The following is a 72,089-nucleotide window of genomic DNA, read 5'->3' as shown; positions in this document are numbered from 1 at the left end:
TGGAAATCTGCTGGGACAGATATAGACTAGGGACAGAAGGTAAAGATAAGGAGATAAGGGAAAATTTATCTTGGGTATACACTTGAAACTTCCAAGCTCATGGTCCTGGTAGTTGGGTAACGGAGGGTCCCAAACAAGGGACAGAGGAGAGATTATTGGGAGAGAGAAGGGGAGAGGGAGAGGGAGAGGGAGGGAGGAGGGAGAGAGGGAGACAGAGAAAGGAAGAGAGAGATAAAGTGAAATGCAACAAATGCAGATCGCCATGGAGTCAGAGCTATTTTGATGAGGAGATGTTTATTAGAAAAGTAGTCACGCTGGGCATTGGTGGTGCACAGCCGGGCGTTGGTGGTGCACGCCTTTAATCCCAGCACTTGGGAGACAGAGGCAGGTGGATCTCTGTGAGTTCAAGGCCAGCCTGGTCTCCAGAGCGAGTGCCAGGATAGGCTCCAAAGCTACACAGAGAAACCCTGTCTCAACTCCCCCCCCAAAAAAAAGTACTCCCCTAGGAGTTTCTGAAGACTATTAAGAGTTTGATAACTATCTCTTCTAATTTGTACCTTTTGCGGCTTGGTTTTCTGTAAGTCTGTCTTGTAACCTAAATAATTAATAGAATCTCCTCTTTGTAACTTTTCTGGGGCAATCTGTAACCCCCAACGAGGCAGAACTTCCTTCACCATTTCAAACATATGTTCCAGAGTTTCCTTATTAGAATCTGATAAAAGAATGTCATCCATGTAATGGTAAAGAAGGGATGTGGAAATTTCTTATGAATTATTTCCAAAGGTTGCTGTACAAAGTGCTGGCACAAAGTAGGACTATTTAGCATTCCTTGTGGCAAAACCCTCCCTAAACTGGCTGTGAATTATTAAGAGTTGGTAAGGTAAACGCAAATTTTTCTCTATCATTTTCTTATAATGGTATTGTGAAAAAAAAAAACAGTCTTTTAGACCAATGACTATGATCGGCCATCCTTTAGGTATCAAGGAAGGCAATGGCATTCCAGGCTGCAGAGAGCCCATTGGCTGAATTACCTTATTGATGGCTCTCAGGTCTGTCAGCATTCTCCAGTTACCTGACTTCTTTTTGATAACAAATACAGGAGAAGTCCAAGGGCTAGTAGACTCCTCTATGTGTCCAGCCTCTAGCTGTTCCTGTACTAACTTTTCTAAAACCTCTAGCTTCTCAGAGGTCAAAGGCCATTGTCTTACCCAAACAGGTTCATCTGTAAGCCACTTCAATGGCAGGGCCTTTGGCTCCTCTGAAGGTCCATCATTTGTACCTAGTTTCTGTAGCATGGATGGTTGGTAAACATTTTCCATAGTGTCTTACCAAATTTTTTCTACTATCTAAAGATTGTACATAATTTGTACCCGATACTGCAGGAATATTAATCTGAGTGTTCCATTGCTTTAACATATCATGACCCCAGAAACTTATTGCTATGTCTGCGACATATGGTTTTAGCCTTCCTTTCGTTCCTTCCGGTCCAATGCAGATCACCCAGTTAACACTCTGGCAAACTCTAGATAGAGTTCCAATTCCTAAAAATTGTACATTTGCCTCTCTAAGAGGCCATTGCTGAGGCCAGAGCTTTTGGGTAATAATAGTTTTGTCTATACCAGTGTCCACTAAACCAGTAATAACTTTATTATTAATTCTTACTTTCAACTGAGGCCTCTTATCATTAATAGAAGTTTGCCAAAATATGTGTTTATCATCTCCTCCAGTCACGTTTGATTCCTCATTACCAGCCAAACTACCATCTAGAGTAGTATCACTTTTTTCAATAGGCAATGTACTATCTATTCATCCTGTGAAATGAATATGGAAATGACTGGACCTTTCTCAATATGGAGACCTTCGAGAGGACCCTCAAAGTGTTTCCCAATTGTAACAGGTTTCCTTGCATGTCTCTGGTCAATCTACATTCATTGGTCCACCATCTGCCCTTACCACATCTTCTACACAATCCAGAAGGTGGTGGCCTTCTGTATGAGGCATTGTTAGAATTCCTTTGCCTATGATTTCTCTTAATATGTCCCATTCTGCCACATCTGAAACATATAGGTTCCTGGTGCCTTCTTGGCCTCCTGGGGGAAGGCTCTTCATACCCAACGTCCTGGTTCATAGTAATGATAACCTCTGGACTCTTGGTACCTATGTTGACCTCTGTAAGGTGCTTCTTCCCAAGCTCCTGCGTCATTACCTTGAGAACATTTAACCTCTTGGGATCTCTTCAAACCTTTTGAGATTGCCTCTCCTACCCAAGCTCCTGTATCTTGTACATTATAGTTGAGGTTAGCTGTATGCAAAACCCATTCTTCCAGCGGAGCTGATCTGATCTTTAAAGGCAAAAGTATTCTTTTGCATATTGGGTTTGCATTTTCATAAGCTATTGTGTATATTATTGATTTTCTTTTTCCAGATCTGTTACCTGTAATTCTACTGCCCTAGTTAACCTTTGTAAAAAGTCATGGAACTGTTCTGTCTATCCCTGTTCTATCCTGGTATAAGTATCTACCCTTTCTCCTGGCTCATGAATCTTGTCCCAGACATTCAAGGCTGCTGTCCTGTATAAGGATATATGGTCATCATATTCAGCCTGAACCTATGGATTAGCATAAATGCCCTCACCCAGGATCTTAGCCAGGAGAACTTCATAACCATTATTTATGCCTTGAAGCTCTAGGGCCTTAGCTCCCTCCCTGAAGAGAGTCATGCACTGTATTTGAGACGAATTTTCAAGCTTAGCTACCACTAGGCATTCTTAATCGATGGTCGTCACCCTATTAAAGGTTTCCCATGAAGTCAATAATTGTTTCACATAGGGACTATGGAGACCATACGAAACAACCAACTCCTTAATTCCATTAAGGTCTTTCAATTGTATGGGTTCCCACTGATATGCCATCTGACCATGTGGATGCTTCTTAGATGGCAGTTTTTCTGTCATAATTGCTGGGAACACTATTGGTGTATGCATGACAACCTTAGTAAAGTTTTACTGATGTTTGAACAGAGTAGATAAAAGGTTCAGGCATTATGCTGGCCTGCCCCTGTTACCTGGCAGAATCCACTCAAGAAGTACCGTGGTCAGCCCAGGGTTCCATGGGAACTAAGTCTGCACGCAGGTCAGAGGACCCCTTTAAAAGACAGACCCCTGCCCATTTACGCTCTCTTTACACTCTCTACTCTTCTCCTCTTCTCTGTCTGCTTCTGTTCCTTCTCTCTCTCTCTCTCTCTCTCTCTCTCTCTCTCTCTCTCTCTCTCTCGTAACCGGCCATGGCAGTCAACCATTTACCCTGTTTCTCTTCTCTCTTAGTCTCCCTACTCTGCCAGGCCTATAATAAACTGGTTAATATGTCTAATATGCCTCATTCTGTGTCTGATCTTGTGCTCTTCTTCTTTATCTTTATTTTAAACAAAAATCTAACAGTAGGTGCATCGGATTGGGAGTAATTTGATTCTGTGTCATCCATAGCTCGTAACCTGGCAACCATAGTATCATGTAGAGATTGAATTTCATGAGACATGTTAGATTCTAAAAGTTTCACAGAATCAGTAAGTTTCTGTATTTTTACATCTACCTGTGCTTCTAATTCCTTAATGTTCTCATCCTTAGACAGTATCTGAATGGCATGTAAAATTCCTTCCAAATATCCTATCCTAGACTCCAGCTTGTCGTCTGTGGCGGTTGATTCCTTAGACATGGAGCTAACTGCCTGTGCTAGGTCACCAATCCTGTCTCGATTCCTGGCTATTTTTGCATTCAAATTATCAGACATTGAACAAAGTTTGGTTTCTATTTGGGTATTTGTCTTTTCTACTTGTGTTAGTAATGTATTACAGTTGTCCTCAACTTCCTTTTGTAAATGTTTCATGTCTTCTATTTTAGAAATAAAATTTTCCTGGCTGGCTTTTATATACTGCATCTAAATTGCAAGACTTTCAATTTTCCTGAGTCTCAATCCTCTGGTTAGATATGTCAAATGAACTATAAAACTGATTGCTAACACAGCATATAAGTAAATTACTGGCAATTCATAAGCCTCCTCTAACATTGAATTTATATAAGTAGCAAGAATATTCCCAACTTTCTGCATACTCCGATGTTCTGCTATCCTGTAAGTTTGCCTGTACTGTACAGCTGCAGTAACTGTGTTTGGCCAGCAGGTGGTGGTGGTGGCCAGTTGTGATCAGGCTGTGGCTGGGCAGGTGTCTGAGGCAGTGCCGGCTGGACACGGGCCGAGTACTGCAGCGGATCGCAGTGAGTGGTCCCTTCGAAGGATGTGCAGCTGCTGTGGGTGGCTGCAGGCTGTGGTGGAGCAGCAGCTGGGTGGTACGTGGAAGTCGGGTAGGAGCAAGTCACAGCGTTCAGCTGCCGGAACTGGAGGTGAAGTCTGTCTCAAGACGACCTGAAAAATACCTAAATGCTTTCCAAAACGAGTTAGAATGGACAGAAGAAATTGGCTGTTGGTAGCAGAAAAGTTTTGGATAACCTGCAGGGCTGTAGTGGGGTTCTGGGTACCGGAAGATGACACAGAATCAAATTACAGATCTATAATGAAAAGGAGCAAGCTGAGCAAGGAAAATTAAAAATATAGAGTTTATGGAGAAGCCATGAGCACCAGAAAGTTTAAACAATTAAAGAAAAGCCTAGTGGTAAGTGGAATAAAGGGAATGGTGGCCTCAGAACAAGACCCCATCCAGTTAAACTTCCAACTTGTAAAAAGGAATTAAAGAAAAACAGAGGTGGGCATGGTGGTTCATACCTTTAATCCCAGCACTCAGAAGGCAGAGGCTGGTGGATCTTTGAGTTCAAGGCCAGCCTGGTTTACAGAGCTGAATTCCTGGACATCCAAGCTTAATCAGTGAAGGAAACCATCAAAAACAGAAAGCCAGTGAAAATTTATTTGAATGAGGGGAGCATATTCCAGCCCCAACAAGCATCAGAACTTGGTAGCTTTAGCCATGTGGTATTGATGGAGGTTCTTTGCTACCTGGCCCTGCTGCCCTTCAGTCCCAAATAAACACACAGAGGCTTATATTAATTATAAACTGTTTGGACATTGGCTCAGGCTTCTTGTTGGCTAGGTCTTTCTTAATTATTAACTCATTTGTGTTCATCTAAGTATTTGTACGTGGTCTTGGCTTACCAGAGAATGCCCAGACCTGCTACTCCTTCAGCAGCTACATGGTGTACCTCTGGCAGTTCACACTTTGAGTCTTCTCCCCACAAATACTTCCTGCCTGGCTACTGGCGAATAAGTGTTTTATTCATCAACCAATAAGAGAAACATATTTACAGAAGAACATCCCCCATCAACGTGGTTCTGGTTTTAGAGTCAAGGATACAAGAAAGGGGTTATGGAATCTCCCTCCACAACTAAGGAAAGCTTCTGAGGCCAGGCATGTGTCAGGGGTGTCCCTGCATGGAGGTCCCAAGAGGTCACTCCATGAAGCCATGAAGGTGAAGCCTTTATTGCCTTGTAGACCCCAAGATGTTGGAAATGCAGAGCCATGGGACACCTACCGAGGAGAGCTGCTAACAGGGGGAGAAATCAGTCCAAAAGAGAAAAGTGTGTTGCAGTCAGCAAAGCTAAAAGGAGTTGGAGATCTGGAGAGCATTTTGACATCAGACATGGAGATGCAGAATTTGGAGTTTGCCCAGCTGGTTTTTAGTCTTGCTTTAGTCCAGTATTTCTTCACTATGCTTGTTATTTACCATGTTTGAGAACAGACCAAAAGATATACTTCAAAACCCACTTAAAAATTTTATTAGTAAAGAGTAGGGGAATGGGGTATACACAGGACTGTCTGGCCTTATAGGCATGAGCAGTGTGGCCACATAATCTATGTATATGCATGGTGTAGCTATGTAATCTTCTAGTTCACATGTGTGATAAGTGGCCTTTAAAAGCAGATATGCCCTACCCACTCTTGCCACATTTTGCCTGATTGTTGATGGCACTTGCATGGCCAACCTCAGAAATGCTAATACCTGGGATGACTTGGCATTTTGCCTGAATTCTGATGCCCACATGAGTGCTATGGGATCCTAAAAATGACAATGCTCCCTTCCCTACATTTTGGAATGGTACTGGATATCCTGTGGCATTATATTTTGGAAGTATGTTAATCTTCCTTTTGGTTTTTATTTTACAAAGGATTATAGTTAATATATTACATGAATTTCAGAAGAGACTTTGAACGTTTAAACATTTTTGAGACTGTTAGAGACTGGGAATTTTGAAGTTGGACTGAATACATTTTGCATTATGATATGGCTACAAGCCTATGGGGGGCAGGGAATGGAATGTGGTAGTGTAAATGAAAATGGCATAAGCTCATAGAGAGTGGCACAATTAGGACATACGGCCTTGTTACAGTAGCTGTGGGCTTGTTAGAGGAAGTATGTCACTGGGGTGGTGCTATGTAGGCTCAGTTCTTGAGAAAGTAAAACCTGTGGTTCTCAACTCCGACTCCGGGGATGCTGCTACAGCCTCCAGGAAAATGCTACCTTCAGATTGCAGAGAGGGTTTTGAAGCAGCCTCAAAACTCTGAATAGGAAGTCCAAGAACACACTTTAGCCAAACATTCCAGAACCGTGCAGTTTGAGGTTAGAAGAGTCTCCCAAATCTTCTGTAGATAAAGCCACAGTGTCTTGGTGCTTCTAGAATCCCTAGGATGATGAAGGAGAAGATCTCTGGTATCTGTACAGGGCTAATAGCTGTACAAATGCAGGTATCAGTGTTGCTATGGCAACAAGGGCTTTCTGGCAAGGCTTAGAGGATCTGGGAGCAATAGGTTTATCTAGTGATCTTCCACAAACAAAATGACCCAGGCAATGTGGAGTAGCTCATGGCGAGGCACTGGTTCTGGCAGCTGGAAGTTAGTGAACAGCCAAGTGCTGGAATTACAGACTATGTCTCCAGTCTCCCTCTGTATTTGCCAGACTACCTCATCATCCCAAGAATATTTCCAATAGGCAAAGGCTGCATGTGTTCCTGACTCAGGAACCAAATTACAGCTTCTTATACTGCAGAGTCAGTCTTTAACACCTATGGAGGCACTGAACTGGACAATGCTTGCTTTAAGACAAGCAAAACTGCTGCTAAACATTTAGCCACCTTCCCCACTTTCTTAGTATTTTTTCAGAATTTTTATGAAGACATCTGAAAAAATGAGACACTGTGCAATCAGGTTTGGGAAATTGACATAAGATCACTGGCTAAGATACATTTAAGTGTCCAATAATCAATTAACTTTTTATTTATATTTATTATCCTAATTTATACATATTCATATATTCTCCTGAGTGATAGTAAATCAGAAGCACTCACAAAAACATTCGTCTTATCCTAGGATTATTTAGTGAACTAGTCTATCATAGTAGTACATGGAAAAAAGTAATAGAACAGCTATAGTTTCCCTCCCAATTAACTTATAGATTATTCCATTATGATTGTATAAGATTAATTAATCTCTTTTTTATTTGTTAATGTTTACTTTATGACCAAAAATGTGATCTATTTTTAGATAAACTTGGTTTTATTCCAGGGATTCAAGGACAATTAAATATATGTAAATCTATAAAATGAATCTGAGAAAGAGGCTGGGTGATTGTGGTGGACACCTTTAATGACAACACTCCATAAGCAGAGATAGGCAGATCTCTGACATTGAGGCCAGGACAGCCACAGTAATTACATAGAGAAACCCTGTCTTGATAAACCCCCTGAAAAAAAGAAAGAAGGAAGGAAACGAAAAATAATCAGAGAAAACATGTCATAGTCATCCAAATATTTAAAATTTTAATTACAATATAATTGCATCATTTCCTCATCCTGCTTTCTCTCTTGAACCCCTCCCATGTTCCCTCTCTAATTTTAAAAGGTCCTTAGCAAAGTCTTTTTCTTGAAAATTTATAATGTGTTTTAACAGTAAACATCCCACTTAAAGTTTGTTGAGAATTGTAGATGGCAATGTTTGCAACTTTAATAAGATGTATGGAAATTTCTGGTAATTTTCTTAAAATATTTTCTTGTCCCTTCTCTCATCCTCTAGAGTTATGACACTGTATACACTAGACTGTTCTATGGTGTCCCAAGGTGACTTAAGCTCTGTTCACTTGTATTCCATCTTTCTTGTTTATGTTCTTCACACAATGATTTTCATAGTCCTACCTTCCAAGTTTACTAGATCAAATCTACCTGCTGCGATTCACTGGAGAATTATTTGTTTGTTATACTTTCAGTTCTATATTTTCTACTTATTTTTAAAATTTTCTATTTTTGACAAGTACAAATCTACTGGTTTATGTTTGTTGTTATATAATAAACCAACAGTAAATCCAGTGTTTCTCATAGACAGAGTATTTACTGTAAGTACATAGTGAAATAAACACCACTGAGTGCAACAATTTTGAAAACTCTGAATCTATTGAAATTTATAGGTCTGAGGACAAAGCTTGTTTTGTAAATTATTACAGTTAGAAACTATTAATTTTCCTTGATTTCTGGTCAATGATAAAGGTAGAGCTGGGAATTCTTGAGTAGGGGTCACTGTTTCCAGGATCCATGTTTGGGGTAGAGACTGGTGGGTGTGCATCCAACAGAATCTTGTGACTACTGTCAGAATCTGGTGTCTTGTCAAACTCATCCCTCCCAATCTCTATCTCTTGACTATTTTCCGTTCTAATTTTCTACCATATATGTAGCAGTGTATGACCATTGCTAGGAACTAAGTATATTCTAGCACTCTGTTCTTGGAGTTCTAGAACCATGCACCCAAATAAGCACCATTTCCTGATGAATTATTCAAGCCTCATATGTTTTTTTTTATAACAACAGAACATGGCTTACCTGTGTTTCTAGTGTTATTCTCAGCACACCATCTGAAGATGCTTGATATCCCAAAACTAGAAGAAATCTTTTGTTATGATAAATCTTTCTGCCAAAAGCCGCCCAAGCCCCACCGCCAGGTGTGTGCTTTACGCCAGCCGCCCGCCCAAGTTAGGGCCCAAATGAACACACAGAAACTTGTATTAGGTTCAAAGCTGCTTGGCCAATGACTAGGATTTCTCATCTGCTAGCTCAGTCTTAATTATCATAAATCTACATATTTTGTAAGACTTATCTTATAGAGGATGCCTTTCGCTGGCACCCTCTCTTGCCAGTGGCTCACATGGAGCCGCTGGAGGAGAAAGGGAAAAAGGGATACTTCCTCTTTCTCCTTTCTTAAATATGAGTCTCCTTGCTATGTCACTTCCTGCCTAGAACACTACTTCTCTACTACATTTCCCAGAATCCTCTTTGACTCCTAGTCCTGTCTAACTAGCTGCCTCATTGGCCAAACAGTATTTTATTTAACAATCATACACAGAAGGACTTCCCCAATCAATCTTTACTTCTTCCATTTACTTCTTTATTCCAGTCTTAATGACCACTTTTTTAAAAATTCATGTTCCTGGAAGTATTGTGTTAAATGCTAATAATTCCTCAATAGTTATTTGTCCAACAACACATTCAACTGCCATTGCAGCTGGTCTCTTGGGGCCAGCAAAATCATTAAGGCCAGCTCATCCCTAAAAAGTAGTTGGACTACAGTGACCCTTATTCCATGCCTAATAGTGTATAAGCAGTCATTTAGACTGTTTTAGGAAACAGGAATAATTAACAAGTGCCCTTCTGTATTAGACAAGTTGAACATAGACTTTCCTCTCCACAGACTCCCATGTTCTCTTTGCCTGCAAACCTGAACTTTTGGCTTTCATTCTTCTAACAGAAAGTCATTGACTGTCTTATCCTCAGCTCCTCCTTGCAAGCCATGGCTTTCAGGCAGAGGGGAGAGCTGTGTGGAGGAAGACAGCTTTGCTCCCCTAGTGATGAATGCAGGTGGACAGATTCCTCTGCAGCCAGCCTGATTGTCATCTTAGAGTTCTATTAGTTACCCTAGGAACCTATGGCCTTTATGTAGAGCACTGTGTGATGCCTAATACTAGGCTCTGGAAAATAATCTGCTTAAGACAGACAGAGATTGTTGTGGAGTAGAGACCCAAACACCACACACACTCAGCACAACCAAAGTTCAAATGGAGAGACTGTATTGAGCTATGTGGTGCCTACCTGGAGAGAAACATTCTCATTGGTAGTTGCAGGAGGAAGTAAAGCAAACAAGCAGTTTAATAGAAACAAAAAAAAAACCATGCATTAACTGTGTACATTTTAACCCCAAGTTTCTAGAAAAGGTTTGGACACTTTCCCATGGAACTTTTCATGGTGGGAAGAGAAAAAAAGGGAACCCATTTCAGGATGAATCAAAGGTGACTCCAGTTGAGACAAGATGTAGGGAACTTTGCCCTGTCACAGGCCACCACACTAACTAAGTCAATTAAGGGTATTTGAGTCCTTTAATTTTTAATTGGTGACCAAGAACAGGCTAATGCCTCAGAAAGGCCCTTGATGTTGAGACTCAGAGGCACAATATTTTATTTTTGGTTGTGAGCCTAGCCTTTAATGGCTGAGCTATCTCTCCAGCCCAAGGGGCACAGCATTTTAAAAGGGAAAAGTGACAATTGCATCAATGTTAGTTGAGATTCAAAGTAACCTTGCAACATTTGTTGTCACAAAAAATAGTGATTATTTGAGATGCAACATGGCAATTAATTTTGATTTATACCTTTTCCAATTATTTTAGTTCAGATTTAGTTTTTGTAAACAGTAATTATTTTGGAACTGGATCATGGTCAGGGTCATGAAAATCCCAAATGTTTTGCCAAGGCATATGTGACTGTTGGCAAGAGGCAGATAGATGGCTGAGAAGTATCTAAGTACACACAAAATTGCTTCCCCTGACTTTCTCAGAGTCCTAGATCCAGGTGTCCTAGCATGTACTCACCTGTCTCTGAACAGGGTGATCACCATTCTACTGCCATGGAAGGCACCCCTCATCAGATTCCATACCCCTCTGTCAGTCTTACAGCATGATTTCTGGCCTGTAGAGAAACCAACATTACATTTAATGCTAAATGATTTTAGAGAACTGTTTATTGGCATTCCTGGCATTCTATAGGAAAGAAAATCCTAAAGCAGAGTGTAGTAGTGTGAATGTAGTTGGCCCCCATAATCTCATAGGGAGTGGCACTATTAGGAGGTGTGGCTTTGTTGGAGTGGGTGTAGTCTTGTTAGAAGAAGTATGTCACTATGGGGTGGGCTTTAAGGTTCCCTATGCTCAGGACACTGCCCAGTGTGTCAGTTGATTTCCTATTTCCTGCAAGATGTAGAACTCTCAGCTACTCCGTCAGCAACATGCCTGCCTGCCATGTTCCCAGCCATAATGATAATGGACAGAACCTCTGGACAGCAAGTCAGCCACCCCATTAAATGTTTTCCTTTATAATAGTTGCCATGGTCATGGTGTCTCTTCACAGCAATAGACCAAAGCAAAAGACCACAACTTTGATAATGAAGTGTCAGCAATGCTCCTGTATTGCCCACTCAGCAGCAGCAACATTGTTCTGCTGGTCCTCCAGGCCTGAAGATTGTCCATATGTTATTTAACTCTTTTATATTTGCCGCAATCGCTTAGTTTCTGGTTCAAAAGCTTCTGAAATTTGATAAAGAAATCACAGGTCCCTGGGATGGAAATAAACATCTAACCTTGTAATTCTGACAAATATGTGCAAGTGCCTGTAGTTTAGAGTGCAAAGAAATTAAACCAGGGATAACAGAATGGTGATTGTAAGAAAAGATGAGTTCTAGATAAAGATATTGTCCAATTAGCAGGCACCAGCAGATACAGCTACCTAAATTAAAACTGCCCAGGAATCAATAATTATTGTCCCATGGATTTTCATCTTAGAATTTCTATAAATCTTTTATGGAGATGTTGTCTCATCTGATTCAGAAGAAAAACAATTATATGACTGTTTGAATGGTGGACACTCCTAATGTAAAATTATTCTCATCATGTGGATCTCTTAATTTGTGTGTGAAAAAGCATAGAATGTGGGCTCTTGCTTTTCATGGTAAATAGGTACATATGTGCATCAGGAGCTGTGTAAATTAACTTTGTATGCTGTGATAAAATATGACAAAACAACATTAAATATGACACAAAGATATATTTATTTTGCCTATGACTATAGTTTTAATCTATTGTAATGGGAAGGCAATTGCAGGACAGCTCATCTCATGGTGAATAAGAAGTATAGCAAAGAATTCACAGGAAGTGAACAACATTCCTCTAAGATACAACTATATGATGTTTTCCTGTTAGCTTAGTGTCTGCACATGAATCTACAGATATTTTTATTACCATCTGCAGCTCAGTGGTCCAGCAGTTAGCACCCCACCAACCACTTTGGCCACAGCCTGGCAGGACTTTTGGTCCTGTGGCCTTAGTCCTGCTATGGCTGAGATAAGTAGGGGTTTTTTTTGTTCTTTTTGTTTTGTTTTGTTTTGTTTTGTTTTTTGGATTTTCAAGACAGACTGGCCTCGAACTCACAGAGATCTACCTGCCTCTGCCTCCCAAGTGCTGGGATTAAAGGCGTGCGCCACCAACACCCAGTGAGATATGTAGATTTAAATTGAGTCTCTTCATCAATAAGACTCAGAAGTCAAAGGCTGGGGTGAAAACCTGCTACCTCAGAGAAGTTGAGTAGCAACTAGCTGACCTTGGTTTTTAGCCATAAACACATCTCTTACCTTATTCCATAACCAAAAGGAATCTCAAACTAGAGTCCCTGGCCTTTCCTTCCTGTGTGTCTTCTCTATCCAAACTGCTGACATCTCTATGGCTAAATCTTGTCATCTAGTCACTGGTTCCACCCTTTAGTTCAAGATAGAATTTATTGACAGTCTAGGGTGCCACAGTGTGATCAAATATCCCACAATATCCCCCCTTGCCTAAATAAAAAAGAAAAGGTTTTAGCTCTAACATAGCAAAAATATATAAAATAAGAACAATTATCAACTAGGAATTTCATTTGCAATATTCAGTCCATTTGTATTTTGCAAATCAGAGAAATTACTCCATTATCTATCCTATCTTGGAGAGTCCAAAATTTTATACCTAAACAAATTTCTTTTGTAAATTGTAGTACCAACCTAAAAATCTTTTTAGACCTTAAAATATCTTCTTAGACAAACAACTTAAGTGTTTATGTCTCTCAATCATATAAGCGTTACATCTCTTTTGAAGCTTCTTAATTTCGGTTTTAAAGAGAATGGTATAAGTAGTCTTCAATTTTTTTTTCAAGACAGGGTTTCTCTGTAGGTCCTGGAACTCTCTTTGAACACCAGGCTGGCCTCAAACTCACAGAGATTTGCCTGCCTCTGCCTCCCAAGTGCTGGGATTAAAGACGTGCACCACCAACGCCCAGCTTAGTCTTCAATCCTATCAGAGACTTGAGAAGGATAAAATATTACCTGAGTAAACAGGAAGTGCAGAGCAAACAACTTCCAAAACTATAGGAATGACAGAGTCATCTGGCTGCCTTGACAGTCACCCAAGGTTCCTCTGTAACATTGGGGCATCCATCTTTAGCCTACAGGCCTAGCATATCCGACAGACTTTTCTGTGAAGCAAGAATTTTGAAGGTCTGTCCTGCCTTGTCTTGGCAAAGTTTGGCAGTTGCCTTCTTTTGTGACTTGCTTGTACAATTTGGACAGCATATTGTCAGCACTCAAAGCAAAGGACGTTTCTTGCCAAGTGGCTAGCTTTGCCTCAATAAAAACAAACTCCATATGGAGGTTCTTTGATGCCTATAACCCTTTTTTGAGGTAAATTGGTGCTGCCAAGAGCAGACATGTCTTACTGTTAAGAAAAGCCTATGACATTTAACCATTTTAAATGCCACAATGGAGTACTACTCAGCGGGGAAAAAAGCAATGGAATCTTGAAATTCACAGGAAAATGGATGGAACTAGAAAAAACCATCCTGAGTGAGGCAACCCAGTCACAAAAAGACAGGCATGGTATGTACTCACTCATATATGGATTTTAGACATAGGACAAAATTTTTAATGTTTATAAAAATGGTTTTCCATAAAATATTTTATAATGCCACAAAAGAACATGCATATTGACAGATTCAAATCAATTTATCTTCTCAGTGCCATAAAAAATAAAAAGTATAAAAACAACTCTGCTCAATACAGCTGACCTGAACAAGGGAGAACTCTTGGTCCCCAGACTGTTAGCTGGGAAACCAGCATGGGACTGATCCATACCCCCTGAATGTGGGTGTCAGTGAAGAGACCTTGGAAATCTATGGGACCCCTTGTAGTGGATCAGTACTTATCCATAGCATAGGAATAGACCTTGGGAGCCCAATCCACATAGAGGGATACTCCCTGAGCCTAGACACAAGGGTGCCTAGGTGTGTTATCACAAAAAGATTCCTTGTCTTATCTGTGGTGTAGGTGATGATTGTTTCTCTTACAATTGGCAGAAGCTTGACTTCACAATCTGACATGATTAACTAATCAGGCAAAAAAAGGAATCAATTTTTTTTCACACTATGTTTTGGTCCATTTTGTGAGTGTATGTGTGTTTGGGGTGTTTGTGTGTGTTTACATGTGCGTAGTGTGTGTGTGTGTGTGTGTGTGTGTGTGTGTGTGTGTGTGTGTGTGTGTGTGTGTGTGTGTATGTGTGTGTGTGTGTTTCTCTCCTTCCATTTCAGGTCCTGAGAACTGATCCTAGGTTATCAAGCTTTCAGCCATCTTTCTGGACCTATTTATTGGGTTAACTCTTAAAAGAGGGGTTAATAGTTTATCTTTAAAATATAATCTTTTGGACAATTTGGAATGTCACGTCTTCACCTAGGGCCAGAGGTGTGTTATAACAAAAAGGGATTGGGGGGAGGAGAAACAGTAGGTAGGGCGTTTCAAATTCTAAGGTGGGGCAATTATGATACTTTACCATGGAGGCCCAGGATCTGGGCTGCCACCTGTGGCCAGTTGGTTTCAGAGGGCTGTGCTGCTGCTGGGCTCATATAGACCTGAGTGACATCTGCTGCAACCAGGGGCCATGACATCGTATGGGCCTGGGATGAAGCCAGAGCCATGGCTGGCTCCATGGCCCTGCTGTAGCCAGGGTTCATGTTGATATTCAAATGTCCATGTGAATTCCCAGGGTCTGATCTGCCACCTTGGGCCAGGTGGGTGTTTGAGGACCACCTTGAGTGATCTGTGCTGTCAACCTTGGCCATGGTTGTATCCAGGCCCAGACTGCTACCAAGAACATATCTGGGTCCATGGTCCAACTGCAGCTGGGATTTCTGTGGGATATTCATGGCCTCTATTGCCACCAAGGGCCATGTGTATGTCAGGGGTCTTAACTAACACCTATGACCATCTTAGTGCCCAAGGACCGAGCTTCTGCAGGGCCATACAGATCTGAATGACCTGCACTGGCCCCATGGGGGCCCAGGTCTTGGTTGCAGTTGGAGGCCATGTCTGGGTCCATGGCCCTGCCACAGCCATGGACTGTGGTGAGGTATGTGACTCCTGTTGCCATCAAAGGCACTGAGGATAGGGCTTCAGAGTTGGTTCTGCTCTTCACTAGCTGCAGTACTAGGAAGAGCTGTCTCTGTCCCTCACTACCTGAAGTACTTGGGAGAGCAGGCCATATACCTCACCTGGGCAAAACAGTAAAGCTAGCCCTGGTGATTAGGTGTAGGTTAGCCAGACCCCAGAGCATGTAGAGCAGGATAACTGAACTTGTTCCTTGCTGCCTGCTGCATTGGTAAAGCTAGCTATGTAAGGCAGTGGTGTAGAGCTCACCCCAGTGGTGATGATGAGGGAAAGCTGGCAGGCTGACCAACCCAGCTACCACCCAGGTACTGTGGGAGTTTGATCCATTTAGCCAATGAAATTTGGTGTGACTAGTCCTATGGGTGTGGTTTTCTCTGATAAATGACCTAATAAGAGCTGAGGTCTGATGTTTGTGTTCTCTCTCTCTCTCTCTCTCTCTCTCTCTCTCTCTCTCTCTCTCTCTCTCTCTCTCTCTCTGTCAGTCTCTCTCTCTCTCTTTGTGTGTGTGTGTGTGTGTGTGTGTGTGTGTGTTGTGTGTGTGTGTGTGTGTGTGACCATGGAAGGCTTTCTGAAACAGTTAGGTGATCTAGTCTGGAGCTTTCTCCATCTTCCCATGCTGGATGAAGAGGCAACGGCATTCCTTCCCACTGTAGGCATGAGTGTGTTCTCTGTTTCATCCTTTAATAAGTCTTCTGCCTCTGTCCTACAGCAGGTGCCCTAGCCTCAGCAGGTCCCCAAACCTTAGGTGTGTCTGGGCGCTGCTCTGTTTCCCAACCTCCCCCATCAACTTCTGCTCACTTCTGCCTGAAACAACCCCCCCAACCCCGCGGACAGGAGTGAATCAGCCAAAACTGGAAGGCCCACCCTGAGTCCAGACACACCTCACCCCTGTCTACACCCTGCCCTCTGTCCTGTGGTGGGTGCCCTGGCCTCAGGTGAGTCTGGGCGCTGCTCTGCCCACCCCCCAACCTCCTCCATCAACACCTGCTCACTTCTGCCTGACCCCACCTGGACAAGAGTGGACCTCCCCAGTATCGGAAGATCCACCCTGAATCCGCACACACCCCACCCTTGTCCACCCACCACCCTCTGCGATCCCGCTGCCGCCAGAGGATGAACCCTCTGCCAGCCACCTAAGAGAGGGATAGACCCCACCTGCACTCACTAGAAGAAGGGATGAGAAGAAGACAGAGTAAGAACACACTCAACAACAGAAAGACCAATAGGACACCACCAGAATCTAGGGACTCCACACCAGCAAGATATGAAAAGCCCAACACAGAGCATAAAAAAGAGATGGGCCTCAAAAATTATCTTAGGAAGATGATAGAGTCCTTTGAAGAGGAAACAAGAAAATCCCTTAAAGAAATAGAAGAAAAAACAAGCAAAAAAAATTGCATGAGATGGAGGAAAAGACAAACCAACGAATTCAAGAAGTAAACAATTCTCTTAAAGAACACAAAGAAAGCCAAGAAAAAACAACCAAACAAGTGAAGGAAGCACTCGAAACAGTCCAAGGCATGAAAGCTAAAATAGAAACAATAAATAAAACACAGAATGAGGCGATGCTGGAAATAGAAAGGCTGGATAAATGATCATGAACTAAAGATGTGAGTATAACCAATAGAATTCAAGAGATGGAAGAGAGAATCTCAGTTGTTGAAGACTCTCTAGAGGATATTCAGTCATCGACCAAGGAAAATCTCAAGTCCAACAAATCCTTAACACAAAATATCCAGGAAATATGGGACACCGTGAAAAGACCAAACCTAAGAATAATAGGTATAGAAGAAGGTGAAGAAATACAGCTCAAAGGTACAGAAAACATATTCAACAAAATCACAGAAGAAAACTTCCCCAACCTACAGAAGGATATGCCTATGAAAGTACAAGAAGCTTACAGGACACCAAACAGACTGGACCATAAAAAGAAGCCCCCTCAACACATAATAATCAAAACACCAAACCTTCAGAATAAAGAGAAAATATTAAGAGCAGCAAAGGAAAAAGTCCAAGTAACATATAAAGGCAGACCTATCAGAATCACACACAACTTCTCAATGGAAACTTTGAAAACCAGAAGGTCCTGGATAGATACCCTACAAGCACTAAGGGAGCATGGATGCCAACCAAGACTACTGTACCCAGAAAAACTTTCAATCATTATAGATGGAGAAAATAAGATATTCCATGACAAAACCAGACTTAAACAATACATATCCACAATCCGGCATGACAGAAAGATCTAGAAGGAAAACTCCAACCCAATGAAAATAACTACACCCACAAAAATATAGGCAATAGGTAATCCAACTTTACCAAATACAAAAAGAAACAGGAGGGTGAAATCCACACAAAATGACACCACCAACAATAAATCCAAAACAAACAAGAAACAACAATCAATGGACATTAATATCCCTCAATGTAAATGGTCTTAACCTGCTCATAAAAGATACAGGCTAACAGAATGGATACAAAGGCAGAATCCATCCTTCTGCTGTATACAAGAAACACACCTTAACTTCAATGACAGGCGTTACCTCAGAGTAAAAGGATGGGAAAAGATTTTCCAATCAAATGGGCCCAAGAAACAAGCTGGTGTAGCAATCCTAATATCTAACAAATTAGACTTCAAACTAAAATCAATCAAAAGAGATGAAGAAGGGCATTTCATACTCATCACAGGAAAAGTCCATTAAGATGAAGTTCAATCCTGAACATCTATGCCCCAAATACAAAGGCACCCACATTTGTAAAAGAAATATTACTAAAGCTCCAACCACACATAAAACCACACACACTTATAGTAGGAGACTTCAACAGCCGGCTTTCACCACTATAGAGGACCAGCAGACAGAAACTTAACAAACAAAGGATTTAACAGAACTTATGACCCAAGCGGGTTTAACAGATATCTATAGAACATTCCAGCCAAACACAAAAGAATATACCTTCTTCTCAGCACCACATGGCATCTTCTCTAAAATTGACCACATAGTTGGCAACAAAGCAAACCTCCACAGTTACAAAAGAATTGAAATAACCCCCTGTATCTTATCAGACCACCATGCATTAAAGCTAGAATTCAACAGCGATATAAATTGCAGAAAACCTACAAACTCGTGGAAATTGAATAACACCCAATTGCACCATTCTTGGCTTGAGGACGAAATAAAAAATGAAATTAAATACTTCCTAAAATTTAATGAGAATGTAGACACAACATACCCAAACTTATGGGACACTTTAAAAGCAGTGCTAAAAGGAAAGTTCATAGCACTAAGTGCCCATAATGAAGAAACTGGAGAATAGTCACATGAGAGAATTGACAGAACAACTGAAAGCTTTAGAACAAAAAGAAGCGAACTCACCACAGAGGAGTAGATGCCAGGAAATAATCAAACTGAGGGCTGAAATCAATAAAGTAGAAACTAGGAAAACATTACAAAGAATCAATGAGACAAAGAGTTGGTTCTTTGAGAAAATCAACAAGATAGACAAACCTCTAGCCAAACTAAACAAAAGGCAGAGAAAGAGCATGCTAATTAACAAAATCAGGAATGAAAAGGGGGCTATAACAACGGACACTGAGGAAATCCAGAGAATCTTCAGGTCATACTTTGAAAACCTGTACTCCACAAAATTCGAAAATCTAAAGGAAATGGACAGTTTTCTGCATAGATATCACTTACCAAAATTAAACCAAGAACAGATAAGCAGTTTAAATCGACCTATAATCCCTAATGAAATAGAAGCAGTCATCAAAAGCCTTCCAACCAAAAAAAAGCCCAGGGCCAGATGGCTTCACTGCAGAATTCTAACAGAAATTCAAACAAGAGTTAATACCAGTACTGCATAAGTTGTTCCACACAATAGAAGCAGAAGGGATATTGCCAAACTCTTTTTACGAAGCTACAATCACTTTGATACCCAAGCCACACAAAGATACAGCTAAAAAAGAAGACTACAGAACAATATCCCTCATGAACATCGATCAAAAATAATCAACAAAATATTAGCGAATCAAATCCAAGAACATATCAGAAAAATCATCCACCATGATCAAGTAAGCTTCATCCCAGGGATACAAGGATGGTTCGACATAAAAAAATCCATCAATATAATCCACCATATAAAAAAACTGAAAAAGAAAATCCACATGATCATCTCACTAGATGCTGAAAAAGCCTTTGACAAAATCCAACACCCCTTCATGATAAAGATCTTGGAGAGAACAGGAATAACAGGAACATATCTAAAAATGATAAAAGCAATATACACCAAACCAACAGCCAACATCAAACTAAATGGAGAGAAACTCAAAGTGATTCCTCTCAAATCAGGAACAAGACAAGGCTGTCCACTCTCCATATCTCTTCAATATTGTACTTGAAGTTCTACCTAGAGCAATAAGACAACAAAAGGAGATCAAAGGTATACAAATTGGAAAGGAAGAATTCAAACTTTCACTATTTGCAGATGATATGATAGTCTACACAAGTGACCCGAAAAACTCTACCAGAGAACTCCTACAGATGATAAACACCTTAAGCAAAGTAGCAGGATACAAAATTAACAAAAAAATCAGTAACTCTATTTTATACAGATGATAAATACAATGAGAAAGAAATCAGAGAAACATCATCCTTTGCAATATCCACAAACAACATAAAATATCTTGGGGTAATGCTAACCAAAAAAGTGGAAGACCTGTACAGTAAGAACTTTGAGTCTTTAAAGAAAGAAATTAAAGAAGATACCAGAAAATGGAAAGATCTCCCATGCTCTTGGATAGGTAGAAGCTACATAGTAAAAATGGCAATCTTTCCAAAAGTAATCTACAGAGTCAATGCAATCCCCATCAAAATCCCAACACAGTTCTTTACAGACCTTGAAAGAACAATACTCCACTTTATATGGAAAAACAAAAAACCCAGGATAGCCAAAACAACGCTATACAATAGAGGATCTTCTGGTGGCATCACCATCCCTGACTTCAAGCTCTATTATAGAGCCATAGTTCTGAAAACAGCCTGGTATTGGCACAAAATTAGACAGACAGACCAATGGAATTGAATTGAAAACCCTGATATTAACCCACATACCTATGAACACCTTATTTTTGACAAAGATGCTAAATCTATACAATGGAAGAAAGATAGCATCTTTAACAAATGGTGCTGACACAACTGGATTCGGACATGCAGAAGATTGCAGATAGATCCATACCTGACACTATGCACAAAACTTAAGTGCAAATGGATCAAAGATCTCAACATAAATTTAGCCACAATGAATCTTCTAGAAGAGAAAGTGGGAGATACCCTTGAATGAATTGGCACAGGAGACTGCTTCCTGAACATAACACCAGTAGCACAGACATTAAGATCTTCAATTAATGAATGGGAACTCCTGAAACTGAGAAGTTTCTGTAACACAAAGGACACAGTCAGTAAGACAAAACTTCAATCCACAAAATGGGAAAAGATCTTCACCAACCCCCATCTGACAGAGGGCTGATCTCCAAAATATACAATGAACTCAAGAAGCTAGCCACCAAAACACGAAACAATGAAATTAAAAAGTGGGGTGCAGAACTAAATAGAGAATTCTCAACAGAGGAATCTGAAATGGCTGAAAGACACTTAAGAAAGTGCTCAAAATCCTTGGCCATCAGAGAAATGCAACTCAAAACAACTCTGAGATACCACCTCACACCTGTCAGAATGGCTAAAATCAAAAACACCAATGACAATCTATGCTGGAGAGGATGTGGAGAAAAAGGAACACTCCTCCATTGCTGGTGGGAGTGCGAACTTGTAAGACCACTCTGGAAATCAGTATGGCGGTTGCTCAGAAAAATGGGAATCAGTCTACCTCAAGATCCAGCAATTCCTCTCTTGGGTATATACCCAAAGAATGCACGTTTATACAAGGACATATGTTCAACCATGTCCATAGCAGCATTATTTGTAATAGACAGAACCTGGAAGCAACCTGAAGAATGGATAGAGAAAATGTGTTACTTTTATACAATGGAGTACTACTCAGCAGAAAAAAAGCAATGGAATCTTGAAATTTGCAGGCAAATGGATGGAACTAGAAGAAACCATCCTGAGTGAGGTAACCCAGTCACAGAAAGACAAACATGGTATGTACTCACTCATATATGAATTTTAGACATAGAGCAAAGGATTACCAGCCTACAATCCTCTTCACTAAAGAAATTAGGAAACATGAAGGACTCTAGGGGACGAATGCATGGACCCCAGGAATGGGAAGGGGCAGGAACTCCTGAGCTAATTAGGAGCATGAGGGTAGGGGAGAGGGAGCTGCCAGAATGAGAGCAGGAGAAGAGGAGAGGAGAGGAGGAAATGGAGGAGCAGAAATGTTGAGTTGGGGGAAGAATAGAGAAGAGCATGATGAGAGATACCATATCAGAGGGAGCCATTATAGGTCCAAGGAGAGATCTGGCACTAGGGAGATTTCCAGAGACCTACGAGGATGACACGAACAGAAAATCCAGGCAATGGTGGAGAGGATAACCTAAAAGCCCTTCCCCTAAAATGAGATTGATGACTTCTCTTTATGCCATCCTAGAGCCTTCATCCAGTGGCTGATGGAAGCAGAGGCAGACATCCACAGATATACACTGAACTGAACTCTGGAACTTAGTTGCAGAGAGGGAGGAATGAAGAGTGAAGGGGTTGGTACCAGGCTGGAGAAACCTGCAGAAACAGCTGGCCTGAACAAGGGAGAGCACATGGACCCCAGATGCTGTCTGGGAGGCTAGTACAAGACTGATCCAGACCCCTGAACATGGATGTCAATGAGGAGGCCTCTGCATTTCAGGGGGCCCTGGTAGTGGATTAGTATTTTTCCCTGGTGTAAGAAGGGACTTCGAGAGCCCATCCCACATGAAAGGATACACTCTGGCTCTGGACACATGGGGAAGGGCCTAGGCCCAGCCCAGGAAGATGTAGTAGACTTTGAGGAGCCCCTGTGGCAGGCCCTATCCTGCCTGGGGAGTGGAAGGTGGATGAGGTGGGGGGTAGGTCGGTGGGGGGTAGGTCGGTGGGGGTAGGTCGGTGGGGGTAGGAGGAGTGTGGGTGTGGGGAGGGAGAGGGAGAGGGAGAAGGGATTGACATGTGAAGCATGTCAAGCTTGTTCCTATTTTGAACTAATAAAAATTTAAATAAATAAATAAATAAATAAATAAATAAATAAATAAGTCTTCTTCCCAAGCATCTGTGGATTTCTTGCAATACCCAGGGTTAGAACTAGGGTATGAGTTAGCCCACCTGAACATCCACCTGTCTATGGAATGCTGCAGCACATAAAGGGGTCAGTCCTGCAGACCCAAAGCTGCAGGATCTCAAACCCTAATTCTGACACAAGACAACAACAGGATATCCACGAATAGAACCAATATCCATAGGGTAGCAGAAGCCAGAGGCTTTGAGCCAGACCAATGATACAATGTAAAGGACACTTAGAAATAAAGATGTATGGACTAGGGGGTATTCTGTGTGACTCTGGGCCATACTACAGCTCCCATACCAAAATTTTATTTTCTTTCTCTTTTGTTTTGTTTCAGACTATATTTTTCAATTCAATTTTGTTTTGGGAGTAAGTCACAAGGGCAGAGGGTGGAGGTAAGGGGATGGGAAGATGAGTGTGATTGGGGTGCATGATGTAAAATCCACAAAGAATTAATAAAAAGTTAAAAAAAATAGTGTGTTGCCGAAGATTTAGGAGGTAAGGTCCAAAGCTGTTTATAATCTACATTGGGTAGCTAACAACATCCCAATAAAGCTTGGAAATAAGTTATGACTTGATGACAAGATTTCACTTGAAAGAGAGTAGAAAATGATATTGTAGTAATAGGAAAAAACCTTCAGTCATGGGATCTTCAAATGTTCCAAAGGTTAGCCCCCCAAAAAAGGTGGGGTTGGTTTTGTTTTCTGTTGTTGTTTTTCTTTCATTTAGTTTTACCCTGATGATATGTTGTTGTCATAGTAATAAGGCTTTCTTTTAAAGAAAAGAACAAACAAGCATAGAGAGAATTCTTGATGAGTAGATACATGATGGAAAGTTTTACCTGGGGCCTGCCTATTCTAAAAAGGGACCATTCAGGCAATCTGCTGGCTTTTGAGCGAGCAGGGCAAACTTCTAGAGTATGGAAAAAGAAAAGAAGCTACCTCAAACTGGCAGGCAAACAATATGTTTGTGTTGATAAGAGGGAATGAGTAGTTCAGCTAATCATTTATGAGGCACACACACACACACACACACACACACACACACACACACACACACACACACACACACACACACACAAACACACACACAGGAATTTAAAAGGCTTTGGGTCTGGCTTTCTCATATGTAACCAAGGAAATCATCCCTTCACTCTAAGTTTCATGGGGAAGGAAATTTCTTTGTGAGGAGCCATTTTTTGGAACACACAGAACTGGGTTTGTTAAACCTTCAGTGTTTCCAAGATCAATGGCTTAGGTAAATTCAACATTGGGGTAGACTATGGGGAGCCCCTTTTGAGGGCCTTACCCTGCCTGGGGAGTGGAAAGCAGATGGGTAGGGGCAGCTGGGATGTTGGGGAGAGGGAGAAGGGATTGGCATGTGAAGCAAGCTTGTTCCTAATTTGAACTAATAAAAGAATAAAATAAAAAATAATAAAAAAGAAAGAATGTTTAAAGAAAACTAAAAAAGAAAAAAATTCAACATTGGTGCCACTCCTTCATAACGTTTTATTGTTGTTTACGAAATAATTGGAGATGAAGCTATTTATTTGTCTACACATGAGAAGGGGAAGAATAGAACTGTCACCAGTGGAGCACTCAGAGTGTGAGCTCTTCATGTGACATTGGTTAAATGGTGGATTCTGGGACACATAATGTGCTGGTGCTCTGACACCTCCTGGGTAAAATGAACCGAGATTGACATGGTTGCAAATACCTTGAGCAGCGACCTTTTTACTGAAACATTGCTGAGATGCCTACTCTGTTTGTGTATTTTTATTTCAGGGTTTTTGAGACAAGGTTTCAAACTGTAAGCCAGGCTGGCCTACAAATGTAGACCTTGGGCTGGCCTTGAATACAGTATATAGCCTGGCTTGACTTGAAATGGCATCCTCCTCCTGTTTCCATTTCCCAGATGCTGGAATAACAGGCATGAACCAGCCCATTCTTAAAAAAAAAACTCAAATAAAACAAAACAAATCTATTATTCTACCAAAGGCCTGAAATATGCACCTAGTTATATGTTTCCTGTGTCCTACATGGCCTTCTTTGGAGAAGCAATTTGGTGCTTCTGGGCAAACATTCGACTCTTTTTACACTGTGGGAGAAACCTTCCTTAGGAAAGCTTGGAAAGTATTCACATTACTAGGTGGATAATTTGTGCCCAGGAAATCTAAAGACTGAAGTGAATAGAAAGTTGAGGAAAGGAAGGAAGGAAGGAAGGAAGGAAGGAAGGAAGGAAGGAAGGAAGATGGAAGGAAGGAAGAAGGAAGGATGGAAGGAAGGAAGGAAGGAAGGAAGGGAGGAAGGATGGAAGGAAGGAAGGAAGGAAGGAAGGGAGGAAGGAAGGATGGAAGGAAGGAAGAAGGAAGGATGGAAGGAAGGAAGGAAGGAAGGAAGGATGGAAGGAAGGATGGATGGAAGGAAGGAAGAAGGAAGGATGGAAGGAAGGAAGGAAGGAAGAAGGAAGGATGGAAGGAAGGAAGGAAGGAAGATGGAAGGAAGGAAGGATGGAAGGAAGGAAGGAAGATGGAAGAAGGAAGATGGAAGGAAGGAAGGAAGGATGGATGGAAGGAAGAAGGAAGGATGGAAGGAAGGAAGGAAGGATGGTTGGAAGGAAGGAAGGATGGAAGGAAGGAAGGAAGGATGGAAGGAAGGAAGGAAGGAAGGATGGAAGGAAGGAAGGAAGGAAGGAAGGAAGGAAGGATGGAAGGAAGGAAGGAAGGGTTAAAAGGTTTTCACTGTGTATCCCAGGCTGAAACTCATGTTCCTCCTGCTTCTACCTCCTAGTGAGTGAAGCTGAGATTGCAGGTACTTGCCTCCAAAATGAAATCTTTCATACTTCATATGTCTTGGTGAACCTGACAAAGTTTCGTGCACCGGAGAAATGCAAAAGGCTTCTGTAATACTGGCCTTCGAAATCTACATCACAGCTGAATAAAAAATAAACAGGAATATATAACTTTTAGTTTTTAAGTACCTGATAGGCTTGTATTTTGTGGGAAGCCCTATATTTTGCAATCGGACACATACTTTGCATTCAGCCTGTAGGATTAGGTAGTTATATCAACCTTTCCTATTTGAATATGGAAAAGACAGTAACTAATAAGTATCATGTCACAACTAGTAGCCAATGAGGCACAGACACGCGAAACAGATAAACCAATGGCTGTTGGGCCTGGTATAACATGTGCCATCTTGGTAGCCAAGCTTTGATCCACACCTCCTGCCACTTTGTTCAAATTCTGTGTCCCTCCCACTTGCTCCCTGTGGAGCTATCAGGATTGGATGAGGCAAAAATATCCTCCTATTAGGGAGTGGGGGGAGGGGACATGATACCAGTGCGCAGCCCGAAAAGGGTCGTGTGCAACTCCACAGGGGGTGTGGGCGGGGGTGGCATATATAAGATCTTCCCGCCGTGGTCTTGGACCCCGTTTTGCCCTGCAGCATGTATGGTTGTTGCAACTCCTGCAGTTCTGGTTTGGAGGCCTCTTCAGCGGGTATGGTGCTGCCCTGTTCCTGGCACCTTTAAGGTTTCTGCTGTTTCTAGACCTCACGCATTCCATTTATGTCCTTTCCTTTTATGGCCTTCTGCTTACTTCCAGTATCACCCTTTTTGGGAATGTGAGATAAGGGATATGCGGAGTGGAGGACATTTGTGAAGGGGTGGGAAGCATAACGGATTGTTTGTTTTCTCTTTGTGAGACAGCGTTTCTATTGTTGCACAGGATGTCTCAAATTTCTGGGTCCACGTGATCTTCCTGCCTCTTGTGAAGTCAGTGCACTGGGCCTTCTTTGGGTTTTAGATAAGGTCGAGATAGGGGAGTGTAGGCATAAGTGAGGATAGTATTTGGCAACACGAGTGACTGTGTTGTTACTAGGATGTGATGGTGGGACCTGGATGGCTGGCAACCTGGAGACACACTTAAAATGTATATTGGACGGGAGTGGGCCTGGTTCAGAACAGGAACAGAGATGGCTGTGGGGTCTGGTAACACTCCGGAACTGGGAAGGGCGTCATGCTTGGGACAGTCGAGAAGGTGCTGGACTCCAATAGGTCAGAGTGTAGTTCGGAGCTGGAATGGAGATGGCTGTGAGATTTCGGAACACAGCGGAAATGGGGGGGGGGGCGGTGCTTGCAACCATCAAGAACGTACTAGAACCTGGATGGGTCAGGGCCTGGTCCAGAACTGGAACTGAAATAGCGGGTGGTCTGAGATGGCACAAGAACAGGGAAGGGGCAGTGCTTGGGACAGCTGGCATGGGACTGGAACCAGGATGAAGCTGGATGGGGGTGGGTTCTGGAAATACAAGTGACATTTTGTGTTGGGTGGGTTCAGTGGAGGTAGGGAAGCAATTTTATTTTAGAATTCATTCTGTCTGACCAGCACCCCTTAGTGAATCAGTTGCTCAAATCCCCTCAAAGAACCTTTTTTTTTTTTTTTAAAAAAAAAAGGTCTTACAATGTTGTGGTGGCAAGCTTCAAACGGACAGATTATTAGCCTCAATTAGCTGCCTTTGAGGTCAGGGTTCACAGGTCTGCACCATCATGCTGACAAGGTTGTTAGATTCTTCTGTACACTCAGATTAGCACATCTTACATGGGTATAGACATTCAAGACAGACCATATTAAATGTTCCCCTGCTTGCCTTGAACAGATGAGTGAGCAGGAAGCAACATCTCTGCACCAGCTGTCTGGATAGAAGCCAGAAGACTGCCAGTATCAAGTGCCCTTGCCAGCAACGCTGCTGTATGCACACTTCAGTGAGGCACTACACAGCCAACAGCAGCATGAGCAGCTATTTCTGGAGTAGCCTCTAACTTTAGAGAAAAGCAGGTGAAGGGGCTTCCTGCCAAGGGTCACAGATTGCAGGGAAGGACCATACTTAGGGTGGCAGTGTGTGTTTACTTTCTAGAGGCTTTTTCTGTCTCTGATTGCAGATTCCATACAATTTGAAACCATGTGGTTGTTTTTTTTTTTAAATCAGTGCCCACTCCTTAGTCTCTGCTTACCTCCCCTGCACCTGACATTACCATCATCTTGTTGCTAAGATGTTTTATTGGTTGGAGGACCATGACATCACCTATTGTTCCTCAAGGGCTTTAACCTTACCACATTGCACTGTATGGCAACCTATGGTAGAAACCCAGATCCACACTGTTTTTGTGTCCATGGCAGTACTTTAGCTTGTCACACATTCTTTGCACCCACCACTCTGATCTTATCTGCTGAGCCCCAGTCATCTTTCTCTTCTGCTGAGCATTTCTTCAGGAAGAGGAGAGTCTCCTATGTGCTGCCAGTCTTGGACCCATTAAGGAGTGAGTGGCCTGAATCCAACATAGTTCCTAGTTAGTATCACAGTGTTCTCATTCCTGCCCTTTCCTCCAGTAGGTCTTTTCCAATGTTCCTAGGTATTGTTCTTTGCCTCCTGACATTGGCATTTTTTTCTACAGGTACTTGCAGAATACTCAATAGAGTCCCCAGACTTCCAGGGAGGTGGCTGCAGTAGGAGATCTGCAGGGTCCAGTGAGTTTCAGGGGGGCTTTGTGTGGGAAGACCCTCAACAAAATGATTGCAAGAGCCTGGGAAGCAAGATTGAATCTCTGGGAGAAGAAAGGGTGGCAGAAAGTATTAACTAAACTCTTCATTTGCATTTCAGGCTGTGGGAAACCCAGGACATTGCTGCCTTTCTACATGGCCTTGGCTTACAATCCTTTGAGTCCTAGGAAAATTTTGAGCTAATAAGTATCCTAGTATTAGGGTGGTAGCAATGGCTGTGGCTCTATTAGATGACTGGTGTAAGGGGATGGACCTGGACCCCAAGAAGGCTGTGCTCATTGTGGGCATCCCTGTGCAGTGCAGTGAGTCTGAGAGAAAGGATGCTCTGAAAGAAAGCTTACCTCCTTTGTGTGCTTACAGGGTGATAGGCAGAATGTTCAGGAGGGAAGATAAAGCTAAGGCAGTCTTAATTGAACTTGTCAATTATACTGTGATGCCCACTCATATACCGGCTGCAGGGGGAGCTTGGGAAGTGGTAGTCAAACCCCATAGCCCAGATGACAAGTTTATCAATAAGCTGATATACTTTCTCAGGGATGAAGGACGGAGAATGGTAGATGCGGCCAAAGCCCTGGGGTTTAGCACTGCCCCTTCAGTGAGCATGGAGCTAAGAAATTCAGACCAAGACAAACCAGGAGGCTTGAAGTCTCTGTGCAATAACATGTGTTACCAAAAACTGAAAACATTTTCTGGCAGTCCCTTTCCAGGCCCAGGAGAAGAGACCTTTGAAACCTGGTTAGAGGAGGTCACTGAAATGATGCAGTTATGGCAGGTGTCTGAGGAGGAGAAGAAGCGGCGCCTTCTAGAGAGCCTGCGTGGATCTGCCCTGTCAATCATGCAGGAACTGTGGGTTAGCAATGACTCCCTAACTATGGAGCAGTGCGTGAAAGCCCTAAAGCAGATCTTTGGGAATAAAGAGGATTATAAGATCTTACAGTTCAGGTTCCTTCAGTCTTTTCAGAAACCTGCAGAGAAGCTATCTGATTACTTGCTGCGCTTAGAGCCCCTGCTCCAGAAAGCAGTGCAGCAGATCCCCTTGTCAGCACACAGTGCAGACTCCATTCACCTCAAGTGTGTCCTATCTCATGTCTCCCTGACCACTGGTTTTCGGGGCAAGCTGTCCCTGTTAGATCAGCAAGGATGCCCACCCACTTTTCTGGAGTTAATGAAACTCGACATGAGGAAGAGTGGGAAACTACCATGGTAATGATGAAGGAGCAGCAGAATCAGGAAGAAAAACAAAACAGGGCCTGTGGGGCAGCAGCACATCAGGTTACCACCCAGGCAGGGGTTTTTAGGGAGATCAGCACCCCGACCACAGGAAAGGAAGTGACATCAGTGAAAAGGAAGCGACTGCTATGGAGACGCAGTGGTGGGCAAGAGGGGCCTATGGAGGAATCGGGGTTCAGGACTGAAAATGAACCTGATGAGCAGAAACCCCATCTTGCAGCACAGGAGTTGGGAAACAAGAGAGGGGCTGGGGCTATGAGCCACCCCAACCCCAGGGGAATATAGGCTCAACAGCTCCAGGAATTCCTTCCTCCAGCAGGCAACAGACATACCTTGGGAAAATGACGGGACAGCCCAGACAAATAGTAGGGGACATTAGTGGTACAGAAGGGCAGGGTAGCCAGGGCCAGGGTAAGGCACCCACTTGCCACTGACTAGAAATAATTCCCACAACCAAAAACAAGCTCCACCTAGCTCAGTGACTACCATATCCCAGGCCAATGGACAGTGCCAGAGAAAGGAATGGGAAGCTACTATAGCCAGACCCAGAATCCAGTTGGGATACTAGTGAGTCAGAGCATAAAGATGGTGAGGGGAGCTCTGAGCTAAGGATGTCCACTGGCACTGAAACAGCACAAGGCCTGGAGGAACCGGGCACAGGGCTATCTTGGCCAGAGAGAACCAACGCCCTGGGGGAAGTGCAGCAAGGCAGGGAGACAGTGCTCTGGAGAGGAGGCCGCAGGATCCAGCCGGTCTTCAGGATCATCTACACTGCTCTAGGGGAGCCCCACGAGGGCAGCATCCTTGAGTCCTTTCGTGAGTGAAACCCCAGGGTCTCTGGACCCAAAGACCCTGGGGAGCCAGTGCCAACCGGAGGCAGTTTCCTTCTTGGCACCCTGAGAGGACTGTGAAGGGGAAAAGACACAGCGCTCAAGAAGAGCCCCAGGCTGGGGTTGCGCACCGGCACCATAGGGTTTGGGCCCTCAGCTGCTCTGAGAGCCTGTGGGTGTGCAGGACAGATTTTGTGTGAACAGGAGGTGGAAGAGCTGCGCAGGAGGACTTGGTAGGGGGTAGTTGGTTCTGCTCTCTTTTGTCCAGGGCTGCTGGAGAATTCCAGAGAGCAAGCAAGGAGAGCCTGGTACAATTCGGCAGACAGGCACCTGCCAAGGCTGGCCCCAAACCCTGCCGAATTGAGAGGGAGGCCTGGCAGTCCTGCCGAGGTGCCATCCTCCATCTGCCACCCCTACCAAGCAGGTGGAAGGAAGTTACCGAAGAGGCCCTCTCTAGGGTTCTGCCTGGCTCTCCCAACACACATGCCCCCTCCCCACTGCTATCCTGAGGCAGGCTACTTCCTGCTCTGGACTGCCCCCACCCCAGTATTTGTTAACTTCATAGAGACCCAGCTATCCAACGAGTCCCTTCCCCCTTTGTGTGCATATCCTCCACCCATTGCTCCTGTACAAAGCTGTGAGTGAGGTGTGTGTTAACTTGAGCAGCTGGAGGCCCTGACTACCTGGTCAGTCACCCCTACACCCTGGCACGTACTGTGAGCTTCTGTGTCAGCCAAGGCTATGCTAGCTCTTCTCCCACTGGTGTTGTGAACTCCTCGTCAGCTTTCCTCGTGCATATCTTGGCCAGCTGCCTGCTGCTTGTCCTCCTCCAGAGAGGTAGGTAGGTGTGTGTGTGTGTGTGTGTGTGTGTGTGTGTGTGTGTGTGTGTGTGTGTGTGTGTGTGTGTGTGTGGTGGTGTGTGTGTGTGTGTGTGTGTGTGTGTGTGTGTGTGTGTGTGTGTGTGTGTTCGTGTGTGTGTTCTTACCTGATTAGGTGCTTCCCAGAATCCCCAGGCCCAGTCAGTCCTGGAAGCCAGTCAGAAGCAAGGATGTTGACAAGGGATTGCTTGATGATTTTGACATGGGACTGTCCTGTGATACTGTACTCCTGCTGTTACTTGTAACTATTTTCTAGGGTTGGTGGGGTGTTGCAAGCTATGCTCCCCAATTCTGTGATTGGTCTGTGTATGCTGTAAGGCAGCACCACCCTTCAGTGGTGATGCTTTCAAAGCATTCCTTAAAGCAAGGGCTATTACCAGAGGTCATCATCGTGACAAGAGACAGATCTGAGGCACACAAGACAATGTATTCTAGCAGAAGATCCTTGTGTGGTCAGGGCCTTGGGAGTAGGGGATGACAGGACCTGTGGCTTCTAGTGCCCAATGAAAGTTTCTGCGTTATCTCTTTTTTAATGGTTTTAATATACGTTTTTGTTGAATAAATTTCATGAATGATCCAGCTCTGTCCTGCCTGTGCTGCAAGTGAGTTGGAGGGCAGCAGTGGTGGCTGGATTGACACTGGCATGTGTCCATGTCCAAGATCATAAGGGACTAAAAGTGGTCTCCTGGATGGGAAGGCGTTAGGCTACTGGTAGCCAATGGATGTGGGGTACAGTGACTATCTGTCTTCCCAGGGCATTTGACAGGAACAAGAATGAAGGGGCTACATACTGAAGGGAGGGTGCATTATGGAACTCTGACCCCCTTCCTTCACGTTTATAGCTCTAAGGTTACCTCCCCCAACTCAGAGTAGCTTGCTCCTCTACCCCTGGCAAACTTTTGGCAATCTTTGTTTCTCAATCTCCTGAGCATGAACCACCATGTTCAGCTTGGTTTTATAGCAAGAATTGCTTCCGGTAAACCACATGCCCCAAATCACCAATTTATTATACTCAAGTGCACATATATACACAAAAACCAAAAATGTTTTTTAAAAATGGATATAATAGTGATGTGTAATATCTTAACATTTATTATAATTTGCGTACATTAATGTGGATGAAGCAAATATAACTAGAAACACTAAGCAATTAAAAAGAAGTAAAATAATGCAAAACCATCCATCCCTCTCTTAACTACAGAATCTTTGTCTTTGAAGACACAAAAGGACTACTTTGGATTCAAATCAATACTAGCATTGCAAGCTATCTTTGAGTATCTCCCATATTTGTAAAATTCCTCAAATGCTGTAGTACACCTGTAAGGTGGAGAAACCATCCCACCTTGGGCCTCTTTAATTTGGATACCATCTATGGGGCCTGCACTGAGACTCCCAGGTAACACCTCTAACCAAAGGAGTAACTCACTTTTGTCTTACTAATTCATGTGGCACCCATATGTTATTGCTCACCATCTGCCAAGTCCCATGCTAGAGCTAGACTTGAGAAAGACTAGTTGATAATTAGTATGGGAGTGTGACATACTGTATTCCTTCTCCCCTTCAGAATACATGCAGCAGATAAATATGCAAATAAATATAATGTTCTTCTCCAATTACTTGATAGGAAGAACAAGTCCATACTCAAATGTGCTTAGGGATCAGAGTCTAAAGAAAGAGAAGAGCTATTTTATAAGTAAATCAAATGAAGAGACCTCCATTTTGCATCCCCAAATCTTGAGAGCTATGTTTCTTTTCAAGGAGCTTATAATTTAATGCTGCACCTAAAGGTAGCAGGGTGCAGTTGAATCAGGGCAACGTATTAGCAGACTCTGCTCTGCAAGACATCAGTTTTTAGTGCTTTGAGTACATGGGGACCTAGTAGTTGATGTTGGTTTGAAGCATAGTCAGGGCAGAAAACAGGTCACTGTGTGCTCAGGACAGACAGTCTACTGCACCATTCACTGGGTAGCAATTAGATTATTGTAGTGCTTCAGGGAGGGATCTAAGAAGCTTAGAGTGAATTTCACACTTTTTCCATGTCTAAGACTATGCCTCCGAGCAGTATTTCATGGTAGGGACCCTCCACATAGTGCCTGGTACATGCTCAATACTAGGTCAGTGCCACAATGGTTATTGCTTCTGAAGAAAGTATGGGCTCCAGAGAGAGACAACAGTGGTTCTACAGGATTCTTCCCACTCTTTTGAGCATTACTGTCTTCATTTCTAAGATAATATCTTAGAAAGTATTAAGGAGATTAAAAGCCAGTGCTTTGTAGTAATGCCTGGTGTGTGGTTAGGTCTCAAGAAACCTTATCTGTTCTCTTTTTGACTTTTGGGGGGATCTATATACCCTAAAAGCAGCTCAGAAAATTTCTAAGTAACTCCAGGAATCAGGATACTGAGGATACAGACTTGAACTAGCTATCAAAATTCAAACAGACACAGATAGCCCTTTTGGTAGATGCCTCCTAATACTCTATCTTACCAAATTTAGACCTGGGTAAACTTTCTAATATGTACTGGCATTTCTTACTGGAAAAACTCAAAGGAGAATGGGAGGAGGTAACTTAAATCTGCTACATAATTCTATCAAAAACAACTATTTTTTTTAAAAAGTGTATGAGAAACACACACACACACACATACACACACACACACACACACACACAGAGAGAGAGAGAGAGAGAGAGAGAGAGAGAGAGAGAGAGAGAGAGAGAGAGAGAGAAACTTATTGCAAACCCTTAGCATTCAATACGTGTAATTTCCCTACCAGGGATCGTCAACAGCATTTGTTTTGGTCCCTCAGAAGCTTCCAAAAGTCTGCATACACTGATACCTACATTTGTGCCCATGTCTAACATACCAGGTCATTTGCACTCATTAGAAAGCCAATAAATCTTAGGGAAGTCAAAGTGGAGTCCTTCATCTTGGGAGCAACTGAGATATGGATTTGAATCTCTAAGGTATAAAAGATTATATACATGTAATTATAACATCATGGAGATACAATACTTGATGTGTTACTTCAGTACAAGGTTGGCAGAAGTACAGTGAAATCAGGTGGGGGGATGTAAGGGTTTAAGAAGAACCAACAATTTGAGGAGCAAGTACACAGCCAAATGCATCTGGAACTCATCAGCTTCTGTTAAGCCTGCAGGAGGCAAAAGGAAACCAATGAGACTTGAAGTAGGCATCCAATACCTGACAGCCCTTGAGGTCCCTTGGGGTGGGTAACTGTTACAGTGATTGTAAGCCTAAGTCAAGTGCAAATGCATTTCCTCAAGAGAAGACAACCTTTCTGCCATCAGAGGGGGAAAATATGCTGTGTTCAGACACTTGGAACAATCCCATTGGCTATTGGCCCAGAGGCTGCTTTATTCAACATCTTCATTATTAAGTCTAAATCTAACGCTATGCAAACAATGCTGGAAGTAGTCCAAAGGAATATAGCAGAGAACACAGTACTAGAATCTGAGACCCAGGATGAGGTTCAGATCCTACTACATACCAACTAGGTGTTTGTCCAGAACATTTCCCTTGTACATCTTTATTTCCTTGTCACAAAATATGTCCAGGTGTCCCAGGGTTAGAGGATTCAGCTGAGGTTCTAGATAGGGGAGATTTCTTTAGAGGAAGATGCTATGACTCTACAAACTTGGAAAGAGTCCCTAGGGAGGGGTTTTGCCCACATCACTTAAGATCTCAAAGTAGCATAAGGCACAGAACAAGGACTTGGGATTATCTGATTATATTGACTGAGAAGCATAGCAGGGTTCTGAAGTAAAACCCAGGTCCAAACCAGGGCAAACTTTTGTCTTTTTCTTTAGTCTAATGGGGCTCTTGGCCACTTATCCTAAGGGCTTCCAGCACTCACCTAGAAGAGCTTCTCATAGCATTTCCCACAGTGGATGATATCACGGTGAATGAAGATCTGATCTAGAAGATCGCCCATCGGTTTATTGCAAATCCCACACTAACAGAGAAAAGTGGACATCAGGATTTAAAGCAGATGCTGTGAACTGATAAGACATTTTGGACTTTCAAGGAGATAACAAGACATTAAAAACGATATAAAATCTGATCTAGAGAACAAGATGAGACACACAATAATACACCAAAAGTAAGCTGATAGGGACTGGTGAGATGGCTCAGCCAGTAAAGCACTTGCTGTGGATTTGATCTTCAGAACTCATATAAAAGGTGGGTGCAGATGCACAAACCTGTAATCCCAATGCCTGGGTGGCAGACCCAGGAGGATTCCTGTGGCTCTGACCACTCCAGGTTCACTGAGAGACCATGTTCCTGCTATCAAACAACAGAGAAGAAGGTATACAATGTCTGGCCTACACACACACACATGCGCCCATACACACACATATGCCCTCCCCCCCCACACACACACGCAGGATTACCAGCATTCTAGTTAGGGGTTGAAGTTTCACAATTCAGCCCAGGTTAAAAACTTGACTGAGTGAGATAGGCAAGTTACTGAAAGTTTCCCAGCCTCCATTTCCTTATCAGATCAGGAGAGACTGGAGGGAATGAAGTTTAAGGTCTGAGGAAGATGACAGCGCCCCACAGAAGAAAAGGATATTTTAGTAGCCTGGTCCCTCCCACAAACTTGTATCCCCAGGAATGTCAGTAGCAGGACTTCCTGGCACTCGGACTTGAGTAAAAGTAGGCCAAAAAGTGTATGGTTTTGCAGAACTCTCAGTGTCTCCAGCCTGGGACTTCTAGCTTCAAGCAGTCAAGGGTGCTGGGAAGGAGAGAACAGCCTTTGGACAACCTCAAGTCCCTTTGCTCATTCTCACCATGCACCCTTCTGATGGTAATCTGGCTTCTTCTCAAGTTTATCCTGGCAGAGTATTTCTTAATGTAAATCAATTACGCTTCTGTTTCATGTATAATACTTCTATCCTTTTAGTTACTGTGCACTAGACTGGAACATGAACTTAGAACGGTGCTGATGCACTTAGGGGGGTCACTTCTGGGCATGTAGAAAATGATAGAACTTACTGACAAGCACTAGTACAACATATGTAAAATTCTAGGTTCAATCCCCAGTACTGAGCAAAACATCTCTGAAAGACCTCTAGCTGTCTTGTCACAACCAGGAATTGAGCAGGTTACTGTCAATGCTGAGTAACTCTGTGACCTTAGAAAAATAATGCTGGACTAGAGAAAGGGCTCCATGGGTAAAACACTTGTCATGTAAGCATCAGAACCTGAGTTTGGACCCTTAGTACCTATATAAATCTGGATGTGGTAGCATGCACCTGTAATTTCAGTGCTCCTATGGTGAGATGGGAGAAAGAAAGGTGACTCGTTAGGAACTCATAGACCTGTTACACTGGCATACAGTAGCAGACAAGACACCGTTTCAAACTAGGTGGGAAGTGAGGCCCAACACCCAAACTGTCCTCTGATCTCTATGAGAATGTCATAGCACGAAAGACACATGAACACCTATGTAGGGTGACACTGTAGCCCCGCCTCCTAGTAGCCCGGACAGGTGTGCCGTGACACACCCATGAGGGTGTGGTCAGGGGAGGTCTAAAGGTGATGCAGTCCATAAGGCTAAGGTTTCTGTATTCAGATAAACACTAGCCAAGCGCAAGCCAAATCATGCACAGAGCTCACAAGCTAGCGTGGCCAGAGAGAGGGAGCATCCACATGTCCACCGTCCGTTAAGAATCCTTCCTGCGTCACCTTTAGACCTCTCCTGACCAGAAAGCTGACACTAAATTGAATTTAAATTAATTAAAAAATGTAGAGATTATAACAAAATTACACATACATTTTGAGATGTTCATTTGTGTATGTTCATTTCTTTCTCTGACTTTGCCTCTTCATTCTTTATCTCCTAACAGCAAGATTATATATCAATGGGAAGTGCCTGTGTTAAGATATTAGAATTTCCATGTTTAAAAGATCACTTTTACTTGGGAAGATAGACTCACACCTGTCCTAAAATTCCTTTCAGTGCTGAAGGCACAAATCCCAGTTTGGTCTGAGGTGAAGTCCCTAAAGTTTAGGGGAACACCTCAGGCTGCTAAGTGTTAAGTATCAAAGAAACCCAGGACAAAAGACTGAGGTACTTATTAACATATCAAAGCAGAAGCTGCCAGGCTTTCTCAGTACCCTTTACAGAGTTATGGTTTATCTCAGAACTTCTCACACTCACCCCTACCCTAAACCTCTTTAGCTTGTGCTTTGCTCCAACCACCCCCCTCACCACTTCTCTTTTCCTATAAAACAGCCATTTTGGCTACACGCTCTTGGTTGTCTTGGCTCCTGGTTACTCTCTTGGCCTCTTGATATGCAGCTTCTCTCTAAGCCCTGTCTCTCCTCTCTCCTCTCTTGTCTCCCTCTCTTTCTCCTCCCAACCCCCACCGCTGCCATCCCTCTCCTCTCATGGCTTGGTTCAGTCTGGATACTTCCAGGTGCTTCTGGCTGTTTTCTCTGTCATATCTAAAGTAAAACATTTTCTTCAACCATATCAAGGAAAAGTCATGCCATTTTTCATTCATCTGCTACTGAAACTATAGGAGTGGCATACATATATGAGTGCTTTCCAAGGGACTCGGCCTCTCTAAAGCTCCTAAGGTATGTGTAGATCATTTGTTTCTGCTGCCTTCTTACACCCACAAAATTTGACCTCAAATGCTAGAGTCCACTTTTTCAGCTGCATCTTCCCTACACCTGCTCTAATCATTAGTCTCTCCTGCTCTACTTGGTATCCCTCTGTCTCCTACAGCCTGCTACACCTCCTAGGCATTTACAAAACTCGTGATCTGTCTGGCTCCTGGACCCTCCTATGCCCTCCTGGGTTGCCTATCACCTGGGTATCTCTACTTGTCTCTGACCTGCTACACCCATGTGGGCATCTCTCTACTAAAGACACTAACCCCCACTCTTTCCCCAAAAGTCTCTCCCAGTCCACCTCTTCAGCAGTTGTCTCCTATACATTTCTCTTCTTCTACTGCATATGTGTTACCCTGGACTTCCCTGCTTTGTCTACTTATTATAAAAGCTATACTAGTGTGCCAGGACACTCCTCTTGCCCTACTGGGTCCCTATCATGTAGAAAGGGTCACCTCTCCTCTGTGATTTCGGACATTTCTGACAAGTCTCTCATTTTGCTTGCGGATTACTCTGGATTGAAATTCTTGTCACCACTACATTTACCCTCTCTGCTCCTTTTGTTCTCAGCTTCTTCTTGGATCTTCCTCAGCTCCCCCTAGAAGCTGTAGTCCTACAGCTTCCTTAAGCCCTTTTGGGACTACAACCCTTTCCTTGCCTCCTCCCCCTCAGAGCTACTAGCTCTATCTCTCCTTATGCCATCCTGGGCCTCCAGTTTCTTTACATGCTCTTGGGCCTTATATGACCCTTTCTCTCTTCCTCCTTGGACTCAGAGATTTTATTAAAGTTTCACTGTCTTACTGCAAAAGGTTTAGCCTCAATATATAGATCAATCAGTGGCCAAAGATTGGCACACTCAATTTTCAATTCTCTCATAAGATAACAACTTCTGCCACTGAACAAATGATCCCCAAATCTCTTATGTCTAAACTTGCTCTGCTCACTCCCAAATGTCTCTTATCTCTAAGGTTTTTCTACTTTCCAGTTTTAAAAAACTCTTCTATCTCAGCAGGACAGTGGTAGCACCTGTCTCTAATTCCAGCATTCAGGAAGCAGAGTCAGGCAGATCTGTGTGAGTTCAAGGCTAGCCTGGTCTACAAAGTGAGTTCCAGGACAGGCTATGGAAAGAAACAGTATCTTGAAAAATCAAAAACAAAACAAAATAAAACAAAAAACCCTCTGTCTCTACTATTTCTTTGCTTTCTACTCATGAAGAAAATCTCTTAACACTATGCTGTAAACTGTCAGGATTTTTTAAAGTTCATTGGGTATGGTTAAAAATATCTGTAACAAGACTTTGATGATCCCCATAGGAGGCCTCACCCTCTCTGAGGAGTGAATGGGGAGTGGGAGGGGCAGATGGGGAGGAGTGAGAGGATGGGGGAGGGAACAGGGATTGGTATGTAAAATAAGATTGGTTTTAATTTAAATTTAAAAATTAATTTAAAAATCTGTAACAAACTTGAGCTTAAAACATAACAAAAGGCTCATAATTAAAAATGTATATATTATTAATCTTAATTTGCTACAATTTACTATTCAACTCTTGTTTAAAAAATAAGTCTACTAGAAAATAAATGTTTTTGTATAGTGACCAAATGGCTGATAGTTGTCTTTACTAAGGTTAAAAAAAAAAAAAAGAGTACATCATCTTGATTAAAATGACCATGTGGTATAAATCAACCAAAGCAATAATTATAAAACTTCGTAGTCCTACTGAGCCCCATTGTTATCATTGTATCTCCTTTTAGACTAAGGCAGCAACAGGTTGGATTAGGATGCATTTTCATATGATGATCAATTCCTAAGGTTATAAAGGTCTATTCAGGTTAACCGAAACTGACTAAGACATGTATGTCTAACCACTTTTGTCTTTGCTGTGTTCAATACAAGGCTTCTGAAAAATCTTAGATAAGGAAGAACATATGTTTGATAAATAAGGTTTATAAATTCCTATGGTCTACTAAGGTTAACTGTAACTGACTTAAAGATATATGTCTAGCCTCTTTGTCTTTGTTAACTTCGTTAAGCTTTAGCATATATATATATATATATATATATATATATATATATATATGAAGTTTGACATGTAATTTTCTCTTTTAAATAGCTGAGGGAGAGGAGATGTATTTAATGATGTATTTAAATAGCTGAGGGAGAGGAGATGTATTTAATTATATATATATATATATATATATATATATATATATAATATATATATATTCCAGTCTCCTTATGGACTGTATTTATGGCTTAATGTTTACTGCATTTATGGCTTAAAGTTTTATTTTAATGCTAAAAGATCTTCAGTTAAATCTTTAACTCAAATTTTTAAGGCTCAAACTTAACAGAGATAAAGCTATAAAATCGTAAATTTATAAAGACTACTAACTTATTGTAAACTGTTAAGTTGAATTAATACATGCAAGTTAATGCTCAGGACTATGATATTAGTCATGCTAAGTACAAATGTAATTCATTCACAGGGGCATGCTTTATTTAGCCTCCTGTATGTGTTTTTAAGGTTAAGCCTAAAGCAAGTAACTAAAAATAAGTATTTAAAAAAAACAGGTATAGATAATAGACAAAGGTCCTCAAACTCTTCAGAGATCTGCTTAATATGGCATTTAAGATGTTTAATGAAAAAGCTTTCTGTGATAAACAGAGATGTCAGCTCCTAACAAAGAGGATGATGAAGATGATCATGTGGAGCTATGTTTCCTCACTGCTAATGTTTTGGGGACTCATACAGAGAAATCCATCTTTCACTGTTGTTTGTGAGTTTCCCTTGTCTGTTGCTTGCTGACCTACCTTGTAAGCAGGGCTGCCATGTTACCTTAGGTTCCTTTGTCTCTGTTTTTCTGGCCAGAGACCTACTTAGTACTTGATAAATGCTACTGCCCCCCCCCCCAAAAAAATAGAAATTTCCTTGACATATGCATAACCTGCTTTGGGATCAGATGGGATAGTGTGTGGCTTTTCCAGGAGCTATCTTATGACCTGATTCCCTATCTGCCTTCAGTCAGTGTTCTGCCAAGGGAGCAGCCTGGGCAAAATGGAGAGCTCCTTCCCCAAGGCAGCACATTAGCAACAACCACTCACATCTTAAAAGGACTGTCTTTCTATATTTTTTAAGTTCAAAATAGATAATTTAAAGTAACATTGAGGAAACATTTTCATCATTAAATACATCTCCTTTCCCTCAGCTATTTAAAAGAGAAAACTACATGTCAAACTTCATATTTTTGATTTTTTATTAAGCCTTTCTCATATCTTAAAGAGATAGGGATAAAAATATTCTACCTTTTTTTTTACAACTAGGTACACCATTTATAAAGGCTACTTTTACTAAAATGTGGTTATGGATAGAACCAACTTTCTGGACTGGACTTAAACACTGCTTCGCAGGGGGACATTCATATCCGTTTCAAGAAATTTAAAACCTGTGCTGCCAAGGATGTCATAGGCCCAGTGGTTAAACAACTGCCATTGCTTTAGTAAATGAGGGTGATATAGTGGCTAAGATGCCATCTATCCAGGCTGCTAACGGAGTATTGTCACCAGCACTCCTACTTGGATGACAGTCCTGCATGCTATACTAGTGATATACAAGATCTCTGCACTAGTGTAACCAAGAAGATTCCAATTGGATTTAATACCACCTCCATGAAAGAGAATTCACATTTCTTACTGTGAGCCCTGTTAAAGGCAGTGGTTGGGGAGTGCATAAGCCGTAGTGTGGAAAATAGTGGTGTTGTTTTGTTAATTAGACATTTCCTCATGGACACAGATTATTGCTGCTGTTAAGTTTTATCAGGGAAGCTTCTTTTTGTAGTAAGAGGTAGTTACTGTACATTTCTAACTAGTCACACTGCTGAGTGATACGACTGTCACTAAAGCATGGTACCATACTGCTTAGTCCTAACCTAAGTGGGAGAAATTAATAATTTTTCTGTATAACCCCAGGGAACATCACAGAAGAGGGAATGGAAAAATGTAGGAATCACAGGGAGGGATGAACTTCTGTGGAACTCTGTTGTTCTGGCACGGCTGTTGCATCTTAAAACCAGAGTGTGCAGGATTACCTGTGTGAGATCTTTATAAGACTCGGTCCAAAAGCATTCCCTTGTGGAACTCACAGGGCAGCTCATGAAAGGGTGACTGGCACTTCAGGAGTGGTATATGAAGCATATGAGACTAGGTGCAGTAGGTCCCACCTCACCCCAAGAATACATATGCAGTTAATGGTTGCTATGGGGAGGGTACTTTCCTTTGCTGGTGTACCTATGTCATAAGTTACCCATGTTCCTATAGGCACCCCTCACCTTTCTCCTATCATTAACTCTGATTAAGCTCACTGTTTTACCAAACTAGATGAGTGGAATAATTTCTTTCATCTGTTTTTAGTGCTCTATATGTGGTGAACATCTGTTCACAATTCCCTAGGAAAATTGAATTCATTTCCCCCTCATACTTGCCATCTTGTTCATGCCAGTTAGAATAAGCCATGTTTCTGCATTTGGGACTTTGCACTCCTTGCCCTCTATGAGAAATAATTTTTGCCCCTATTATGTTACCAACCATGTGGAACTGCCAACACATCTCCATTTAGCTTAGTGCTTTGTTGAGCCTCTAGGATTGTTCACATATGTGTGCAGAAATCCAGTTTCCATGCTGCCTCATCAGTTCTGTGCTCTGCAAAATATTCACACCTCTTTCTTACCTTAAAACAATACTCATGGCAGCAGATGGCAAGATGTTCAAGGGTAATCTTTGGACAGTCTCGGATCTCACGGCTGCAGTAAGTACACACCCCTTCAGTTGCTCTAGGAGATAGAAACAAGAACCAGGTACTCAGGCTGGTACCCAGTCTTCTGATATGATGCAGCAGATCTAGTTTGATGCTGACAGACCTAGGTTTGCCAGTATTACCAGCTTTGCATTGTGTTCTATGTTGTGTAACTGGAAGTCAAAAATGTATACTGTATCATCTATGCCAAGCTGGTTCTCAAACATGGAACTATTCTCCCAAACCAGTATAGACAGCCGTGTTCTGCATGCCTGGGACAATGGAGCCCATCCTTTCTTCCAGTTACTATCAAGGCCACCCTATCTTTAGTCTGATTGTACAGCCTACCCAGAACCCATCCTAAATTCCTAGAAGATACTAACTTCTGGATCCACTGTATCCTCTGTTCTAAGATTCCTTTTATTTCAGTGAATCATCTCTGATCTCCCCACTGTTTCTTCCCCTAACAGGAGCTGCTGAAAGAGGCTATTTTGTCTGATCCTACAGGCTAAAATTAGAAGTTCTGTCTTTCAGGGATATAGACCTGATTCTAACAGAAGCCAGGGTGTCACTAGCAACCAGGACCTAGCACTACCATGGACACTGATGGTTTGGCCTGTGTGGTGGTTTGAATGAAAATGGCTCATGTAGGCTCATACGCAGTGGCATTATAAGAAGTGTGACCTTCTTAGAGTAGGTGTGACTTTGTTGGAGGAAGTGTGTCGCCAGAGGTGGGCTTTGAGGTCTCAGATGCTCAAGCTGTCTTTGGAGAGAATCCCTGTCGTTTAACCAAGTCCAGTGACTAATCAGTAATGATACATTCTGGATTTAGTATTGGAACAATGGAGAGCAAGAGATCCAGGGTATTTGATACATCACTTGCTCTTATATAATTGAAAATTTTTCAGGCATCTCACCCATTTGCCATCTGTGATTTATATGTGATCTGCGTGTGTCCCCCAAGGATTCAAATGTTACAAGCTTTGTCTTCAGTGTAGCAATATGATATATGCTAAGATTTTAAGAGTTGGGGCCTACTTACTCCTCAGGGGAGAGCTCACCCCTGTACTCGGGAAAGATGGCTCCACCCTTCACCATAGGAGTGTACCTCACCTGGAAAGCACATTAGAGCTGACCCTTTGGTCAGGGACACAGGTGAGCCAACCCTGAGTGCATGAGAGCTGAAGAGCTGACCTTTCCCCTCTTGTCTGCTATGTGGTGGCATGGGTGAGAAAAAGATGTCCTCTGCACTCTACCCTTTGCTACCTGTGGCAGGGGAGAGAGCTGGCCCTGGGATCGTGGGAGTGGAAGAACAAGCACTGCCCTCCATGAGCTATAGCACATGGGAGAGTGAGCTCTGCACCCCGTCTGGGCAGCATACTTGGGCTGACCCTGTTGTCAGGATCCCAGGTGAAGCAGCACTCACGGTATGAGAACAGAAGAGCTGACCACACCCTCAGTATGCCCCCTCCAGTAATCGGGAGAAAGGGACCTGCACCTTGCCTAAACAAAACAGTCGTGCTGGCTATGGTCATATGAGTGAGGGGGATCTGAATTTGAGGGCCTGAGAGCACAAGTGGCCCCACTCCTTGCTACAGGCTGCATTGAGTGAGCTGGGGCAGTGCTGGAGACCTCATCTGGGTAGTGATGAGGGAAAGCTGGTGGGCTGACCAATCCAGCTACCACCCAGGCCCAGAATCAGACCTATATGTTGACCCACCTCAACATCCACTGAATTTATGAACTGCTGGAGCATTGGAAGGGGACAAACATACTGATCTCAAATTGCAGGATCCCCACAACACAGTACAGCAGGATGTCCAAGAGGGCCCAAGTGAGACCCCATTACAGATGGTGTAACAGAAACCAGAGGCCTCAAGCCAGACCAATGACTCATGGCAATGAACACTTGCAAGCAAAGATGAACTGACTAAAGGGTAAACTGTGTGTCTCACCAGGGACATACTATGGCTTCCACAAGACGTTTTATTTGTTGTTGTTTTCTCGTTTCTTTCTTTTTTGTTGTTTTTAATAGAAATCTAGTAATTTTTCCATTTTTTATTTCAATTAGAAACAAGATTGTTTTACACGTCAATCCCAGTTCCCTCTCCTTCCCCCCCCACAACTAAAACCCTACCTATCACAGATCCTTTCTGCTCCCCCTGGATGGTGAGGCCTTCCATAGGGGGGTCATCAGAGTCTATCGTATCCTTTGGGATAGGGCCTAGGCCCTCCCCTGTGTGTCTTGGCTCAGGGAGTATCCCTCTATGTGCTAGGGATAAGTCATCAAAGGAGGGCACATAGGTTGATTTGATGAGTGGGCTCTTGGAAACAGTGTACTGAAAACATGTAATGATAAACATAAAGTCACATCTTTAGTAAGGTATACACACAAAACAGGTATAGATGAAAAGTATAATAGCTTGCCTTTAACTTTTCTAAAGTCTTTTCTGCTGGCTGTATGAATTTCGTACCTTTATTCTCACTGACATTTGCTCTCCATTTTCATGATAGTACCAATTCTGATTGGAGTGATTGGAATCATAGTACAGTTTTGATTTCATTTTCCCAATGAGTCTTGTTTCTTTGTTTTGTTTAGTTTTTTCTTTTAAATTTGGTTTTGGTTTTGGGAGACAGGTTGCAAGGGCAGCGGGTGTATGTGATGGGACAGGGAGATAGGTAGGATCAGAAGGTATGATGTGATACACACACACACACACACACACACACACAAAGAGAGAGAGAGAGAGACAGAGAGACAGAGAGACAGAGAGAGAGGAGAGAGAAGGCATGATGTACAGAGAGAGAGAGAGAGAGAGAGAGAGAGAGAGAGAGACACACACACACACACACACACAGAGAGAGAGAAGAGAGAGGAGAGAGAGAGAGAGAGAGAGAGAGAGAGGCATGATGTGATACACACACACACACACACACACACAGAGAGAGAGAGAGAGAGAGAGAGAGAGAGGCATGATGTGATACACACACACACACACAGAGAACACACACACACACACACACACACAGAGAGAGAGAGAGAGAGAGAGAGAGAGAGAGAGAGAGAGAGAGAGAGAGACAAGGCATGATGTGATACACACACACACACACACACACACACACACACACACAAAGAAGGCATGATGTGACACACGCACACACAAAGAAGGCATGATGTGACACATGCACACACAAAGAAGGCATGATGTGATACACACACACATAAAGAAGGCATGATGTGAAATCCACATATTTTTATAAACATTTTAAAAACAGTTGGGGCCTAGGAGGAGGTAAATAGTTCTTTATAGGTGCTTCCTTGGAAGAGAATAATTTAGTTCTTATAGAATCAGTTTCGTTCCTATGAGGATGCACTAAAATAAAAGGAGCCTGGCATCCCTTTTCTCCACTCTTATGTGTCTTCTAGCCTATGTGATACCATCTGCAATGATATCCCTAACCACAGCCAAATAGATATTAGCTCCATGGTCTTCATTTCAAAGACTGTGAACTAAATAATCCTTTTGTCTTTATAAAGTGGGCATTTGGGTATTTTTTTTGTTTGTATCTTTGTTTTTGAGAAAGGGTCTCACTGTGTAGCCCTAAGTGCCCTGAAACTTGCTATGTAGACCAAGCTAGTCTCAAATTCGCAGATATGCCCGTACTTTTGCCTCCTGAATGCTAGGAGTAAAGGCATCTGCCCATGCCCAGCCTTGGGTATTTTGTTAAAGCAGCATGTAACAGACTATGAAATCACCTGATGATTGACTTACCATGTGATATGTGATTGTTCAGGATTAAGTTATCTGGATTTTTCTTCAGATACAATGGAGGGGACATCTGTAACTTTGCCTGTTTACAAGCCCCTGTACTTGTTTGTGTGGGGGAAGGGAAGCACATTGGTAGCATTTGCTTCATCTTAACTTTCTCCCCAGTCTAGCTGTGGCTTCTGAGTGCAATACACAGTAACCTAGATCTGATAATAAATGAGAACATTTGGCAGAGGTAAGATATCCATAACCTGTGAGTAGTCAAGCCCCAGGATTCATATTTTTTTTTTGCTCTGCCAGTAACTCCCACCCCACAGTATAGATTCACTCTCTAATGCAGACTCTTTTCTTTCCTATTCTAAGAATTTAAAAGTAGCCCTTTGTCCTTAAAACCATCCTATGATTGCTGTTACCCAGTAACTACTTTCTGGACTGCTTAATGATATGTCCTATGCTTGTTCGGCTCCATTGCTCCAGGCCACTGTGCATCCTTAGCTCTGTCTTCTTAAGGATAAAACACTTTTCCCCTACACAACAATCTCTTGTGAGGTTGTGTTTTCTTTTGGCATTTAGTCATATGTGCAACTTAATCAAATGAATCACTGGGTCCTATTCTAAAGAGCCTATCCTGCTGTCAAGAGCCTCCTTGAGCTTTCGTTCAGACACTGAAATTTCCTTCCTCAGAAGCCTTTTGTGTCTATGCCTACATCTGGGTTTCCAGGCTTCAACTGATGCAAATGTGACATCCTGATTAGGATAGCACCATCTAATGCAGTGCCCCACTGTGTAACTGATCTGCAAACAGATCAAACGATTCAAAGCAGCAGAGAAAAGAATGAGGAGATCTTCCTTAGAGCTCTGTTCTCTCACCTAGGTAACTGGAAGACCTGTCAAGAAAGCAGGCATACCTCTCAGAGGGTGGAGTACCTTCAAGTGGGAGTTTCTTCTCCAATGAGTTCTCAGTGTTGCTGGTACTACAGGGGGTGTAATGGAGAAGAGAGCACAACATGAGCCAGTGGGACCCTCAGTTCCTTTGACCAGCAGGAAAAAAAAAAAGGCAGAGTATGGATATGTATGGGTTACTATGGAAACGTCCAGAAGCCCATACTCTGAAGAAATCAGAAACTAGATGTACTGGCTAGTTTTGTCGAGGTGACACAAGCTTGAATCATTTCAGAAATGGGAACTTCAAGTGAGAAAATGCATCCATAGATCAGGCTATAGGAAAACCTGTAGGGCATTTCCTTAATTAGTGATTGATGGGGGAGAACCCAGCCCGTTGTGGGTGATGCCACCCCTGGCCTGGTGGTCCTGGGAGCTCTAAGTAAGCAGGCTGAACAAGATATGAGGAGCAAGTCAGTAAGCAGCACCCTCCATGACCTCTGCATCAGATCCTGCTCCAGAGTCTGCCCTGTTTAAGTTCTTGTCCTGACTTCCTTCAGTGATTAAAAGTGTGAAATAGACCCTTTTCTCCCCAACTTCATTGCTTTATCACAGCAACAATAACCCTAACTAGGGCAGAAATTGGTACCAGGATACTGGGGTATTGCTGTGACAGAGCTGACCATGTTTTGGAGAGGATCGTGGAATGACTTTGGAACTCTGGGTTAGAAAACCTATTCACTGTTCAAAGCTTGGTGAGCTGTTCTGTGGGAACTTGGAAAGTAAAAATGCTGACAGCAATGCAGATAATGGAGGCCTGGCTTATGAAGTTCCAGAGGGAAGTTTGAAAGAGTCCCTTAATGACTCTTATAAGGGCTTTTACATATTCTGAGTTAAGAATCTGTGGTTCTAGTTAGCTGAGGCTGAAATATTATCTGTGATTAACAAAAGACTAGGACCATTAAAGTGAAACTAGTTTTGCTGAGATTCCCGATGTTGGTCAGAAATCAGCTCTGATTAAGAGACCAGTGTCGTTGAGGTGAAATCTAGTGGGATGTGTTTGCTAAGAGTCAGCACACAGAAGCTGTGTTCCAGAGGTAGCCAAGGCTGCACCTTGTGCTGGTAGCTGAACTTGGTACTTTAAGAGTAACCAGGTGGTACTGGATTTAAAGGCATGAAGGGGTGGGTCATGGGGAACAGCTGAGGCTTGGCACTGTGTGGCAGAGCTGCAATCCCTGAAGAGAGCCCTGGGAAGGCTACTGGTGAAAGTGCAGTCCAGTTGCAGCAGAAGACCCCAGGATTTTGGAGATGCCAGTACCATGGGATGACCACCAAGAATAGCAGTAGTAGAATGGAGCCAGCCAGAGCCTAGAAGATAAGCTGTGTGTGCTGCAGAGGGCAGAACTGGAGAAGTGACCCAAACCCTTTGGAGAAGCCCAGAAGATGGTGAATGGATTCCAGACATTGGATACTGAGTTAACAGTTGGAGTTTGGTTTTACTTTGATTTGATTGTGACTGTGCCTTGGTTCTTCCCTATTGAAGTAAAAAAACAATTATTTTTTTAGGCACCCATAATTGAGACATTGGATTTTTTAAGTTTCAATTTTAGAAAAGACTGGATATTTAAAGAGACTAAACTTTTAAAGACTTTGGGGCTTTTAAATTATAGAATGTTTGTAATATAATATAGATATTAACATGTGATCTTGAGGATGAATAATAAAGGAAAGGTTATGGCTTAATAGTGCAGTGCTTGTGTGTCAAGATGACAAAGGGTCATTCGTGTTGGCTAGTTTTATATCAACTTGACACAAGTTGGAGTGAGGGTGGGTGGTATAGCACTGAAAAGACATGCAAGTACCTTCCTGCGTGACATCAGAAAGCGAACAGACAAGGTGATCAGTGAAAAGGTGTCTGGATATGAAGCCACCTAGCATGAAAGAACATGGGGGCTAAAGATGATTTTCTATCCACCTCACTACACAGAAAATCTGGAGACCCACAAGTCATGAATTAGTAGGCATCTGCAGTATGCCTTCATTACCCAGCAGCTACTTTCTACTAAGTCCTGAGTGAGGGAATAGGATGCAAGAATGAAGTCAGCATTGGGCCTGGTACAAGGTAGTTGAAACTTGTTCTTACCTGCCATAGGGTGAAAACACTGGCTTTCCAGAAGACACTTCACTAGTATTCATGTACTCCTTCACGAAGAGAATCCCTTTGCTGTAGAAGGAGCACAGCAGAACAGGACGTGTACTAGTAGATTCCAGGGGACTGAGCCTGGCCCACAGCAGAGGGTCAGTACCCCCTGCCCAGTTTGATGGAAATGCAGAAGCTCATGCAAAGGCCTAGGGTAGAGGGGTGGTGGGCTCCACAAGCCAGGCTGCAAGGGTAGCCACAGACAGAAATGCCAGGCTATTGATGCCATTGCACACATGGGCTCAAATCTTTGCTCCTGGGTTCATTCTGTGTTTGGTCTGAGATGTAAAAGGTGGCTTCCTGAAATCAATGGTAGCATGCCCTCTTCCATGGAAACCTCAAGCCCCCAACCCTCTCCCAGACTTCTGTGCTTCAGTCCCTCTGCTTTCCTTTCCCTCTTCTGTGGCTGAGTTTTTCCCCCATTCTACCCTCAACCAGAATATTATCAGTGGCAAATGACAGAGACAGCTGGCTCTTTCTGCTCAGCACCTTACTTGTAGCATTTACCTGCTACTTCACATTCCCTAACCAATCATGTTTCAGGTCCTACAGGCCACCTTACTGTATGCTTTTGGAAAGCCTCTGCAAGCTTTGGAAACTTGCTATTCTGCTGGCTCAGTGTAATCCCATTGATGACCCTCAATTCCATGCTCTAGTCCCATGGCCTATCATTAGCAGAGAACTTTTTTGGTATCTCAATACATACCTCTCACTCAGCAGGCTCCCTAGAATGGCACTCCTTCTTGTAAGCTAAAAGGTATTCAGTAGTACTGCTGAAGGAATAGGAGAGAGAGAGAGAGAGAGAGAGAGAGAGAGAGAGAGAGAGAGAGAGAGAGAGAGAGACATACAGAGGGAGAATGACCTGGCCTCCATGACTTTCATGGGTCTTCCCAGGTATGTCCCCCAGGGAAGCTAGCAAGGACCCACAGATGGCAAACCCCTGCTGCTGGTTGCATCTTCAAGTGTCCTATATGTTCCACTTTCTCTTCTTGTTGAGATGAGGAGAAGAAAAGCAGGCTACAGGACCATTTCCAATCCTAACAATAGGCTTGGAGAGTGTAAGATTTATACTTGAGGAACTAAGAACTATACTGTATCTGCCCATTTGATACTGGGATGCTAGGAGTGGGAAGAGACATCATAGAGAAAACAACACAGAACAAAAGTGGCATCCTTTACTTGCAAGGAGGTTATAGGTAACCTCCATGCCCAAGAATATTGCAACTTGCTAGATGCCCCTGCTTACATAGTTGAGCTGGAATGCGGCTCACTTGAGATGGCTGGAATATGCAAGTGAGTCTGTTCAGAGGTGACAGCAACATTAACAGTGACTGTGCAGCTTGAAGGTCTTTTCAGGCTGAAAGAAATGGAGAAGAGTGAGTCTGTCTCTACTTTCTGAGTTAAATAGTGCTTTATGAACTAACCTTTAAAAGTATGCCAGTGTTTTGGGAACAGTAGCTGCAAATCTTAATTATTGCTCTTGATTTCTTGTCAGGTGGGATGGGGGAAGACACAGCCCACTTAATGACTCAGGGGTGAAACTTTCATCTTTCAATTTTTACTCTGATTGATAGACTGCAGCCTAGGGCCTTGGTGTTGATAACTTATCCATCAGGTTACTGGGAATTTGGAATCCAGGAGGGAGCACCTGGAGAAAACAGTATAGTCTACTAGTTTGGGAACCAGACAAGACAATCCTTTTTTAGGATTAACAACTCCCTTACCCCATATCAAACTCCCTGGAGAACTGCAGGCCATGGGAAGAGAGTTGGACTCAGGCATTAATGAGAAGGCAGGTCAGATGTATCTCATTCTGCAAGACACCAGTGACCTTGGCTGCAATGGCCCTGGTCCTGGATGTCAACCTCCTAGGCAGCTCAGAAGGCCTTTCTTTGCCCAGCCCTTACCAACTCAGTATGCATATCCCAGTGATTAACAGTGCAGGCTCTAGACTCTTGACTGTGTGCATTCTAATTCATGTTAGGACCTTTCATATGGAAATAGTGAGATCCAGGTGTGACAAGAGACTCTGTCTCAAAAAATAAAGTGGAGAGGCTGGGGAGGATAAAGGTGCTTGCCACACAAATATGAAGACTGGACAAATATAGAAATCTAGGCAATATGGCAGCCACCTATAATCCCAGCATTGAGGACTGGAAATAGGGGATCCCTGGGGCAAGGTGGCTAGCTATACTAACAGGAATTGGCAAGCTCCAGGTTAAGCAAGAGACTCTGCCTCGATAAAAAAGAATTATCAAAGATATCTGATGCCAATTGGTACCCACGTACATATGTGCACGTGCAGCCACTGTGTACCTACACATTCACACATATGCACACACATGCGCCCCCCCCACACACACAGAGGCAGCAGTAAAGAGACAAAGTAAAAAAAATTAAGGAGACTCCCCAATACCTGCAATGTAAACACTAAGAGGCCTCCAAAGTTTTTCATCCCCAGTGATAAGGAAATATTCCATTTCCTTCCCAATGATTTCCTCTCCCTAACCTACAAAAGCCCACCTCCTGTTTCCCTGTTCACCTTACTCTATCCCTGTCAACCACAAGACCTATCTTTCAGGCCCTCTTTCCTCTTCTTTGCATAGGCTGCTTTTTTCCAGCTGCTTCAGACCTTCCCTGTTAACAACACTTTGCCTGAGCCACCCTCTGTCATAGCACAAGGTTTTTTTTTTCTTGGCTTATTACAAACAGAAAACAAAGTATGCACATCCTGGTGTGCAGTGCAGGCTGTGTGCTCTGACTCTATCCTAATTCCTGTTAAGACTCTCAAAACTGATAGACATGAAAAGGCAAAGGTCAAAATCAAATCAGAGGGCAGAATAATAGACAGGAAGCCCAGAAATAAAGGAATGGTGAGGATAATAAGCACGTGCTGCCTTGATTAGGAACTTCTCCTATACATCCTGCTAAGGCAGTAGCCAGTGGCATCTTCCAAGGAACCCACAATAGATGGATGTGGAGTTCACAAAGTTCCATCACAGAAATGGAAATGAAAGTGACCTTGTAGGAATAGGGAGAATGCCATCAAGTCATGCAATTTTCTCCTGCCCTCTATGTCATGCAACAGCCCTTAAGCTCACATTGTAAGTGATAATTGACAGAGCAGTCCAGGATAGAGAACAGTCATACAGACTTTGGAAAATTAAGAGGTTTATTTTCCAAAGTGAAAAAAAATATTGTATAAGCAATCTTAGTGTGGCCAGGCTCTGCTCTTCTGAAGCCAGGAGTCAGAAAACTCCCACTATGGGAGGCCTGTACTGCTCACAGAATGTGAAGGAGAAAACACTGTTTACTTTCTATCGTGTTCCGACTTGGTCTTCCAGCCTCTCACAGAAAACCTCTGATCCTTGTTTCCTCAAACTCCTGCTGTCAGCCAATTTCAAGCACTACATACTCCTAGGTCAGCACCACAGAGGTGATTTATTGCATCACTGGTCCTTCTCTGGCTATCCTAGTGGGGGCAGCAGTGACTTAAACACCTGACAGCCTTGAACTATGGTAATAAGTTTCATTCACACCAGACTCTAGCTTTCTGAAACCTTACAACCCCATGGATGCAAAAATACCCCATGTCCTTAACTCCAACCTCACATTCAGGCTTCAACTGGCTGCTGGACAACATGGTGCTCTACTGTAGTCTTGTTCTAACAGATATGGTGCTATGACTCGTAAAGGAGATCTGTACTTTAAGTCCTTGTTTGGTCTGTTTCCTGTTGCTTTGTAGCCACTCATGCCTGCAAAAGGAAATAGGCCTGTGCCATTGGTGCATGTGTTTGTCCTGTGTTGTGGCCCCTGACACCTGGATCAGAACAGCAGGCTGCCAGTTCAGGCCCTTACTTGTTGGTAGTATCATCCAGTTTGATTTGCTGCTCAGGGCTGCTGGGGCTGCTCTGTGGCTCTGGGGTACTGGGATCTGCAAGTTGTTGATAAGCCACAGCTTGGTCTCCTCGGCCTCCTCGAGGGGCCTCAGATGTCTTCTGCCAGACCTCACTGATCTTGGGGGTTGTATTGTTCTCCTCACAAGCAGCTGGAGTACTGAGAAAGAATGAATATCGTATATGTTATGCTGAGAGGAACAGAGGTCTGACCTTTGCTCAGTCTCTAGGGTCTGGATGTCATTTCCCAAGGGTATTGGAGAACCAATTTCAAGAGCCAAGCTGCCACTTAACTCTTAGAAAGAAGGCAGTCTCAAAGTGACAATCACAGCCACCTTGGTTTGGTTCCATGACTTCAATATTTACTAATTCTTCCATTTATCCAAACATTTCCTTCTTGGTACCACACCCAAATCATCTTCCTTCTCCAGGCCGTTCAGTATTTACTTTCAGATTTCTGGTCTACATGGTTTTGCTACTAATTTTTACCATTGTGATGGTTAATCCTACCACCAACTTGATGGGGTTTAAAATCTCATAGAAGATATACCTCTGGGCATATATGTCCTTGCTTAGGATTTTAGGAGAGAGGACACTCATTAGTACCTCTGTTTTTCTCATTTTGAGTTAAAAAAGAAAGCAGAAATGGAGATAAATGCCTATTGATGAAGGTTGGGTGCCTACAAGTTTGGAACCAAAAGGAAGGCTCGCTTTACATCCCTGAACCACATGAATTTACCCAGGTAGCTGATATCAACAGCTAGACTCACAACTGGCATGGGGATTTTTCGGGAAAAAAGCAGAGATTTGTTCTTGACCACCCCGTTCACTTGTTACCTGTAAGTTCACAATCTCAGCACTCTACACAAAGGTCATATCTTTATATAGCTCCAGGCTACTGGGATGACTTGTCACCTGGATCCCCTACAGGCTTTTCAAAATCAATATGGCCCAATGACCTTAACATCACACCTGTATAGCAACTCCTCTAATTTCCTCATCCTCAGATAGCTCCTTCCAGCGTCCCCCCTGTCACCCCAAACAGAAATCTGGGAGTATTCTTAGGTATCACCTTTCCATCACCATTACCTTTAATTAAAGTCATCTTACCCTCAGCCTGAGCCACAACCTCTGTACAGGTCTCCTGCCTTGTATACCGTGCATCTTCCTGGCCTGATACCAATTAGCTTTCATTCCCTGAAGTCACCCTGACTCTCCATTTACCATATAAACTACCCTTTGCCAGGCCTCTGGTTTCCTCAACCTGGAATGCCTTCTCTAGTGTATTTACTGGGGGGAATTCTCCTCAGCCTTCAAACCCAGCTCCAACCTCACTCTTCCTATAGAGAAAGCCACACCACTATTGCCTATCCATCTCCCAAGAAAAGGAAAACACAACCAATAACTTTCTTCTGCATCTGTAGGCTGCACTTTTAAAAACTTACTTAAAATTATTTTGGTGTCTCTTCATTGTACCTGGTACTGTGCTACATAAAGAAATTTTAAACAAACATTTTGTATACTGAGCACATTTCCCCCAGACACCTTACCCCCCCATTTCATAACCCCTCCAACTAATTCCCTTTGTTCCTCTAGACATTTTCATTTCTATTTGATGTCATTGCTTTTATATGCCTTAAAAAATCTAGGAACCATAAAAGAGAGAAAATATTATTGTGTTTCTGGAACTGGCTTAACATGATGATCTCCAATTACATCCATTTTCCTGCAAGTGACATGACTTTTTATGGCTAAAAAGAATTCCATTGTGCACAGAGGCCACATTTTCTTTATCTACTTGTCTGTAGCAGGATAACTATGTTGGTTCAACAGCTTGGTTATTATGAATAGTAGGCTGCATGTTTTAGAGCCCTAAGTGCACAGACATGAAGCTCTGAAGGAAACCACATGATGTGATGGTAAGTACAAAGTTGCTTAATCAGTGTCCTTGTTCAATTGTACCTTTTCCTGTCTCCCTGGTTAGAAAGAGTCTTGACTCTCTTCAGCATTTCTATCTTATGTGAGGAATCCTTTGATTTGCTCCTCATGACTAATAGTTTTGTTTGTACCCTACAAATCACCAAGCAGCACAAGCACTCTGCATGTACTGATCTGTCTGCATGCCCAGAGTTGTGGAACAACATGGTGTGGGATGGCAGGCTAACAGCCTTCTCAAGAGCTTGGACTTGAAAATATTCCCATACTTCACAGTCACCTCTACTCACAGTCACAGTACCCATCAGGCATAGACAGAGACACACCAAAACTTCTTCACTCTTTCTCTAGCTTCCTCACCCTGTCGCTATGTTTCACTTTATTACTCCTTTTCATTCTATTTTTCCGTCCCTCACATTCTGTGTAACTCATACTCTCTGTCATACTTCGCCAGCACTCTTGTATAAATAAAAATAGTCTTCATCATCCTTAGGACCCCACATGAACATGCTGGGAGACAGACTTCCCTCCTACCTCATGCACTGGGAAATAGCCAGGCTTCTTGCATTGATTACAGCCCCCTCCCATTTTCTTAAATCCCAGGAAGCTGTCAACATTGCCCGAGGACTAGGCTATAAATATCCTGAGCACTTTCAGAGAAGAACCCAGGCAGTGGCTATGCCAATGTGCTACACAATGGCCTGGAATGCAAGAAGCAGCCCCCAACTATATTGTGGTCCTCAGAGAAACCTTGGCCACAGGTTATCAGAAGGCCAGTGTAAGACCTTACCTGCTAGCACAGGCCTCAAGTTCAATGAGCTGATTGGGTGCACTGGGGCTGCTTTCGAGCTCTGGGGTGTTGGGATCTGCAGAGTGTTGAGTAGCCATGGCTGGGTCTCCCTGGCCTCCTTGTGTAGCTCCAGCTGTGTCCTGACAGGCCTCAATGGTCTTGGGGGCCACATTCATCTCACGATCAGCTGAGGGGCTGAGAAAGAACAAGTGTCATATAGAAAGAGGCCCAACGGACTGTCCCATTGCACTTTTGTTTGTCAACTCCCATGGGCACAGGATGGGGACACTCTCATCTAAAGAGAGGAGCCAGGCACTGCTGCTCCCTTGTCACTGAAAAGGGATGCCCTCATGCCAAACACAGTAATGTTTCATGTAATGTTTTACACTTGAAGCCAGCAAGGAGGGAGTGTCTTCCTCAGTTTTCCTGCTTTGGCCTCACCACTATGCCTTCACTGTACTTTCAATGGTGGAGGCCACAGGAAAGACAGTAGATGCTGTTAGATTCCCACTTCTTGCATAACCCCTCCCATCACCATTCCTGTCTCCACCGACAAAGACAAGGTCAGATTACTAAGACTATGACCGAAGCATTCCTGAGTCACTCCAAATTCAAGTTTGCTACAAGATAAGAAAGAACACAACTATCATCCCTGGAACACATTTATGGATGTTAAGCCCACAACAGGCAGGCTCTAAACCAGTATAACAAAGAGAATGAGTGATAGCCATGGTTTTCAGGGACTATACTGCAAAACTAATTTAACTCTTCAGCCTCAGGTAAAGGGAAGCCAAAACCCTTCTTGTACAGGACGGTGTAGTGCTCTGTAGATACAGGGGTTGTCCTGGCCAAATCAGTGAGCAGAACAAACATGCTCCAGAAAGCAGCTTGGAGGCTAGGGCAATATAGGTACATCCTAAGCAGGGCCACTGCAACTTCAGGAGTTGTAAACTTTATAGATCAAGAAAAAGAAATACAAGTCAAACACTCACAGGATACCTTTAGGTGCAACACAACATCCTGGAGGGGGTCTTTGTTACCTACCATTCTGCAGAGATAGAGAGAAAATAGCACCGAGGGAGGTCAATGAATGTGAAATTTGTTGTCTTCTCTGAAGCCTTCACAGAATCTGGTAGCTAAAATGGCCACTGCCAATTCCTGACCTAACTGCACACTGTACAGAAGAGAATGCCACTTTCTACACATGCACAATGTAACTGACCGCTTCACAACAGTTGCTAGCAGTGAGAACATGTCTAAAACTCACACTCTCATGTAGGATACTAACTAGAAAAAGCTCAATCTAGAAGGAAAACACAAGACTGTTATTAAATGACCAGATAAATGAATCAAGAAAATTGGCAGTGGGAAACAGAAGATAGCATTCTGAGTATCCTTGAATACTTTCAAAATAAAGAAATATTTATAACTACTTATAAAGCTTGAAGACTTTATAAAACGAGTATTTCATAGTATTCTGTGGCCTCCCCAAAGGTTCCACGTTCTTTACATATGTAAACCCATTTAGTGCTCTTTAAACTCTATATAAGTTATTTCCATTATTCTTCATGTAAGCGCTGAAAGACATGCCAAAAGTCCCATAGAGTTACCTTGGCCTTAAATCAAAGCTTTAGAATCCAAGCTCTTAGCCCACCATGCACAATCAAATCCCTACATTTTTTGACAGTTAAATGAAATCTGTGACCTTGGCAAAGTTTTGCCCCCTATCTGGCCCACACCTCATGCCCCTCAATCAGTCTGCTTATCAAAGGGACAGGGGCCTGTGAATTCACACAGCAAAGTCACAGCCCAACGGAGTGGGAGGTAAGTCATGGGTGGAGGGCTGAGTGGCCCTTGAGGTAAAGGCGGTACTGCAGTAGCCACTGCAGACTGCCCAGCTGAGGCCATCCACAGGTTGGCCACTGTAGCTAGCTGTCCCCTTAGATTGGCTGGGTGGGGTGGGGGATGGGCAACACGGATACACAACCAGGATCATTTGTGATCCTCCATCGCCATCTTGCGGCTGCTGCGGGAACTGCCTCAGAAGCCCCGTTGACGTCAGTCTCGGGGCAGCCATTTCGCCTTTCTCACGCACTGTCTAATTTCCCAGCCGGCAACGTAGCCTGAGCTCGCAACTGCAGGAAATGGCTGCGCGAGTGATTCATACCCAAACGCTGGCCTAGATACTGACACCCAGAGCATCATACGCATGCGCACAGCCGCAGGCAATGCACCAAATTGTAGACCTGCACAACTAAAGTATGCTGCAGTCTGGTTGGAATAGGCACAGGCGCATGCGTTCTGTATCCGCGGTGGGGGTCTGCAGCAGTCTGATTGGACCTATGGTTTCACATCATCAGTGTGTGTGTACCCGAAATGATGGTGCTAGAGGAGAGCTTGTCAACCTTAAAACTATTAGCATTTTAAAAGGGATACAGCTATTGTGTGTGTTGAGAAAAATCAGGCACTATTTTTACTTGTACTATAGGTCGTTTAGCAGCATCTATAATTCTAATCCTTTAGAAGCCACCCTTGCTTGTGGCATCCAACAATATCTCTGATTATTACGAAATGTCACAGGACGGTAGGAGGTGGGCAGGGCAAACCCCTGATTAAGAACTGCTACCCCTAACATTGGTTCCTAGTGTATACTGGAGAAGGGAGGAAAATGGGGAGCTTAAGAAAAATACTGGAGACTTATGCTCAGGAAATTAAACAAAAATCTCAAGAAGTGTTTTGTTACTAATACTGCCCCAGGCAGGGGCTGGAAAGATGGTTTAGCAGTTAAGAGCATTGTCTACTCTTTCCAGAGGCCCTGAGTTCAATTCCCAGCATCCACATGCAACTCAAAACCATCTGTAAGTCCAGTCTCCGGGGATTTATTGCCCTCTTCGGACATCCACTGATACTGCATGGAGGTGGTATGCAAATATCTACCACATGTAGGCAAAACACACATACACATAACAATTTAAACAAAACACACATACACATAACAATTTAAACAAAACACACATACACATAACAATTTAAACAAAACACACATACACATAACAATTTAAACAAAACACACATAACATAACAATTTAAACAAAACACACATAACATAACAATTTAAACAAAACATACATACACATAACAATTTAAAATTGAAAAGAAAAACCCAAGAGATTCTTAAGCACAGCCATTGTTATGAAACCCTGTCATTAGGAATATTTGATTTGATTTTTCAAACTGGTAAACATCAAAGGAATGTACCTCTTGGAACCTGGGCTCTACAATTGGACAGATTTAGACTTTATTCCTAGCTCCTCTCATCAAATGAGTGGACCCAAGTTTTCTTCCCTGTCAAACTGCACAATCAGAAATCTTTCTTGGCTTGAGGAATGATAACACCAGATTAATACACCAGCTGGTCCTGACATTAGGCTCCAAACAAATTTTGTCAACTAGCTTGCTGAAATTTCTCTTAAGGTTTGTATAAACCTGTTTATTAGGACTCAGCTATGCCACAGGTATGGTTTTGGATAAGTCACTTAACCTTTTTGTTTGCTTCCCCATTTACTTATGTCACAGTTATTGGGACAACTTTAAAGCACGTAAAGACAACATATTGCCTGATATAGAGCCATTGTCCACACCACCTCCCAGCATATGATTTAAAGTAAAAAGGCAATTGTAGTTGTAATGTTGACATCCAAACACCATTCACCTTTAAGCTTATAAACCACATCTTTTCACTCATTGGTTGCCAGCTTTGCTTTGGAATATGCTAGGCACATTTCCTCCACAGAGTTATTGGATTCACAGTTTTTTTTTAGCTTCAGCTGTCCTCCTTCTTTCTAGAGTTGATTCTTTCTGTTTGTTCACTTGAACTACCTCCACCACCCCCACAATCCCTTTTAACAAGTATCCCCCCCTGACCACTGTCTCTCTGTCTTAGGACGATGGCTATTATCTGCAGAACACTACCCTTCCAAGAAGACATGGGTACCTGGGTTTCAAGCCTTTGCTTTTCATACACACTAGTTGTAAACCTGAAAGGTACCATGGGGTCAGAATAGAAGGCTATAGCAGGAGAATGGACCATGGAGAAAAGCATCAAGATTAACATAGCAAAGAAACCAATATTAGAAGACTGTATCTCTCCACATATACATCACAGGCTACATCTAATAAGACAGCACAAATGATGTTCCCAGATCTGGTCCACTTCTCTTCCCCCCCCCCTCTCTCTCTCTGTCTCTCTCTGTCTCTCTTTCTGTGTGTGTGTGTGTGTGTGTGTGTGTGTGTGTGTGTGTACACATGCTTGTGCACACGTGTGTGCATGCACACTCGCCCCTCCCCTGCAGCACTGGCCTGGAAACCAACAATTAGGCTAGACTAATGAGCCAGCGAGACCCAGAGATCCTCCTGTATCCACTTTGCAGTTGGTAGAATGTAAAGCTTCTTATGTGAGTTCTGGAAATCCAAACAGGTGTTTCTGCTTACAGCATAACTGCTTTACCAGCTTAGTCATCCTGAGTCCCCCAATTCCATTCTCAGGAATGCTCTTCTCTTTCTTAATAAACTGTCTCTACTTTTATTTCCATGGTTCTATTCTCATTGCTTGGGTGGCTACCCAATATCCACTAAGCTATCCCAAAGACCCCCTTCTGCTGTAGCACTGATTCATTCAAAGGATGAGAGTTCCTTGAAAGCAGCACCACAGCTTCATTGTCTGGAAATGGGATGGAGCAAAAGGAATGTGCCATCCCAGCAGCTGAGGGAAAGTGACATTTCTTGATTAGAGTGCTTTTTCACTGGAAACAATAGTAGTTAATGGAAAGCTTCCTGGCACAGATAGAGACTAAAAAGTTTCAGCTGGATCTTCTGTCTCTCCATACATTTCAGGCTAGTTCACAGATACAGCTGGCTTCATCTTCTTAGCCAAAGCCTGATTGATGCCCAAGCTGTTTGGGTTTCTAGCACTGTCTGCTAATGCCTTACCCCTTGGGGTCTGTCTTTTCATTTTCCAGGTCTGCTGCACTGTTGTTCTTCTTGTTATCCAGGAAAGAACTTATCATCGTGTCAAACCTGAGGATAGGAAGCACAAAGGTCTGATGAGGCTCAGAACAGCAGAGACTGGTGTCCATGGCTTCCCCTTTGCCAGTTGCCTTCTCAGAGGACAAGGAAGGACTGAGTTTGCAGTAAAGAGAGAGTGTTCTGTCCCACTAAAATCACTGCCATTCCCAGAGAACTGTTTTCTAAGACTCAGCCTTCTAGTGGTGGCTGTCTATCCCTGAGATCTGTCTCCCCAAATCCTCCTTGTTGGGGCAGACAACAGCTTTTATGAGGGTGTATAAACAGGAAGGGTGACTCCAATAAATAGTCAAAGAGAAAGTCACCCAGAGCCAGGCCCAATCATACTGGATCAGATGTCTTCTATAGCAGACAACAGCACACTGAACCAGTGTGCACCACTGTAGTACAGGAGAAAGAAAAGGCTGTATGTAGAGTCTCCACTTGTTCAAGGAAGTGAGAAGCTACTGGGAAGTTGAAAGAGGGGATAAATTATCCTGGTTTATTTTGGGAAGATTTCTCTGATGCCTGCACAGACAGCAAAAATGATACAAGAACTGAGTCCTTGGCCCGCTGGCCTTTCCTAGACCTGCTCAGAAACACAGATTTCAGAGGTGAGGCCTACTGTATCTGGTTCCAGGTACCCATTGCAGCTGGGTATGTTAGTGAGCAAATGAACCTGCTAAGAGAACCAGTTGGGGAAGCAGCCAGAAGAGCATCCTCACAAGATCCTCCTGGGTAGACTTCAGGAGGTCACAGGGTTGGGCTGGCCCTCTAGCAGTTTCAGCTCTCTACAGACCAACCATAATGTTGCTAGCACATTTTGAAACTGCACTATTATTTGTGCCAGTAACTGTATAACTAGCCTTTGTCTCCAGGGATGACTCCAGTTTGGTTTGGAACCACATGGAGATACCCTTGTTAACTCCTCAAATCACCTGATAAAAGTGGCTCATGACTCAGTCAGGGCATTCTTATATCCTAGCTTGTTTCACTGATCAGGGAAGAGTGTGGGGCAAGCAAGAGATTTAGGGGCTTCTTCCTCTTCTGGAAAGGGAGAAATAAGAGACTAGGCACCCCTGAATTTGTCCTCAGAGCTCAGTCATGAAGTGAGAAGGCACTTATTCTTCCATTATTAGGTCATTTGTTACTTTGTTTCTTCTACCTTCCTTACACATTCATTCTACCCAAGGCTAGTCCATGCTGAGGGATGGACCAAAAGCTATGAGTTAGGTGCTTGTATTTGCTCTGCAGGGATTTAAGAGTCGATGATGGAGGTGTGGGAGTGCCTAGACTGGAAGGGAAGTAAGTCCATCAAGAAGTAAAAAAATCCAAGAGCAAAGGATGTGGGGGGGGGCAATACAGAGGAGTCCTAGTCCCAGCCGCCCAAGTAGTTTTGCTGCTTGAATCTGGCCTCTCACCAGGGATCTGAGAGAATTGTGTCCCACTAGCATCTCACCCTCTTTTCCCTGTGCCAATGCCTGCTCCAGCCAGACCTTCTGGTGGGGATTCTGTGGCTCCTGGTTCCTCACTGCCATCATTCAACTGTGCAGGTGATCTAATATTGGAAGAGAAGAATTTGTTGACTTTGTGTAATTTAGATGTCTTGAGAGTATGTCTCATGACTTGGGAGCAGAAGTCTTTGGTTGCCTCACTAAATTGCTCTGATCAGAGCCAATCCAAGCCTAAGTGGACTTTCTCAGCAAGTATTTCTCTTTCATTCAAATTTAATAGATTAGGAACATGAATGAAAACAAAATGGGTTGGAAACTAGGGGGCAGGTACTCACATTGGTGGTCAATGGTCAACAGAACAAGAGACAAGGAATTCGGGGCTGCTAGTAAGTCAGAGAGGGCAGACAAACTTCCCCATTTATCTAAGACCCCCTTCCCTCATTCCTGGGGATCACACCAGGGGTCTAGGGCTCCCAAATGAGAAGGGGTGGGGGACAAAGGACCGTGAGAGGGACAGACTGGTCTGGACTTGGTTCTCCTCTGCAATTTGATATCTTGAGAAATATTACAGTTTTGCTTTCTATAGACCCACCCCCTTTCTGCTTTTACTTTTCCCTCTGCAGATATCCAGCAATAGTATAGTGCTGGTCTGTATTTAAGCTACTAACTGACTTTGGACCCAGGCTCATGGAAGTTCTTTGGCTGAGTGCACATGGGCTTTATATTAGGGAGAAAATCTACTCCCTGCAGTGAGTTACCTTCCAGAGGCTGTATTGCAATTCTTAATTTCATTCTCACAAGCTGAATCTCTTTTTAATTCTTCAGAGAGTGATACTTCATTGCTTTTGTGGGAAGACTTATAGAGCAAAGATATGACTTAACTACTCCTTAACCACCCATACTCTGATGGTTATCCCATCCTTAAATACCAACTGTCTCTTAGGAGCTAAAAACTTGCTAATGATGGGCTAGCCAACTCACAAATCCTCATTATTAGTCACTGTTGTTGACTAGGGGCCAGACTCTATTTTTCTATCTTTCCTCACATTAATTCTCCACCTCAGCTTCAAGATATGGGTAATATTGTCCTTCACACCCATTTTCTAGATGTGCCACCTGATGTTCAGAAGGCCCCAATGCTGTGCTCCCTAGTCTCTGATCCTGCTAGCCTGTTTCCTGGCTGTCCACCCCACTGCTTCTCTCAGGAAAGGGGTTGGAGGTTTGTGTTTCCTGATGGATGTGGCCCCTTCATCTATCCTCATCTTAAGCACAGGGTACTGTGGAATTATGCGCCATGGAGGCAGACCCAAGGACCCTATCCCAATGCCATCTTCTATTAGCTACGTAATTAAAACCCTGGTTTTAATAATGGATCACACAGACCCAGTGTCCCCACCCAGCTCTGCTGGCCTGGCCTGTCACTTTCTGAGGACATTGGGGTACATCGTATAGTCAGTACTGTAGGCTGATGTAGTCCATATTAGCATCTGTGTCCTTCATCAGAGTCAGTAGTTCTGGCCTAGGGAGTCCCAGGGCAAGGTCTTTGGCCTCACAAAAACCAAACACTCATTATATAATTATTGTTGAATAAAATATTGAGACAGTGATGGAGAACCCAGATTGGCTACAACTCCTACTAACCAGTCATCCCCATAGTGGCAGAGGTAGCCTCCTGCCTCTCTGCTCATCTTAAGAAAGGCGTAAATGGAGGCAGGACAGCAATGGGGCTCCAGTACCTCAGGGTTTCCAGGTCTGAGGCCACCAGGTGGAGTCCTGCTCTGGGGGTTGTGATTTGCAAATGGACGATCTCCTCAGTTCTCAAGCTGTAGGCCAAAGGACAGTCTGGATAATTTCTGAGAGAGAAGCTTCCTCTTTCGGTCTGTGTCAGCATCCAAGAGCATTCTCCATCTGGTGCTTCACTACAGTGTGATACCCAGACCCATTTTCCTCCCCCTCCTTGCCCTCATCTGCTCTGTTTTTGAGCTTTCTTGGTACTGTAGCTAAGCTCAAGCACTGACCCACAGGCCTGTGAAAGGGTATCGCCAGTTTCCCACTCTGAGCTAATGCTTGATCACTCAGAAAATAAAGGGGCTTCTAGATGGGCTTCCCATCTGGTAATGGGATGCTGTGAGATGGGCTTGAACTGGAGGTGAGGGCTTGACATGGTCAGGCTGACATTTTAGAAAAGTCTCCAGGGCATGGGAGGTAGTAGCCTGAAAGCAGAGAGGTAGACTTGTAGGGGCAGGATGAAAACAAAGAGGTAGGCAATCCATAACCTAGATCACAGCCTATGGAAGGCGAAATCTGCTTGCTTAACTCTGTCCCTTAGTCTCCATCCTAAATGGACACTGGGGACCCTGGAAACTGACTTTATAAGAATAGACCTCTTCCTGTTCTGGCTTCAGGGGTTTTTCCAGGGTGCCATGAAGAGATGGTCCTTAGAAAACCATGACATTATCCAAAGACTCAATCCAGGATGAAAGTAAGAGCAACAGAAAAGCTTGTATCCCCTGTCAGACTCAGCACCATTCAGTGAAAAGTACAAGGAAGCACTGAGGTCTAGTCATCTGTAGCTACTGGAACGCTCAGGGTTTGGAATCGGGGCAAAGCATATCCCTACCTGTAGTGAGACGGGCAGGACTTAGATGACCCTGCACTATCATCCCACTGCTAGACCTTCCTTGGTTGCCAAACACAGCCAACCAGATCAGTGGAAACCATGTTACCAGCTCATAGCGCAGAGCTGGTTCCTGACACTCACCTGGATTCCTGGCTTCCAGAGGGTCTGGGCACACTTGCCATGCACTCAATTCGAACTGCTTGAGACACTTGGGTTCTGTCTCTATCCATACTGGCAAAGAAGGCAGACGTGAGATGTGCTGGAGACAACAGGTCTGTCTCCTAGGTAGGGTAAACTTGGGCAAGTTAGAGAAGTACCAGGAGCAAGCTTAACAATGGGATGCCACTTCTGCAGTGTCCAGTGTGTCACAGACTATGGTGAGTAACTGATTACCTGTTTAGGCCAGAAACAGGAACTGCTAGAGTAGGTGTCTCCTGTTTTTTCTCAGGAGGTATGTCCTCATCCACCACATCAACCCTGTAGGCAAGAAAAATGTGGTCTTCTCACCTACCTTGGTGCTTCATGCCTTTGACCAATGTGCTTTCACCAGTATCTAGATGAGACGAGTGACTGAAACCTTGGCCACCCCAGCTCAGGGTGAGGAGGTAGGACATTGCCATTGAATATTCCCTGGAACTCAGGGAGCTTTGTCTAGAAATAAGTTCTTAGACGATATAAAAAGAATAAGATGAGGTCCCACTAAATTAGGATACACCCTGAATCTAATGTCAATGTCCTTCTGACACTAATGAAAACAGTAGCCTGGTGAGGCAAATACAATTTGTTCCAATCATGCCAACACCTCAGCTTCAGATTTCTGACCTCCATTTCTGGGGTTTTAAGCCACCCTGCTGGTGGTAGATTTCTCCATTAATAACAGCTAATAAGCACACGTTATTCTTTGCTACTTTGTCTGTGCTCACTGTAGCCTAGTTAGCTACTGTCATTCAACAACACCACCATATTTCCACTCTGGGCCTTTGTACTGGGTAGGTCTTGGTCTGGCATATTTGGAATTGTTGCTTCATCGATGACTTGCCACCTATAGCTTGTTATGTATGCCACTTTATCTGGAAGGCCTTTGAACTCCACTCAACTAAAAGCCCCAATCCAAGATTCACCTTCACACGTTTCTTCTCCATGTTCTATCCAACATTTTCCTCCTACAGAAATTGACCTAGTTTTCACCATGTTTGCCCTACAGGACTAATCAGTAACATCACAGTCGGCCCCCATGGAGTTTCTCTTGGTGGTTCTGGTCCTGGTTCTGGGTGACAGGAGAGCACAGGGCAGGGCAAGAGAAGATGACTCTTGCTATGGTTGGAAAGGACAACTGTCTTTGCTCAGAGACAGAAACCTTCCTTTTCTCTATACCCTACTGACAGGAGGCTTGCTGCCTGGATAGCATCTGGCTCCTGAGGCTTCCCTTAGTGATACTTACCTTTTTGCAATAAATGGGGCCTGCAGCTCCTGGGTAGGACTGCTAGAAAGGAAGCAGAATGGGCACATGTTGGAAAAGGCTCAAGGACAGGTGCCATCTTAGAGACTCTCCTATTCCCATTACCTCCTGCTTTTATTCTAAGAAGTGCATCTGAGGCTCCTGTGAAGGTCAAGGTGGAATGCCCTTATTCTTTCACTAGTCAAAGGAAAGCTGAAGCCCCAAGCGGAAGAGAAGGACCCCAGGTCATGGAGTCAGTAATGGCCAAGGCAGGCTCAAGCCTGCTGGGCCTCATTCTGAGACAACTCACCTAGTGCTCTTCTTAGCTGCCGAGAGGACATAAGAGTGCTCCCGTGAGGCTGTCTTCCTTAGAACACTGCTTGCAGCTTGTGATCTGGGGTAGTACAAGGTGGGGGCATCTGATGTGTGTCAAACTAGCCACTCTGTCAGTCTAGCCTAGAATGTTCACTTAGCTGACTCAGGAGTACCCCCTGGTAGTTTAGGAGCATAAGCCAGGGTAGCAAGCACTGCTATAAAACCATGGACACTGAAGGAAGGACCCTTAACTCGGGGAGTGTATCGCATGTGCCCAGCCCTGCTCTGCATGCTGAAATTCTCACACTGGTTCATTGAGCCTCACAACCAGGCAAGTAGGTGCTGACATACTCCATGACTGACTGACTGAGCCTGGCCACTGTTCTGGTGATTTGCCTAAGCTAAGCAGGTGGCAGAATGGTTTCTTATTCATTCCTCTGCCTCTGCACTATAGATATTTCAAGCCTCATGCAACTGTGGTCTTTTTGCATAGCACTGCCAGCCTTCCAAGGCCTTCAGTAGGAGACTGTCACTATGCTTCAAACCATATATGGGTTGGCAGATGCTGCCCTGCAACTGAATTTTTTATAAGTAAGAGGCATTTGAAACTCTGGAGACCATTCCTGCACCCAAAGTACACTGCAAACACAACACACCCAGAGACAGCAAAGTACAGAAGGCCTTTCCTAGTGCACTTTACCCTGAATATTAATTAACTTCCTTTGAATCTGCACATGAGTCTTTTCACGGACCTATGTGTTCCCTAGATTCTAGCCCTACAAGGTTCTCAGAAGTGTCACTTGAGCTGGCCCAGCACTGAGAAGTACCTCATAAACTTGTGGAATGACAACTGTACCCATACACCATGGGGTGACCTCATGGCTTGTGTGCTATGTATTTTGTACTCTGGCTAGTATAATTCTTTTCAGCAGTCTGTTAAGATTCTGGCTCCTGCCCTACTCATGGGTATGCTTATAAGGGACACCATTACCTCCGTTTCTGTTCATCTGAGGTGAAGGGCACCTCCTCTTCCTCAGTCCCTGATGTGGAGCTGTGTCTGATGTTGTGCGGTGCCCTGTGGGGGAAGAGAAGCAGGTATGACTCTTCTTCATCCATTTCCTTCCTAGTCCCTGTTACAGGCTACTCCCCTTAGCATCTTGGCTTCTTGACTGCCAGTTCCAACACATTGCTGTTGCAACCTTGAGCTTTATCCTGTTTTCTGTCCCTCAATAGCCAACAGTCTCACTAATTCCCTAGAAATATCTGCCAGCTGTTCCATGAAACACGATGATGGGGCAAGGAATAAGCTGTATAAAGATGTGGAGTCCTGGGAAGTGCCGGCACAATACAGGCATTTGTCCAGAGCTCCCTTCCCTGGCCAGAGCCTTGGAAGGAACCTTAAGGGAAGCTCAGCTTTAGACACAAAATGCCCACACCAATAGTCTATGGGGACAGTGATAACATAAGAAACATCATGCCTCCAAGCACAGCTCAGCTAAACCCAGCCCAGCCTGAGAATCTGAGACCTGAAGGGGCACAGGGGTACATCTAGGAAACAAAGACAGTGGGTAGCACTCCCCATGGCCATGGCTCACTGTCCATTCTCAAGACCCATGGGCTCCTTCCAGAAGCTTCTTACAGTCTTTGCTTTGCGTCATATTAGTGTATTAGGCATGGCCATTCAATTTTCTAGAGCTCTGCTCTAGGGCACAGCTATAAGTGGCAGGGGCTGTCAAGCCAATAGGACTAGCTCTCCCCAGGTAAGTGACTAACTCAGAGGGTAAGTGTCCACTTGCCCTCAGTAGGTCCACTGTCTGGGATCATTGTATACTCACAGCTTCTTATAATCTTCCGTAGTGATCTTATAACCAGAAGAGTGATGCGGAAGACCAGACTTAGCTGCTCCCAGAAGTCCAGAAGCACTAGAAGAGTAAGATATTTCCATCTGCCCAACCACGGGTCCCCTCTTGCCTCTAAGTTTACCCACACAGCCCAGGAGAGACAGGACATGGACCACTAGGAGACTTTCTTGTTTGTTGTCAGCCCTGCCAGACATTTTGAGTAGGGCAGACCCAGCTAAGTCCCAATGAAACAGCCCACTGGGCTCTCATTTGTATCTTCTCCAATGGAGCCCCAGTTCTGACTGATAACCGAGGTGTTTACATAACATGATGCCTTGGCATACTGGGAACTAAGTGCATGGGACAATCTACATCTCTATCCAGAGTTCCCCTCCCAGCCACTGCCCCTGGCCAGTGGCCAGAGCCAGACAGGACATTCCCATACTCCTTGGACTTGGCACTGGACAAGGCTCTTCCACTGTCCTATTGACCATCTGGCCAGCACACCAAGGATGTACCTTCTTGGAGCTCCATTGGTCTTAGAGAGGTGCTTTTGGGAGTGAGAAGAGCTGTCTATTGTTCTGGTGAACACTCCCCTACAAGAGATACCAGAAGATATTGAGAAGTCTGAGTGTGGTGGTAGTGGTATAAGGATGCAGGTAGTCTTGACGTCACTTACCGGATGATGTAACCCGCGGGAACCTTTGTGTTTGGAGTCCTGCCAAGAGAAAAGGAGGCATGAGGGGAACAATGCCCTCACTACAGAGCTCAAGCCAGCTTATTGCATTCTGTCCCCAACTACTGTTGATAGGTATCTCAATATAGTGACCGGGTACTCACTTAGCTCCACCTATCTCTCCTTCAATCTCTCCCAGGAATACTGCCATGGCTGATCCCTCCACAGCCGTGTCCAGCATAGCCCCGACTTACAACAGGGTTCCAGACAGGCTTGCTCTATGTTTTCACATTTATTGAAAAGTTCGAGAAGTTTCTGCTCTTCTAGGCACTAGGGCACTTAAAGGAGCTCTGCCTAGTCTCTCCTGGATCAGACTAAAAGTCCCTTGGCCAGAACCCAAGCTAACCCCAAGCTGGGCCTGAAGTAAATAGAAGGTAAGGCCCCATGGCCTTCCTGTTCCATTCCTCTAGAATGTTCCCTCCTCTGGTCCCTAGGGCACTCACATCCCAAATGGTGATGGAAGTGTGAAACCAAAAGGTATGCCTCAGGCTTGCTCAATAGATAGAAAACATTAGTTTCTGGGTACTGGGGCTTGCCATTTGTCAATAACAGAGGGGTTCAGATGACTTGGAGGGCACTGAAGAGAGCATACTAGAAGTAGTGAGAAGGGGGTATGGGCTGGGGCAGGCAATAGGGCCCCCTCTGAGGAGTTGACAAGAGGACAAGGACTCAGTAGATAATCCTATCCAGCATTATGAGAGCTCTAGGCTGGAACATCAAGGTTCAGTCTAAGCGTACCACAGAGCCCCAGCATTTAGTCCTACAGACCCTGTTTTTTTTTTTTTTTTTTTTTTTTGTATTCCTTATGTGATGTCTACCCTTCCTTGCAGCAGAAGAGCCTCTGGGGTCCATTTAAAAGTCAGCTAGGTACCACCTCTTACCTGGCATTTGATACTTCTCCAATTGATGAGGATGATGTTGCATGGGTTTGTCGTGAAGGAAGCTCTCTGTGGAAAGACAGGACCTGAATATAGTGGTTCACATGTTCTTTGCCACCTGTTACCCTGTGGCTCCATCCCAAAGTTGGCGTGCTATGCACCACCTCTCCTCTCCTGACCCACTTTACAGGTATGTGACTATACACACCTCTCAGTATCTAGGATTGTCCCATCTGTGGCTATGTTCAGGTTGTACCTTCACCTGGCTGGCCAGTGGACACACAGCCTGACTTAGCTCTAAATGGTGAAATGTCCTCAGCATCTCACCTGGGGTTGGGTCCCATGGCTCCAACCCCAATGTTGCTTGCTGCCTTCCCTTCTGGCCTTGCCTCCTGGACTTACATAGTATGGTCCTCTGAGTCCTCACGCTTGATGATCCAGCTCTTGTCACCCTTCAGTGTAGTTCGTACTTTCATTTGTTTTAGGACATTATTGCGCTCCTCTTCACCGGGTGACAAAGGTTTCCCTGGCAGAAGCAAGCCTAAGAGCCTTAAAAGGTGAACCCTAGTCCCAGGGCCCTTGCCAGCCCTCCCATTATGAGGTCATCCATTAGCTGCCTGGGCAATGTTCATGTCCCTCTAAGGATTTGTCTGAGATAACATGTAACCCAGGCTCACCTTTTCCATTGTCTCCTAATGCTGGGTTACTCATGATGTTTGGTTTTGAAATCTGTTATTAGTGGATTCAGTGGGCTCCTGAGGACAAAGACAAACACAGATTTGTCAATATGTGAATTTGTAATGGCGTGTGGGTCACCTCTAGAGTTTGCATGTGGTTTGTCCCCTGAGGCCTCTTGTGCTGGAAGCTTGGTCCCACATAGCAATATTAAGAGATAGTGGGACTTGTAAGAACTGAAGTTTGTGTTAGTATTCAGGCATCTGTACTGGCCTGTCCTTGGAGTTCTGACAGGATATGCTCTCAGCTGCAGCCACTAAGAGCACAGCCTGTGCATATTCACTATGTTCCTTTTAAAAGGGCCCTGCCCTTGTGTGGGCTCCGTCACTTAGCTGGTTTAAGCATCTGTCTAGTAAAAGGGCCCTGCCCACCTGCCATACTTCTGTCTCTATCTTTTTTTTCCTCCTTCTGTCTGTCTGTCTGTTCCCTTCTCTCTCTCTTTCCTCTCTCCTGCTGTTCCTGCCTCTGGAGGTTGATTTCCCCCTTCCCTTTCCCCCTTTTTAGGATCCCTTTCCCTAATTACAAAAAAAAAAAACCCTCTGCTTGAACCCTGTCTCATGGCATCTTTCTCTAGCATGCTATTTTTCTTAAATTATAACAGTTTGGGGGATGGGGAAATAGCTCAGTCACTGCTTAGAATGGTAACATACCCTTATTCCTAGCAAAGATAAGCAGGATCCCTGAGGCTTGCTGGCCAGACAATCTAGCCAAATTGATGAACTCTAAGTTTTCTGAGAGATCCTATCTCATAAAGTAAGGCAAACAGTGATAAATATACCCAGTGTTGACCTCTGACTTCCACATGCA

At 43.5% G+C, this 72,089-nt stretch overlaps 2 protein-coding genes across 2 annotated transcripts; one reads left to right on the top strand and one right to left on the bottom strand.

Moving 5' to 3' along the window:
* Positions 1–28,573: 28,573 nt before the first annotated feature.
* On the top strand, positions 28,574–30,416 carry LOC100763839 (paraneoplastic antigen-like protein 5). Its single transcript, XM_027433111.2, is given in 5 exon segments — positions 28,574–29,528; positions 29,531–29,953; positions 29,956–30,018; positions 30,021–30,132; positions 30,134–30,416. Coding segments are annotated over 5 exon segments (1,836 nt in total).
* Positions 30,417–32,376: 1,960 nt separating this feature from the next.
* On the bottom strand, positions 32,377–71,326 carry Znf185 (zinc finger protein 185 with LIM domain). The gene is made up of 22 exons (XM_035450195.1): positions 71,225–71,326; positions 70,950–71,073; positions 70,551–70,616; positions 69,613–69,651; positions 69,452–69,529; positions 68,928–69,014; positions 68,084–68,167; positions 67,088–67,171; positions 66,781–66,822; positions 65,733–65,816; positions 65,481–65,570; positions 64,456–64,542; positions 62,725–62,823; positions 61,194–61,280; positions 56,205–56,399; positions 53,442–53,639; positions 50,830–50,940; positions 49,527–49,607; positions 47,410–47,475; positions 42,666–42,768; positions 35,175–35,273; positions 32,377–34,451 (listed from the first exon to the last, which is right to left on the bottom strand). The coding sequence occupies exons 1-21, from the start codon at positions 71,256–71,258 to the stop codon at positions 35,175–35,177; spliced, it is 1,938 nt and encodes a 645-aa protein (XP_035306086.1). The 5' UTR covers positions 71,259–71,326; the 3' UTR covers positions 32,377–34,451.
* Positions 71,327–72,089: the final 763 nt, after the last annotated feature.

This window comes from Cricetulus griseus, chromosome X, assembly GCF_003668045.3.
Source record: "Cricetulus griseus strain 17A/GY chromosome X, alternate assembly CriGri-PICRH-1.0, whole genome shotgun sequence".
NCBI classification, from domain to species: domain Eukaryota; kingdom Metazoa; phylum Chordata; class Mammalia; order Rodentia; family Cricetidae; genus Cricetulus; species Cricetulus griseus.
Note: the sequence above shows the minus strand (reverse complement) of the source record. Positions and strands in the feature narration are given on the sequence as shown.

Excerpts from the sequence above, each read along its gene's own strand:
- Znf185 (XM_035450195.1), bottom strand. The coding sequence starts at position 71,258 with ATGAGTAACCCAGCATTAGGAGACAATGGAAAAG. Across the intron at positions 70,617-70,949 it reads GACTCAGAGGACCATACTAT|AGAGCTTCCTTCACGACAAA; the intron begins GTAAGTCCAGGA and ends GTCTTTCCACAG. Across the intron at positions 68,168-68,927 it reads ACGGAAGATTATAAGAAGCT|GGCACCGCACAACATCAGAC; the intron begins GTGAGTATACAA and ends CTTCCCCCACAG.